At 55.0% G+C, this 70,354-nt stretch overlaps 1 protein-coding gene across 3 annotated transcripts; it reads right to left on the minus strand.

Moving 5' to 3' along the window:
* Nucleotides 1-1,570: 1,570 nt before the first annotated feature.
* THBS2 (thrombospondin 2) lies at nt 1,571-26,542 on the minus strand. 3 transcript variants are annotated; one of them, XM_043592782.1, is made up of 22 exons: nt 26,023-26,542; nt 23,390-23,461; nt 21,232-21,788; nt 19,993-20,077; nt 17,323-17,519; nt 16,150-16,290; nt 15,520-15,616; nt 14,895-15,065; nt 14,579-14,755; nt 13,756-13,929; nt 12,914-13,041; nt 12,691-12,843; nt 12,024-12,242; nt 11,011-11,118; nt 10,240-10,399; nt 8,879-8,997; nt 8,076-8,310; nt 6,204-6,431; nt 5,483-5,754; nt 4,924-5,021; nt 4,373-4,512; nt 1,571-3,535 (listed from the first exon to the last, which is right to left on the minus strand). In XM_043592782.1, the coding sequence occupies exons 2-22, from the start codon at nt 23,439-23,441 to the stop codon at nt 3,528-3,530; spliced, it is 3,519 nt and encodes a 1,172-aa protein (XP_043448717.1). In that variant the 5' UTR covers nt 23,442-23,461; nt 26,023-26,542; the 3' UTR covers nt 1,571-3,527. The 3 variants fall into 3 exon arrangements, with proteins under 3 accessions (XP_043448717.1, XP_043448718.1, XP_043448719.1); XM_043592783.1 differs by lacking the exon at nt 26,023-26,542 and adding an exon at nt 24,603-25,512; XM_043592784.1 differs by lacking the exon at nt 23,390-23,461 and having other exon boundaries at nt 26,023-26,537.
* Nucleotides 26,543-70,354: the final 43,812 nt, after the last annotated feature.

Consider the following 70,354-nt stretch of genomic DNA (forward strand, 5'->3'; position numbering starts at 1 on the left):
CCCGCCTCCGCGGGATTCCAGGCTGCGGCTCAGTCGGATCTCTTTGAGGGTCTTTCCGTTCTGCGCAGAGCCCTACCCGGCAGGTGCGGGGTCCACGCCGCAGGCCCCCAGCCCAGGGCCCGGGCGTGCTGGGTGGCCGTCCGTTCCCATCCTGCCGTCCCGGCCAAAAACACCGCGCTGTGTAACTCAGACTAACTGAGAAAGACCTGCCTGAGATGTTGAAACCCACAGAAACCCCAGAAGGGACCCCGTGTAACCTACAGTTGGAGATGCCGGCTGCTGGTGATGGCCAAGGGCTGGACTCTGTCCTGGGACCATCTCCCCTCCCCGGCACTAACAGACCCCGTTCCAGATCCTTGTGAGAGGCTGCTGCACGGCCTCCTCCAGGGCTCCTGCGCCAGTGAAGGCGTGTGCACACGGCATCCGGCTCTGGGTCCAGTGCTCAGTGGACCCGGCTCTGGGTCCAGCGTTCACGGCACCGGGGGCTAAGCCCACCCCACATCCATGCAGCTGCAGCTTTTTCCGGAACAAACAAGGTTGGGGGCATGCGGGTTACATTTGTGGGAGCCCTGCCCAGAAGGAAAAGAGGACTACAGAGCGGGACACGAAATGTGTCCTGTTCCAGGGGCGCCACGTTCCTGTCGGTCAGTCGGCCAGTCCTGGGAGAGGACGGCCCCGGGGTCCATCACACACTTCTACTTGCTATAAATCACACAGAAATAACGTCCGGAGAGACGCGTCTCACACTCCCACCCCCCCTCTCAAGCGTCGTCCTGAAGCGTGTCCGGTTGTGTCTTTGGAAAAATGTGCGTGACGCTCCCTCCAGTAGCCACCACGGCCCAACCCGAATCACTTCCCTAATTGACTTCTCTCTCAATTTGCCAAAGGCTCCCGTTTGAGGTGCAGGGGCCCCGCGGTCCCCCCGCTTTAGGTCACAGAATCCCCCCTGCGCCCCCAGATCGAAGCAGGGCTTTCCTGCCCCCGATGACTGGTCCCGTGCCGTTTGCTCCAGCGTGTGACTCGTTCCTGCTTCTTTCTGCCAAACGCCCGTGTTCCCCCCCCATATTTGACTCCGACGTAACAGAAACCCAAGGCCGCTGGGAACCCAGAGAAACCCCACCACCCTCCCGCCGCGCGCCGGCTTGTCTGTGTCTCTGCCGCCGGCCCCGGTGCGCCTCCGTCCCTGGTTTGGAAAGAGTGCAGCTCGCACGGGTCCCGCTCGCGTTAACGGGGCGTCTCCCGGCCGTCAGTGCTCCTCTGAGTCCCTTCGGGGACGCCCCCCGAAACTCGCTGCACAGCTCGAGCCGCAGGCGGGAAGGGGCACCTACTGGCCGTGTCCCGCTCGGCTGTGGGGCTGCCCCACACGGGGTTTCCTTCTCCACGACGACCCCAAACCTACACCTTAACCTCGGTGGGGGGTGTGGGGGGGGTGGGGGCACAGCTGGGACCTGCAGACAAACGGGCTCACGTTGAGGGGAGCAACACGTCACCCCCTCCCTGTTGGGGTATGTCTCCCTTCCCCCCCAGCAGGAACCCTGCTAATTCTTCTTAAAAAAGGGAAAGAGATTCGTTTATAGAAAACCTTTTTACAATTTATTTCCTGTTATTAATCTTTAAAGTATAAAAATGAGGCTGCAGCTAGATAAAAGCAGGGCTTCAGTGGTGAGATTCTGACCATGTGAACAAATAAATAAATATTTACAGTCTTTGGCAGAACAAATGGTTTCATCAATCTGGAAGAGAAGTTTGTTCAAAAAAAAAAAACATAAATAATTTACCGAAAAAATATGGTACATTCTAAATATTCACATCATCATCGCGCAGCACCGCGTCGTTCGTCCGAGCGACAGCCACACGGACACCTGTGCCCTCTCCGCGGCCGTTACATTTGGTCCAGTTCCCAAACCCCCGCCGTCTGGGAACACAGCTCCAAAAACTAAGTGGAAAGTGCAGCAAAACAAAAAGTCAACCCCAAAGGAAGCGACAAACACAACTTTATCAAATGAAATGTGCAAGTTAGGACAAGAGTTATGGATCCTCTGTATTCCACACTATGGAATCGAGATAGAAACACAGAAACAAGATCACTATGAACAGAAAGGGGAGAAAGATTTGCCTGCATCAGACAAGACAAACTTCTCTTATTAAACCCCTTGTGTGGAGGGAGATTAATATTTCCTGCAGAAAGAACATGCAATTTAAAGCGAAAACCAAAAAAACAAAAACAAAAAAAAAACAAAAAAAATCGTGTATATCATTGTATGACTGATTAACAGGTGTCTGGCAAGGCTTGATGCTGATTTTTCTTCAGCATTTAAGGTTTCAAATCCTACGTACAGCAGAGAACAGGGGCACATACTGGATTAGTGCGTTGGCAACAGTATAAATTAAGGTTCCTTTATCAAGTCTTCGTCATCATTTATTTATTCCCCTTCATTTGAAACACACTTTGTCGTGACAACAGCATATTGTAAAGCTTGTATCTCGGCAGGAAGGTATTTCCTTGTAACAACATCTTTGTATCATATGTGTGCTCTACGTGTATCCCTAGAAATCATGCTACACGTGTGTTACTTGACACATTTAAAATAAGTTATGGTGAATGAAGCTGCATCCTAAAGTCATTTAATAAATATTTGCATTTCTAACTGGAACCTTAATGAAAAGTGTTGCCAAACTAGGTAAGCAACTTTTTCAGAGTTGCAAAGCCCAGAGGAGGAATTAGATGCTAAAGTGCTCTTGCTGAGCGTGGTCTGGAGCCGGGCCCCGGAAAAGACTCACGCAGAGACCCTGGTGCTCAGAGAGCAGAACCAAGGGACACTCGGAGCTCCCTCCAGCCCGCTGCGGTGGGAGCGCCCACTTCTCTCCGCTAACTTCACCAACGGAGGCCAAGTACGGGACTTCGGACTCCACCGCTGTGGGGGGGGGGGACAGTGGGGGAAGGGGCTTCCGTTTGTCCTCGTGACCACCGCTCAAGTTCCAGTTAGAGAGCCGGCCCCCCAAGTCGGACGAGGTCTTCCGACCTCTGCTACCAGCACGACTCCAGACTCCGTGAACCCGACAGGACTGGCTGCTGTGGGACAGCTCGGACCCAAGAGTGGAAATGGCTTTAAGCACTGAAAGTCGTGCAGCGATATTTTTTTCTGCTTAATTTATGATAATGGCTTGCGCACAATATTCCCTTCAACTCCATATACACATAAATACAGTAAGTAATTACATTTTATATGTAAACGTCATTCTTTTTAAACAAACAAGAAGCGATGTAATGCCGAGCTCAATTGTCACTGCACGGAGTCTCCTGCATCATCAAGCTGTCTTCTGGGCCGGACGTTCACCTGTGGGGCCCACGACCAGTCCCCTCTGAAGGCGCTTGGGCGTGGGGTTGATGTCGGTGAAGGACCCCCAGCGTCAGGGTCAAGGACGGGAGCTGCTGCTAAAGAGAGCGAAGCCGGAAGCACCAGCACAGACTAGGGGTCTAGGCAACAGCGTCTACAGTACGTTTCTGGAAATGCAGCCGGTCTTGTTTAGACATCTACAAAATAAACAATACACAGAACGAGGGTGGCTGCACCATGGGTTTTGCTTCATTTTGTTTTGTTTTGCCTGCAACCGAAATATCATGTTAATTTTAAAAAGCCTCCACAGTATGGACGGGTGTGCGAAGGGTGGCGTGTGTGGGAACACGTCGGGTCTTTGCCCCACGCAGGGCTAAGGAGACTTCGCCAGAAGCAATGTGCTCGCGTTCCCTTTCTCCCCTTGTAGGTAATTTTCAGTGTGTGAATTTTGAGAAGCATCTCAGAGCCTTACTGACCTCATCTGTAGGAGGGAATGTTTTCATGTCCTCGTGAAGGTATGGGGTCAGACAGTACGGTGAGCCAATTATCTTTCTAGACAGGTAACTACAGAGAACCCCCTCCCTCCCTCCCTCCCCCTTTCCTCCCCCTTCCCTCCCTCCCTCTTCCCTCCCTCCCTCTTCCCTCCCTCCTTCCTCCCTCCCTTTTTCCTCCTTCCCTCCTCCCTCCTTCCCCCCTCCCTCCCTCCCTTCCTGTTTTCAGCAAGGGTAGCAATCTAAAATCTAAAATGCCGTGGGGGGCCCAGAAGCTGTAAGGAATGCACAGTCACAGGACGGAACGCAAGGTCAATGGGCAGAGCCTGGGAATAACTGGAAAGCGTTCGCTCCACCAGAGACATTCACGTTCAATTTAAAACAAACAGGTAACGAAACAGGACACGACACAAGCCAGCAAACAAAGCAGCTGCCATCAGCGTATTGCCGTGATGTGCCTTTCAAGGCAGCAAAGTCACACGCATGTCTGTCTCTCCCCCACTCTGTGCCACAGGCCGCCCATAGAGCCGTGTTCTCACCCACCTCGGCATTCGTATTTGAGGTCTGAGAAATAGACCATTTCCTGCGAGAACACAAACAGACCCAGCCGCCCGCCGGCATACGTTTGGTCATAGATGGGTCCCGAGTCCGCCATGACCTGTTTTCCTTCATGCACTAAGACTCTGAACACAGGGGTGCGGGGGAAAGAAACAAGGTGTGAATGGCAGAGGGCAGGAGGTCCGTCCTCACGGGGCGCTGCCCCAAGACCCGCCCCTCCCCACGACAGGTGCTTCAGCCTCAGCCAGAGCGCTCTCCAGTCCCCACCACCTCGGCCTCCCTCCCCGTGGCCTTCAGGTGACATTGAAGCCACGTGCGCTGGGCCCACCCTCTAGGCTGGAGCCTAGGTGGTAGGGAGGGGGCCCCCGACCTAAAGCCCGGAGCAGGACCCCACGTGCTGACGGCTCCCTGACAAGAGGGCGGCACGTGGGCGAGTAAGCCTCACGCTCAGACAGGGAGTCTGCGCTTCCCCCGTCCTGGCCTCTCACTGGTGCTGGGGACACTGGGTGGAAGTCGCTGGCACTGGGCCCCCTCACCTTATGTAGCCCGTCTTCGGTCTGTGGGTCAGATGCCACCTGTAAGCAGTGTAGTCCTTCCAGCCAACGTTTTTGGGGTCGTGCCATAACGTGCGCACCTGAGAAAACATCACTCTTGAGTACGGGTGCCGTCTCTCAGCACGGACGGGAGTGCCCGTGGCTCACGCGGCCACGAGCCTCGGGAGCGGACCCACGTCCGCCGACAGGGGCCAGCAGGTCAGTGCCACCGGCACAGGCGTCAGAGCCAGAGCCACGGATGCGATTCCGGATCCCCTGCTTCCTCAACATGGGACCTTGGGCAAAACAGTTAGCCTTTGAAAACCCAGTTGTCCTCACCTCTAGAAGACAGTAGAATCACACGTAACTTACAAGAGGATCATCGGCCGTGTTTACGGAAACACCAAGACCAGGCACGGCGTCTTTAATCAGGTAGGCGCTCAATACGAGACTGTTAAAATTACTGTCACTTGGGTTACAATTAAGGAAAACACAAAGGCTGGGCATCTTCGGGGCGAGAACGGCTCTCTTGAGCGAGCTCCCGGCGCCTCGCCGTCCTCACCTGGCCTTGCGTGTTCCCGGTATGCCAGAGCGCGTTCCTCAGGTGCTCGCCGGTGCCCGTGGTGGAGTTCACCACCTTGAGGGACACGCCCGAGTAGCCGTAAGCCCGAGTGGGCTGCTCTTCCCAGTAGGTCTGGGTGACCTGCTTCCACATGACCACGTAGAAGCGGCTGCTGGACTGGTAGCCGAAGACAAAGCCGGCGTAGTCATCGTCCCGGTCGGTGTTGACGTAGAACGTGCCGCTGAAGTCCACGGACCCGAACTCGTCAAAACCTGGATGTCAAAGGGGACTCTCGGTGGTGAGGTTCAGGCGGGCGCGGCCCCGGAGGACGTGCCCGGGTCGGCCCCGGGACCGGTGGGCGCGGGCGGGAGGAGGCTGGGCTGGGCCCTTGTCTCACACCCACCTCCGCTTCGTGGCTCTGGGGTTAATGAATGTCTGGGACCTGACAACTTCAGACCCCACTTCCTGAGTCTGGCAGACCGTTACTGTGTGACATAGTATTTTGTAAATCAAATCCACACGTAAGATGGCTTACTGAGCACGACCTCACCGATGCCTGCCTCCCCATTCCCTCGGTCGAGACCATTTGGCAGGCGTGGAAGGACGGGCACCCGAGAGACCACCCTGACCCCACCACGCGGCTCTACAGAGCCTCCCGCATGCCCCGTGGGCACCCTGCCCCCAGGAACCACGAAGGGCGGTGCGAATCTCGAAGGCTCACCGACAGCGATGCCGGGGTCCGAGTTGGCCGTCTGCACCAGCTCCTTGCCCTGATGGCGAATGACCCAGTTGGGGTCGATCTGAGTGGTGCCCTTCGGGTCCAGGTGGACCATCTGGAAGTTCCTGAAGTCGGTCTCGCTGATGGCGCTGTTCTCAGGACACACGTCATCGATGTCTGGGATGCTGTCGTTGTCAAAGTCGTCTTTGCAAGCGTCCCCACGCCCGTCCCCTGGCGGCGGATAGCCGAGAAAGGGAACACACGGTGGGTGGTTGGCCGTCAGCCTTTCCTTGGTGTTCTGTGGGGCCATGCTCATCTTCCCTACTGCGTGGGGCTGGGGGGCTCCCAGGAGCCTGGCGCGGTGCTCAGAGTGTGGACAGCAGGCTCCTGCTCACCCCCGCGGGTGTCCCCCGACACTAGGCCTCAGGCTGGGGGTGAGGGGGGCTGCACCTCCAGCTTATTCTCTGACAGTTTCCAGAACGTCTCCTGACAACTTTCATCATCACCCTTGCCTGAAATCTGTTCGGATTTAAAGCGGAGCTCTTACTCTACCAATGACTTTCCTTGGGGAGGTACAGACTTTTTTCTGGAACCTTCTTCTCAACCTGTCCGGTGAGGTGGTGGGCGGGGTGCGGGCCTGGCAGGCCCCCAGATCACTGGTGGGGGGAGGCGCGGGGGGCCTTGGCCTGTGACCCCCACAGCTGTCCCGTCCAGGGGACGGAGGTTAATGTTTTCAGCTATAGCTCATTTCACCAGGAGAACAGCCACCGAGCTCGGCTAATTCCCGCCGCGTCCTGCGGGGTCTGCTCGGCTGCTCGCACCTGAGGCCCACGCTCGCGCAGGAGGAGCCGGAAAGCACACCGTGCGCTCAAGGCCTGCCTCTCCCCACCCCGGCCCGCCCCCGGGCTCCCGCGGGTCAGCTTGAGCCGAGCGCTTGCTCCAGGCAGGGTTCCTGCCCCCTGCTGGAGTCGGCCACGTGGCTCTGCCGTGACCCTCGGAGCCGCCCTCAGATCCCGGGTCCCCCACTCGCCTGTGAGTCACGTTGGCTCGGACGCCCACACCCCGTCTCCGGTCCCAAAGGCTGGGCGGCCCACACGCGCGGGGGCCCCCGAAGCCACCTTCTCACGGCTCCCCCGGGGCCCCGAACACGGCGTGCACCTCGCCGCCTACTCCACACCCTCCCCGTGGCCCCACTTCCTCAAGACCCTGCCCCCGACGCTGCCCACTGGTTGCGGGCCGCGCGGGGAACCCCGTTCCTTTTCCTGACATTTCACACCCCTTTCTCCTTTGCTTTGTCCTTGAAAGAATAAATCCCCAACCCTCTCTGAGCCCAGATCCCACCTCATCCCGCTCGTGACGGGCACGTCTCTGCAGAGACCGCTCATAGCTTCTGCGTGGAGCCTGTGGCCTATGGGTTGGCGGGGATAGTCCGAGGGGGCGGGACACATACTGTCTGAGGAGGCGGGGCGCCTGCCGTCTGATGGGGCGGGGCACGGATCACCCGAGGGGGCGGGGCACGGATCGCCCGAGGGGGTGGGGCACAGATCGTCCGAGGGGGCGGGACACACACTGTCTGAGGAGGCGGGGCGCCTGCCGTCTGATGGGGCGGGGCACGGATCATCCGAGGGGGTGGGGCACAGATCGTCCAAGGGGGCGGGGCACAGATCGTCCACGGGGGAAGGACATGGCTCGCCCGAGGGGGCGGGGCACGGATCGCCCGAGGGGGTGGGGCAGGGTACCTCGGAGGGTACCTACCGTCTGAGGGGGCGGGGCACGGATCATCCGAGGGGGCGGGGCACAGATCGTCCAAGGGGGAGGGGCATGGCTCGCCCGAGGGGGCGGGGCACGGATCGCCCGAGGGGGCGGGGCACCTACCATCGGAGTCCTCCTGGCCAGGGTTGGAGACAAGCCGGCAGTTGTCCCTGTCGTCTGGGACCCCGTCGTTGTCATCGTCTGAGTCACAGGCGTCGCCCTGGCCGTCGTGGTCGTGGTCGGCCTGGTTGGCGTTGGGGATGTAGGGGCAGTTGTCTTGGTTGTTCTGGTGGCCATCGTCGTCGATGTCATCATTGTTGTCACACTGGTCTCCCACGAGGTCGTTGTCTATGTCGGTCTGGGGGACAGGGCAGGGAACGGGCTGAGCACCTGCCGGGTGGACGGGCGCCAGGCTGGTCGTGGCCGCGGACCTTGGGGCTGGGCCGCCCCCCTGCTGCAGGCAAGTGGCCGAGTCCGCAACTTGGGCAGCACCCTGCGTGACCCAGCTACATGGACTCGCTTCCGGGAAAGAAGAGCCCGGAGCAGCAAGCGCCTTTGTGACGTCATCTGCAACAGTGTATCCCACATAGACAGCAACACCTTACGTGCTGTGTCTTCCAGAGGCAAGTCTGGAAGAGAAGCCAGTCCCCACGTTTGTGTCAGGGAAACAGGCAGATAGCGGAGGGCGGGTGCCCGGTCCCCTCAGACAGGGAGGGCCCACGAACACGCCCACGAACGCAGCCGTGGCCACTGAGATTGAAGCCTGCTCAATGAAAGTTTTCAATTAAAATTATTGAAAAGCCCACGCTGTCCCTGCGTGGCAGCACTAATGGAAAGCCACAAAGACACATATATCCACCAACGATTAGGTGCCCTGACCCCCCCTTCTGCTCACACACACCCCCATCGGTCACCTAATCAATTACCTGATCAGGGTTGTGCACCAGGGGGCAGTTGTCGCAGTGATCGCCCACGCCGTCCCCGTCTGTGTCTCTCTGGTCGGTGTTATAGACGTAGGGACAATTGTCCCGCTCGTTGAAGACGTCTGCAGATGTTCGGGGAAAATGAGTGTGCTAGCTTAGAAAAAGCACAGAGCTTTTCCCGGCTCATTAAGTAACTTACAGCCGAACTTCGGTTTCGTAAAAAAGGAGCTAAGAATACGGGAAAGTGTAAATATTATCAGATCGTGAAAGAACGTATGTCAGGTTTCCCATTGAAGCCCAAGATGCCTTAGTTTAAAACAGAGCCACTCTCGGAGGCTTCCGGGTGATTCCGCATGGCAAGGAGCTGTCACCCGTGTTCACACGTGTCACCTCTGAGCTCCCCGTGTCGAGTCTTTCCTCCGGATCCATTCCACAAACAAGCCGCGAGCCCATAGGAACTGAGCGTGGACATGCTACACGGAGGAGCGTGCCCGCGGCAGAGGCTGGCAGGTGCAGTACCTTACTTCAAGGGCCCTGGAAGTGGATAGTGGATCCCAGGACACTGGGGCCGTGAGAGACCTGAATTTACAGCGGCGGCAGCAACCCCGTCCGATGGCACAGCCAACCCTCACGGTCGCTGCATCAAGAGGAGCGCGCGAGACCAGCCGAGGCGCCTCTCGCCCGGGCCAGGTGGGGCCTGAGGGAGCAGGGCGGGGGGCAGCGGGAACAGACCCCCAAGAAGGGCTGGCGCGCGCTCCAGCCGCTGCCGAGACAGAGAGAGGCGTGAGTCGGCTCAGCCTGCAGACGCCTGGTGGGAGGCGGGCAACCACCGCCGCTGGCGGATGGGCTCCTTTCCGGGGCACCGGCCTCTCCGGCTGAACGTGGCCTGATGGTGTCCGAGGCTCCTAACAGCCGGGGACGCCCGGGGTGCTTTGCCATGGCCGTGCCGTGAATAGCTGGAAGTAAGGGTGTGGGCAGAAAAAACCCGGGACAGGGCGGCAGACGCGCCTGCCTGCAGTGTGGTTTGGTGAGGACACAGGACCGAACACTTGGGCCTCTGACGGTGACACGGTCACAAGTGCCAACAGGGGACAAAAGCGTGAAGGGCACAGGGCACAGGACTAGGGGCCTGGGTCACGGAAGGAAGATGCCACATCCGTGGTTTCACAAAGGGAGTTCCTGAGGCTGGCGACCCCGCCAGCGACCCCGGGAAGGACGGGCCTGGCGAGGCTGGGCTCCCGCTAGAACAGCTTAAGGCACCGTTTACCCTGGCACCGGTCCGCAGGTGCGGCTGAGCCTGTGTGGCACCCACGGGACGGAGCGCCAGGCGGCAGACACGCGTCCGCGGCAGGGGCAGAACTGACCATCTCCGTCAATGTCCACGGAGCACGCGTCGCCCTCGCCGTTGTTGTCCGTGTCGATCTGCGCCGGGTTGTGCACATACGGGCAGTTGTCACAGCGGTCCCCGACTTCATCTTTGTCATAGTCGAACTGGCGGGGGTTGAAGAGAAGCTGGCAGTTGTCCTGCAGAAAGGCAAGGGAAGAGGTCGGGACACCGCGAGGACATCTGACACCGCGAGGATGTCGCTGGGCTGCACATCACTCATTCCGGGAGGATCGGACGACCCACACGGAGCCAGTCGGCCTCAGCCCCGCGCTTTCCTGCCGTCAAACCGCTTTCTGATTATTTACGCATCTGCCGCTGAAACGGAGACATTTCATGGCAGAGACGACATAATCGTATACGTCACGCTGACAACAGGTCTGCCAGCGTCACGTGAGCGAGTGAGTGAGGGGTTAGTGGGTCAGGAGAGGCAGGTGTGGTGAGGCTGTGTGGAGACACGCAGCCTAGTCTGTCCCTTCTGTGAATGTGAAGTCACCTGATGGACAGTTTCCCCGCAGGTTTCAGTAAAGGCAAGCACGTCACTCATGGTGGGGACAGCGGCGCCCCAGCTGGCACCCACAGGAGGGCAGGCGGTCCCCTGCACGCAGACGCCCACGGCCAGTCGCGCTGGCCGGTCACCGCACGCTGCACGCGGCCTGCGCCCTGTCAGGGCTGGGTTGCGTGTGCGGGACCACAGATCCCACCGAGTGCGGGGCCCCCGGGGCAAAGCTCTCCTCCCCGCCACCCCCACCTTCTCATCGTCCACGCCGTCATTGTCATCATCATCGTCACAGGCGTCACCGGTGCCGTCCTTGTCAAAGTCTTCTTGCCCGGAATTCGGCAGCAGGGGGCAGTTGTCCTGCAATCAGAGGGCACACACGAGTCATAACAACACTCAGGGGGGCGGAGGGTAAACCCTCGGGCACGGAGCTGACGGTGCCAGGGTCACGCGCTGTCCTCAGTGGGGGCGAGGCCAGGGACACGCGTGTTTCTCCTCAAGGCTGCCCTGGAGACGCCGCACCGCCGCCCATGCTTCCACACCAGGGAAGCTCGTGCCCTGTGCCCAGGACGCCGGCGGCCACGGGAGAGCAGAAACCCGAGGAGAGGGAGGGGCTGCCGCTCTGGAAGCCTGGAGGAGGGCCGAACCCCCGGAGACCTTTCACGTCCCGACGTCAGAGTCCCATTCTGCACCTCCGTGCCCTCTGCCCTCCTCAGCCAACAGGTGCCAGGAGTCAAGCATAGACCTCTGTTCAGAATCCGGGGCATAGAGTCCAAATCATCTCCCCCGTGACCGGCGTGATTAGAAAAATCACTTGGCTTCAACGAGCCGAGTTGTAATTCAAACCTGCGTGGCGGTGGTGAAGCGTGTATTTCAGTCGTGTTCACCCTTGGGTCTCAGAAATTCCAGGATGGCCTCCAAACAGATCCACGGGGACCTAGGTCCCATCGAGGCACAGCTCCTGGGGCCTGTCTGCAGCCAGCGAAGGGCTGGTGGCCCGGCTCCCCCAGTCCCACGAACGTGGGCGAAACCTGAGTTTCTCCAGCAAGTTCCCTCACTGAGAGCAGAAGCCCAGGTGGAGCGGGGGTGCAGCTGGGAACCACCTCGCACCCCCAGCTCTTCAGAACAACAGATTGTCTGCAAGTGGCCACAGGGGCCCTGAATGGGATGGGGGGGAGCGGCAGGGGGAGCAGAGGGTGGAGGGGAGGCTGGAGGTGGAAGTAGCGGGGAGGCAGGAGGCCAGAGGCGGGAGCCCCAGCGCTCACCTTGATGCAGTGGTAGGTGGCATTGGTGGAGCACACCAGGTTCTTGTTGGGCCAGCCGTCCAGGTCCGAGTCCTCCCCGCAGATGAGCCCGTCTCCCGCGTAGCCCGTCTGGCACTCACACTTGTACATGGGGTCGCTGAAGTGTCCCAGGTAGATGCACTCCGCGTGCTTGTGGCAGGCGTGAGTCTTGTCTTTGCACGGGTTCTCAGGCTCACACACCTGCGGGAAGGCGGCCGCGTGGTTAGGACGCACCGAGACCCCACCCCTCACGTGCGGGTCGGAGGCGGATGCTCCGGGAGGAGGGCAGGGGTGCAGGCCCCCCCCCCCCCCGCCGGGTGCCGCAGGGACCCAGAGCCTCGGAGCTGTGCTCTCTGCTCTCCAGAAGCGATCCTGAGGTCCAAGCCCGCAGGTGACCGTGCGGGGTCACCAGCATAAAGTGGTCACGCCGGTCCTCCCTGCGGGAAAGTTCAGGTCTGCCCCCGCCAGGCTGATCGGTCAGGGTGGTGGACAGGCTCTGACAGCCCTCCGCCTGCTTCCCAGGAGTCAGCACCCCTTGCCTCGTGGCCCAGGGAGGCCGCCTGGTATTCTCTGACTGCCCCCCAGTGCTCTGGGCTCTTCCCGACTGATCTACAGCCTTTTCCCAGAACACAAGCGGTCAGTTGCTCACCTGCTTCTCCGTCCTGGCCGCCTCCAGGCCGACGCCAAAGGGCTGGGTCCCTTTGTAGCGAGGGGGGCACGGCAGGCAGTGGAAGCCGGGGTTGGTGTTGACGCAGCGCTGGGCTTTGCCCACGGTGAAGCAGACGTCGGTGACCACGGCACACTGGGGGATAAGCGGGGGTGAGCGCCGACCCCGGCTCCGCGGGCACCCCTTCCCCAGGCCGGGCACCCACCTCGTCCAGGTCCTCACAGTGTGTGCCGTTGCCCAGGAAGCCCACGGGGCAGGCGCCGCAGGACCAGGAGCCGTCTGGAAAGCTGCTGCACTCGGCACCGGGGAAGCACGGGTTGGACAAGCAGCCGTCTGCGAAGGACGACACAGAGCGGGGTCGGCTCGGGAGGGCGCACCCGGGAGGCCGCCGGGACGCAATCATCTGCGCCCCGGGAGGCGTCTGTCCAGCACCCGGGTTCAGTAAGAGGAAACTGAGTTACTTGGTATATGCTGGCAACGTGCTTGCCCTCCCATATTTATCTTTAAATAGATAAACAGAATTTATCTTTAAATATTAAATATCTTTAAAGATAGGGGCGCCTGGGTGGCTCGGTCGGTTAAGCGTCCGACTTCGGCTCAGGTTACGATCTCACAGTGCGTGGGTTCGAGCCCCGCGTCGGGCTCTGTGCTGACAGCTCAGGGCCTGGAGCCTGCTAAGGATTCTGTGTCTCCCTCTCTCTCTGCCCCTCCCTGATGCACACTCTGTCTCCCTCTCTCTCAAAAATAAATAAACATAAAAAAATAATAAAGATAGAGGCTACAGGCGCATAGGCACATGGGTGGCTGACGGGTGATTGTCGTCACGCGGGATGTTCCACAAAACTGTGGAGGAGCACGGGTGTTAAAAGCAGGTGTCCTCATGAGCATAGAACTAATCTCTCCCTTCTATATTTCCTATTTTCTACTTTCTATGTCTTCTATTTTTATGTTTTTAACCAGAATAAAAACGCGGTGGCTTCTTCAGAGGGGCTGAAGCGTGCAGACCACAGGGACGCAGGCGCTTTCGTGTCCCGCCCGCACACCCACCTACAGGACAGCTCCTTTTATTGCACATCTGACGCTCTTGGACGTCCCCCACGCAGTCCTTGCCCCTGTGCTGGGGCTCGGGGCTGTTACAGACGCGCGTCCGCTCCCGGATCCCTCCGGCACAGGTGACCGTGCAGGCTGACCATGGGGACCAGGGGCTCCACCGGCCGTCGACTGAGGGCAGAGAGCACAGAGGGTCAGCGCGGAGCCTGACCTACACGGGGGCTCCCGGGGTAAGAGCCGGGATGGAGCGGGGTCTCCAGACGTGGGAGGGAAACTGGAAAGAGCGTCCTTTCCTGAACCTGAGCTCGGGGGTGACGCGGACGACAGGTTTCGGCTGGCTTCGTTTTCCCTCAAGTCCCACAGGCCGGGGTCTAGAGGTGGAAAGCTGCCCACACAGGCACACCTGCCAGGTGAGAGGTGCTCGCATCTGAAACGTCCCATGAAGCTCGAGTTCATCTCATTGGACAACTTGGCAGTGAGAGGATCACCCTGCACTCCCCTTGTCCCTGGCTGTCTCTGCACTTCATGAACGGGGCTTCTGGAACAGGGTCCTGGCACCCCGGGGCCCGGGGCCAGCTGGCTGCAGGCTGCAGGGGGCCGTCTCCCGAGACCCTCTGTTCCATGCCGTCTACCCATCCCCCGGTAAAGGGCACGCGTCACACTGCCCAGAGGTCAGGCTGACTTGTCCCTTAGTTGTGGGTCAGCAGTAATTTAACTGAGCTGGTTCACCATCAGGATGTACCCTCAGGCCAGCTCCGGCAAGGACATCTCTTCTGCCCAGTCCTGTGCTGGGCCCACCCCCCGCCTCCACCCCACTTACTTGGACACGGGGTGCCCTGGCAGCCTTTGGTCTCCCGGCCACTCCCCTTGCAATTCTTGCCCCCCATCTGGGGGACGGGCGAGTTGCAGAGCCGGATGCGGGTGATGTTGCCCACGCCGCAGGTCACAGAGCAGGAAGACCACGGCGACCAGTGGCTCCAGCCCCCGTCCTGCCGGACTAGCACACAGAGGAACACGGAGACATCAGGGGGAGGCAGGGGCTGGCCGTCCCAGGCGTCTGCTCACGCCCAAGCCCGAGAGCCCGTCCCCGCGATCTGGCCCCGCCCTGCGGACGAGGAGTGGCCTCTGACACTCACTTCGGTGGTCACACTTGCCCAGGCTGCACGCCCGCGTCTGGATGGACGGCCCCAGGCAGGTGTTGCTGGTGACGTCACACGACCGCCCTCTCTGCTGGGTGCCCGACCCGCAGGTGGCGGAGCACTGGGTCCACTCCGCCCAGGGGGACCAGCCCTCCTCGCCGTCCGGCGCTGGTGGGAAGCACAAGGGCCTGTCGGGCCTCTGCCCACCCTGCCACGGACGGACCGCCCGTGAAGTGGCCCACGAGGCAGAGTCCGTGCGCTCGGGAGAGCAGGTGTGTCCCCTCCCACGAACAGGGTCCCCGGCGGGGCAGACGCCCACACCGGGGTCGGGACTCAGAGCTGCTCTCCCCAGCAAGACGGAGGGCACGTGGGGATGCCCACGGAGAGTGACAGAAGCCAAGGAGCCTACTGTCCCCGCTCTGCGTGGCTCCCTCCCCGCCAGGTGACACGACAAGACCCTGAACTCCGAGGTCGTGGGTGTGGATGGCCTCGGGGTGAAGTGGCCCTGATCCCTCCCCTCCATCCCGCTAAGCCCCTCCACCGCCTGCGGGTCACCGGGAAGACAGCAAACAGGCGGGAGGCGGACGAAGCAGATGGCACCCCCCACTCCTCTCATACTAACAGTGGAAGCAGGAAGGACAGCATTCTCCCTCCACGAAGGACGGGTTGGCACAGGTCGCCGGCGGGCAGGTGATTTGGTGGCAAACGGTTTTAAATTTCTGCAAGCAGAGAAAGGTGTCTGTGTGACCCTCGTCTCCAAAAGCAGGCGTCAGGGCAAGGGCGGGACTCAAGGGCCGAGAAGGCGGCTGTGCCCGTCCCGACGCCGCAGGCCCTGGAAACAGAGGACGGCCTTCCGCACCCCGCGGGCCGGGGGACCAACCTGGGGTGCGCTGCCCGACCCCCGAGGCCGCCATCGTGAGAACGGGGTGCGTTCGCCAAGGGGAAGAGGCTAAGCTACCCACTGACCTCTGTGTGGGCAGTGACCTGCACCCCCAGGCCCCCCGGAGCAGCCTGAAGCTGCACACGCCCGGCCCCCTCCCGCCTGCTGGGAGACACCAGCCGGACCGGTCACCTCCTGGAGCTTATCTCTCGTGTGCGACTCGGTGAGGTGGGCTGGAGCCCTACCTACGGCCGGTGCCCCGTGCCCGCCCTCGTATCGGCTGTCCCGGCGCACCTGCGCGCGTTTGCGGCCAGCGGGGGAGACCGGGGAGCCCGCCTCCCTGCCCCGCGCAGAGGTGTCCCCGGCCCTCACCTTGCAGGTGCATTTGGTGCAGCTGTCCACCACCCAGGTTTCATTTTCCGCGAAGAAGCGGCCGTCCTGCCAGCAGGCGGACATGTTCCTGGTCTTGGGCGGGCCGCCGATGAGCTCCCAGAGGACCTGGTTGTCGTTGGACTGGAAGATCGAGGGAAACGTTTACGTGTGGGCGGAAGCAACGTCCTCATCGCGCTCACAGACGGGAGAGGAGGCTCCTCCCTCAGGGAAGGGCGCCCCCGGCCCGTGTAGCACCGCCCGCCGTGCGGCCGGCTCTGCGGGAGGAGAGTCGGGGCCACGTGAGGCCTCCCACGCGGGGTCACGTCCCAGCGATCCCAGCGGGCGGCCGACCGCCTGTCACCCTCCAGGGGTGCTCCACTCACGTGGCCGCGTCCCACGGCGTCTGCCCGCCCGCCTCCGAATCCCTACCTCTTCCTCCCGCACACGGTGGGTGCTCAGCGGGAGGCAGTGGGTGCGGGCGGGGGTACTGTTGGAACTCCTGCCCCCATTCCTGCCCCAGGGGCACACACCTGCTGGAAAGTTCCAGAAGAGGCACAGCCTCCTCCGGGTGCTTCCCAAGCCGCGCATCCTGGCCGTGCCCATTCTCCCTACCGCCCACGGAGTGGGAGTGATAGGGTCCCACCCCATCCCGGGCCCCTTGACATGGGGCAGAGGGTGGGGACGGCTGCCCGCCGAGCGGCTGTGCGACGCCACCAGGGCGTGAGGCGACCCCAGACCTGCAGACCTTCCCGGCCACTCTTCCCCGCTGCCCCTGTCACTTCTGTTAGGCACCATGTGTTTGTTCCCATCCCCTAGGCCCAGCTGAGGGCCTGTCTCGGGTCACGCAGCTACGAGAACATGGCTCCCGTCAGTGCCCTTTTCTAAACCTGAAGGGACCCAAGACGGTGTTTTCCTTCCGACGTCCCCTTACGTCCCGGACCTGCGGCCAGTCCTCCCACACCCATCCCGTTCAGGCTCGGGGACACGAGCGTCCCCCGGGTAAGAGCCATCCTGGAGGACGTGGAGCCACAGGTATCTGTCGTTCAGGGTCCTCTGCCCGCCCACCTGCCCTCCGCTGCCCTGCGCTCGGGCCAAGCGCCTTGTCAGTGCGTCAGAGGGGGCTTGCGGGCGAGGTCGCGCCTGTGTGGCAGGAAGCAGCCGCCAGGCACCCACCACTTTCCGCAGGTTCTCGTGAAGCTGGTTCACGATGACGTGCAGCCCCGACAGCTCGGTGATCATGGTGCCCAGCTCCTCGCAGGAGCGTTCGCACACCTCCGGCCTCCTGTGCGCGCCTGGGCCCGCGTACTCCGTGGCCACCTGAGGGCTCAGGTGCAGTGTCTCCGTGTTCTTGCTGATGGCGTTGGCTTCGGCTGCGGGAAGCAGTGGGTGCAGTGAGCAGGGGGGAGAGCGGCCGCGCAGACGTGGGCTTGGGGACGGAACGAAAGAGCGAAACACTGGGGCTGGGGCTCTGCACCCACATGTGACTCGGGCAGAGGAGAGGTGACCACCTCCTTTGCTGACAGCCGTCCCTGTGCCCCGGAGCCTGCTCCCCAGCACGTGTCCCCGCAGCTCCTCGCTCACCGTTTTCTATCCGAACACCCTTTGTTTTGGCCACTTGCCCCACATCAAGATGGATGCAGCCGGCGGTCTTCATGCCAAGAAGTGTCCACCAGACCTCACCTGCCTCTCCCTCATTCCCGTGTCCTCTGGAGGGAAGGGCAGACGCCCTCAGAAGCGCAACCTTGGGGACTCCCCCTCGCTGCCCCTGAAACCGCACAAACCCCCTGGGGCTCTCACACGGGACGTACGTGGCCAGGACACAAACAGCAAACTACTTGGGCTGGTCCGGAGACAGGCGTCATCCCCCGAGGGAGCCGGGCTGGCCTAACCATGTCCCCAGCCCTCCGGTCACTGTCACAGGAGTGAAATGCCCTGTTTCTCTCAGCATCTCGCTACTGAGTTACACCTTCTGGAAGCTACCGATCTGCCAGGACTACTGCTGGGGACTTACTACTTGGTCATGAATCCTTGCCGCAATCACTCTGACCTCGGGAGTTCCCCTGGCTCGCTGCATGGAAAAGGGCACAGACCACATGGACATAAACGCGTCAGTCACTGCCCATAAGTATCAGATGGGAAACGGTCCCGCACCCACAGATGTGCCCCGGGGCCTGATTTCAGACAGACCCACAGCAGGACAGGACAACACACAGTCAGGGCGTCCACTCCCCCTGATGAAAGGCCTGGCAGGGTCGCCCAGGGGCAGAGCTGGGACCGGGACCGGGGTGCCCTTCCCCCCCTCAAGGGTGAAATGTCCCCCCCTGCCCACAGAGCAGACCACCAGGCATGACGCTCAGCTTTTACGTAAACACAAGCACAGTCCGTCCGTCAGGGTCCCGAGAGCCTCTCTCTTCCTCCGTGTTGTTGAGCCTTCCCGGAGGGGTTAGTGTCCTATGTCTATTCACTCTCTTAGCCCCTCCTGAAACTTTTGCTTTTTAATGACCACTTCCTCCCCCAAGAAAGTCAGCGGCTAATATCACAGAGGCCAATAGTTTGCACGTTAGCCAAGCTGCAGACACGGGGTGAGGTCTGAGCCGCAGCGGCTGCGGCAAACGAGGGGCCGGTCACAGGAGCCGTTACAAATGTCCCTTCACGCCACAGTCCGGCCAAAACGCGCTGTTCTAATCCTCACCTGCCCTGAATTTCCACTGAGTGAGTGTGGAAGATCTGCAGAGGGACAGAGGACAGGGCAGAGGGACAGGGGACAGGACAGAAGGACAGGGGATAGCCTCAGACAAAGATGAGGCCTCCGTGGGGGACCCCCAGCCGCCAGCCAGATGCAGGCTGAGGAACAGAGTGGGCATCCCCACGCCTAAGATGGGGGAGGGACAGCTCCCAGCTCCAGGGGGGTGCGGGTCCCAGAGCCGCACCTGTGCGTTACAGACATCCCATCCTATGTATTCCTGACACGCTGATCATGAGAAAACGATTTATCTTTGTCATAATTTACAGTTGACATGAGGAAGGGGCCTCAGTGCAAATAAATCACAACATGAACCATATTGGGAGACTCTCAGCCCAGGTGGGCACACAGGTGGTCACACACGGCAGCGGTGGGACCCCCGGGGCCTCTGCTTCTTTACAGTAAAATGAACGAGCCTGTCTCTAAGGTGTTTTGAAGATTCAGTGACACACAGAGTTTAAAGAGCCCAGCAGAGTGAACTTCATAAATTAAATGCTCAAGAAAATGTAGGCAATTATGGCTGGAGGTAAATTCAAACTGCGATTAGCATTCAATGCAGGATTATCTGTCAATGGTTCAGGCAGCGAAAATGTCTCCAGAATAGGGCTGTGTCAACAGCCGTGAAGAGTGAAGAAAACCTCCATCAACGTAGCCGACAGATACCCATGCCGTTACCCAGAGAGATGATCGTCACCCATTAACAGACAGGAAAATTTGCGGGTAATCATGTTAAAATGCAGAGATCGGTCTTTTGGTTTATGAAATTGATTATTTTGCATTATTAAAATATATTCAAAATTACTCTTTCAAGCAGTTTATCATTTTCAGATGTCAACATGTCTGAGTTGACCAGCTAACTCCTTCAGAGGCGATAATGGCACTTTATTACAATATTTTTTCTTAAATCCCCACTAGCCCCCCAATACACACACACACACACACACACACACACACACGGGCACGCAAATGCATGTACAGGCGCACTCACCCACGCACGGATACACGCACTCACACACGTGCACATACACACTCCCGTCGCAGCAGAAATCCATCCAAGACGAGAAATGAGATGTGAAATACACTGTTCAAAACACACCTACCTCCCTGACTTTGCTGGCAACCTTTCTTGCTTAGAACATCTTCCACTGAGTTTTCGAACACTAAGTAGATGTTCTGCAGCAAACCCTGGAATGCACGTGAGGAGACAAATAGAGCAACAGATACACATCAAACGATGCCAAGCTAAATGATGTTTTAAAAACACAAGATGTAATCTTGTTTTGTGCTTCTACACGCAGCAGGCTGGACCTCTCCTTATCGTGGGTCAGTCTGGTGTCTGGCTGACGGGCTCGGAAGGGCACGCGGTCCCGGACGTGGACACTCGGTCTCAAAGGTGAGCGTCTGTGCTCCCATGGCAGGGCCACGGGGGCTTCCTGACGGCCACCAGAAGTCAGTTCAACAACCGGGTAAGGACGCTAGCCTCGGGCTCAACTGAATTTAAACGCACGATCGTTTCCCAGAAGACACACGATGATGTGCCAACACCGCGCTGTAGGTTCTAAACCCGTGTGGTTTTAGAAAGATCTTCCAAAAACTATTTTAACATGAACATATTTTAAGATGAACATGGAATTTTTCCCTCATAAACCAACGGCCCTCTCCTTGAAAAGCATGGCTCTTACTCTGCTCTCCTCGCCTCTCAGTGCTAAACGGGGAGTCTGGAGATTACCAGAACATTCCAAGGGGGCCGATTCCTTGGCCATCAAATTCGTCTTCGGCCAGAAAAATGACGGCCGTTTGCCCAGGTAAAAAGCACACCGGGACCACGTGCCCTGCCTATTTGTGGTTTAGAAAGGGGTGCATTATCTGTGTGTGCATGTGTGTGTGTGTGCGTGTGTTGTCCGTGTGAGTGTGGGTGTGCACACATGTGCATGAGCACGGTGTTCATGTACACATGCGTGTGATTGGGTGTGTCAGTGCATGCACCTCTGCGTGTGCTCTGTGTGTGCGTGTGCACGTGTGTGGTGTTGTCTGTGTGGGTGCGTGTGCACATGTACAGTGTGTGCACATGGGTGCCATTGGGTGGGTGGGTGTGTGCACATGCGTGCGATTGGGTGTGGGCATGTGTATCCATGTGGGTGTGTTTGTGTGCACGTGTGTGTGTGTGCACGTCTGTGTGCCTGCGCATGGCGGGAGCCCACGTATGTCTGCGTGGTGCGTGTCTCCCGGGCCTGACCTCTTCCAACACGGCCTCGCGTTAAGAGATGCCCTCGTCGCTCAGCCCCCAGCAGAGGCCGTCCCCGTGCCTCGTGCCGCGGCCGCGACCCTGCTGTACGTACCCGGAAGTGATTGTCTCGAGCAGAGCCTTTGGCCACGTACATCCTGCTCTTTTCTGTCCGCAGCTGCTCGTAGAAAGGCTCGTCCAGCATGAAACTGTCGATCAGGTCGCAGCCCACGTACAAGCTGTAGGTCTCCCCTGTCACCTGCACGGTGATGTTCTTCCACTGGGAGTCAGCCAGGCCCACGTCCTCCAGGGAGATAACGTGCTGAGCGCCGTCTATCCAGTAGGTGAGGTCCAGCGTGTCGGCCGGGCCGTTGGACACGATCTCGAACTGCCTCTGGGAGGCGCCGGGGCCCTCCAGAGCCAGGAGCGTGCCCCGGGACTTGGGGTCCTGCTTCAGGCTGGCCGTGAGAAAGAAGCCCTCTTTCTGCCTCACGATCTTGGCAATCTTGCTGAGGTAATCTGCACTCACGGGTGGGATGTAGTCAAAGCGGACAAAACGATACGCTGGCACGTTGGGGTCAGGCCCCCGGAACTGCTTGGCCCCAATGGTCTTCCGGTTTATGTTGCTGATGCTGAAAAGGTTGAAGGCGGTGTCCTCGTCCTGGTCACCAGCTGCCCGTGGGGACAGAGCAGGGAGGTTACCGCGGGCACGAACCCGGAGGGGCCTTTTCACACACGGGGCAGCAGACCCTGATCCCAGGGGGTGTCCCCTTTCCGCTGGGTGCTAATGGCACCGTTACCCTCTCTCTCCCCGGGCCGCTACCCACAGTGGGGCCCCGGAGGCAGCCGCTGCTCGTCCGTGACCGTTCGGGAGCGAGCCGGCGCCAGAAGGCTGTGTCCGGATCAGCCCGCACTCCGCAGCCAGGCCTCCTGAGGGGGAGGCAGCGCTGCCCTGAGCTGGGCCCTGGCGCACCTTCCGGAACCCGTCCCGCACCGGGCTCTCTCCTGCTCTCCCACCCAGATCTGAGGCTTAGGCGCTGCCCTGCTACTACCATTTGATTGCCCAGAAAAAATCCCTGCACAAGAAATGCGTCTTTGTCCTTGCTATCCACGCTCTCTCCGTCGCCCTCTTATGGAGACCACCTGACTCCCACAAGTTACACTGGTGTCTCCATTTTGCGGAAGTTTACCCGCAACCCCGCTGAGCACCCCGGGGAAGGCTCTGAGACAGCGGGAGTCTCAGGCCTGCGAGTAAAGGGCTTTAAGTCACCATCCGGATGACCGGACCTCCCCAAAATGTAGCAGGGCAGATGATTCAGCGCAATTCACTGAGCAGGAGGTTCAAACGCAGCGTGGCTTTTCACCCCCGGTGCGGCGAATCAAAGCACGAGCTTCAGAGCTGCTTACAGAGGCGTCAGCCGGCCACCTCCTTGGCAGAGCCGCTGGGCAATCCGCCAAAAATGCTTAAAGAGTTAACAGCTCTGACTCAGCAACGTTCCTTTTGGAACTTGTCCTGGGATATAATCTCAAATACCGGGAGAGACGCAGTCACAGCTGGGTTCCCTGTGGCGTCTCTTACACTGGCGACGCTGGAGTAATGCTGCACCTGGAGACTGGTCTAAACAACAGCACGATCTATCTTCGGACGGAATATCATCCGGTCATTAAAGGCCGTGTTGTGTGAAAATAAGCACACGGAAAAACACCGATGTTGCATTTTCAAGTAGGAAAAAAAGTAGGAAGAAAAGAAGTTATAGAACACCAAGCCCTTTCAGTGTTAGAAACTTAGCGTGTAAAAATGTAAAAGCTGACTGTGCATGGCCAGTGTTGTGTCACCAGACGAAAGAGTGTGTTTCTCTAATACCTAGATTTTCCGAAAAGAGATAATTTCCTACTGGGGCACCCGAGTGGCTCAGTCATTTGAGTGCCTGACTCTTGATTTTGGCTCGGGTGGTGACCTCGTGGTTCGTGAGATCGAGCCCTGCGTCAGGCTCCATGCTGTCAGTGCAGAGCCTGCCTGGGATTCTCTCTCCCTCTCTCTCTGCTCCTCCCCCCCCCCCCCACTCATGCACATGCACTCTCTAAATTAATTAATTAACAAACTTAAGCAAAGATTTAAAAATAAATAATTTCCTCTCACGTGGACTCAGAAGTAAGTAAATGTTTATTTAAAAGGAAGTTCTGAATGTTCTACCCTGGTAAGAACCTCAGCCACAGCCTTACCTGCAGGGGCGCGAGCGGCCCCGACAAGCAGAGCCACTGTCCACACTCACCTCGCGCGCCGGACGCGGCCCAGAGGGCGAGCAGGACCAGATCCCAGAGCATCCTGCTTCGGCGGAGGAACCCTGCGGACAAGCCAGGCCCTGGTTACGCAGGCGCACGACACACACGCACGGCAGTGATTTCCAGTGTCGACCGCAGTCTTCACTCACACGAACGTTTACGAGGTTTGTGCGTCGAAACCAGCAGTAAGTGCATTTGTGGGAAGTAAAAGCCGGGTAAGAAACGGGCCTTTCAAGTGGGGCTCTTGCGACTCGAGCTCCTATCATTGGACGAGCATTTGTTGACAAAGCAGGGCGTGATCACATTCCCAATATTCACATTATCTGATCTCACGACGACCCGAGAGGCAAATACTATTGTCATCATCCCCATTTTGTGGATGGGTAAGTGAAGGACCGGAAAAGTTAAGCGCTGGCCCAGAGCAAGGCCGCTGGTGAGCGTGGCCAGGCCTGAAACCCAGGAAGTGTGAATTTAGAAAAATGCCGGCACCATAGAGACGATAATCTATGAAGGCACCGTTGAGCAGATGGCCAAGAAGAAAAAAGTCAGGCCTAACTTAGAATAAACCTTAACTGTACGCAGGAGAAATAAACTGAACTCGGTGTGTCCCAACCACAGACAAACATAGCATTCTACTTAGCAATCACTTTTACTCGGCTGTTCTATTTTCCTGCAGGCCTGTTTTTCCATTCTTGAGGATTTTCAGTTGGCATGGTTCAGGCCAGCAGACGCTGGGCCGGGAGTCAGGAGACCTGGACGGAGGCCCGCTCCACCGTTAACCCCTGCCCCGCCTCGGGGCTCCCGTGCCAGCGTCTCGCAGGGGCGCGCGGGGCACGGAGCTCCCTCCCAGCGGTGGGCGGCATCCGGCTCTGAACCAAAGCCAAACCGAGACCCCGGCCCGGCTGTCAGACGACGGCAAAGCTCGTTAGCGCCTCGGGGTCGCAGAAATCCTAAGGAGTGCCCCCCCGCCCCCCAGAAGCATCTGGTAAACTGGAAACAGTCATCCTCCTGGGCTGGAGGAATGTTCCCCAGGAGAAGAGGCCACTCTGCAGGCCCCTGGGATCCCTCCGGAGTCCGGCTCCCGCCGCTCACAACCTCCTCACAAACAAGTCGGGGCGCCGCTGGTTCTCACGTGGCCCCGGCGAGCGGCCGGCCCGGCAGGCAAGCCCTCGCGGCCCAACCTCCCTGCCTCAGTTTCCTCACCTGCCGAATGAGGAACAGTTGTGTAAATCCCGTGCCAGACAAGGTCACCGCGAGAAATGAGTTCGGCGAGTTAACACCGTAGAGGCTCACGCGGCACGGTGGGCGCAGAGGCATCTGCTGAACGTGCTGCGTGGCTGCCCCCTGGACCGCTTTTCCTGCGACTCTCCGGGGGGCAGCCGTGCCGCTAATAGGTTCCTCAACGGACTGAGCCACACGCGTCAACACCCGGGTGCTCAGAGCCACACCTGGCGCTCAGTGAGCACCGCGTTCGTGCTTTAGGAGGAAACTGGGCCAGCACCTCCGGAACGCCTCCCCTGTGTCCCCTCGGCCAGATGCGTGCCGTCTGTCCCCGCAGAGGGGACAGCTGGCTCTGGCAAACCGGGCTCCGTCCAAAATGTGCTTTTTCAAGTCCTGGGGGCCCAGCTTCCCGAGTGTCAGCTACACAGCGTAAACGGAGCTCCGTTCCAAAAAAATCAAACCCTCTGCCCCCTGAAAGCGGAGCGTCTCTGGCTATGCACACTCCGCCGTCGGTCACACGAGTGAGAGGGACCCACGCTGTCCGGTGGGGGCGCGACGGCGGCAAGGGCACAGCGGGACCAGGAATCCCTGAGTCAGCCGTTCCGTGCCCACGGCTGGTCCAGGGCAGCACCCGGGCCGTGTCACGTCCTAGGACACGCAGTCAGGCACCCGGACACACACTCGCAGTGTGTCCGTGGCTCCATCTTCTCCAGAGACTTTATGCAGCAGAATGTGATTAGAACTCACACAGATGTGTTCACACCCGTTTGTACGAGCGATCCGAGCAACGGTCACCGCCGGGAGGTGTGCGGTCCCTCCCTCGAGAGGGGCTCGGTCACCCGGGAGCCTCCTGTCCCCCTGTGGCTCAGCAGCGCCTTCTGGTGCCGCCCGGGCCTCTCCTGGTGCTGATCGTCCCCCGCTTGTAGCCACAGCCGGGCGGGGATCCCCGGGCTCCTCACACACCCACGGTGTATGCTGCTCCTCCCTGATACTCAAGCACACTTTCACTGTCAGAGACGCTTAGAATTGCAGTGTCTGTAACCTCTCTGGTGACCGTTTTCACTTTTTCAGGAGGACTTTCTCTAACGCCCTCCTCGGGGTCCCCCATCAATGACAAAGACACAAGCGTGCGCCCCGGGCTCACGGGCAGGTCCGCTCGCGGAAGGCACCAGGACCGTGGGACCAGACCACCTCCGAGGGAGCTCGCGGCGCGGCCGCTGCAGCCTGGATGCTTCCAAGTGTGAAGACGCGTTAACGGTCAAGCTTCACCTCACAGCCTAGATCGGTTTGCGCTTTTCTTTCTCCCTCCTCAGAAACCAAAACAGCCTGTTCTGAAAGTTAAAGTACAACGCAGCGGCCTTCTAATAACTTTTACAAGGTAAATCTCTTATACAGGTCTTACCTGGGACGGCGAACGGCTGTGGCGAGGGCTGACTCGGTGCCGGGGACGGAGCCCGGAGGACCAGGTCCACGGCGTGCGGAGCGGGGGTCGGCAGCCTCCTCTTTATATGCTCCGGTCTCCTGGGTGGTGCTGTCAGTCAGACCCGGGAGGAAGCGCGTTCAATCCATCCTTCGAAGGAGTGACATAATCCCCCTCCGATCTCGCATTCGCTCCGAGCACCTGGCACACGGGTGCTGGGCTGCCCGCTCCCGCCGGCCCCTCCAGCTGGGGGACGGCAGAGGCGGAGCCACGGGAGAGGGGAAGGCAGGCAGGCGCTGGCTTTTCCTGTCTTCTCTCAGGAAATAAAACGCTATAAATACAAGCAGCGAGGTTGGCTGCAACTCCCCTTTTCGGCTTCAGAGACAGAATGCAAGTTCCAGGGTTTAAACAAGTTTCACACCGGCCAGGCTGAGAAGGTCTTTCCAAAGCAGACAAGTCACGACCGAGAAGACGCAAAGCATACGCCGCCGGGGTCGACGTGCTGAGGAAGTTATTCTGTGGCTGAATTAATTTATCATGTGCAGAATAAATATTTAACCTAAAGGGAAATCGGGAAATGTTACTCTCTGCAGTTAGATGACTAAGAAATAGGACAGAGAGGATCCACATCCCACATCGTGTGCTGGCTGCACCCCCAGGAGGCCTCCCCTGCAGGGGCCCCGGACGGGGCCACGTCCGGCCGCCGCTTCGTCCCCAGTGGCACAGACAACCCATCATCAGCTTCCGTGGGCTCAACTAATGGGACACCCTACAGAATAAAGACTTGAGAATCCCAACAGTGGTAGCTGTCGGACACCCTGCCCTCCCCAGAGCTCACCATCTCCTGGGCCAGTGTGGACAGTGGTCAGAGGAAGGAGGTGGTGGACAGAGGGAGGAGGTGGACAGAGGGAGGAGGAGGTAGACAGAGCAAGCAGGTAGACAGAGGGAGGAGGTGGACAGAGGGAGGAGGAGGTGGAGAGAGCAAGGAGGTAGACAGAGGGAGGAGGTGGACAGAAGGAGGAGGAGGTGGACAGAGGGAGGAGGTGGACAGAGGGAAGAGGAGGTAGACAGAGGGAGGAGGTAGACAGAGGGAGGAGGTGGACAGAGGGAGGAGGAGGTAGACAGAGGGAGGAGGTAGACAGAGGGAGGAGGAGGTGGACAGAGGAAGGAGGAGGTAGACAGAGGGAGGAGGTGGACAGGAGGAGGAGGTGGACAGAGGGAGGAGGTGGACAGAGGGAGGAGGAGGTAGACATAGGGAGGAGGAGGCAGTCGGAGGAGGAGGTGGACAGAGGGAGGAGGAGATAGACAGAGGGAGGAGGAGGTGGACAGAAGGAGGAGGAGGTAGACAGAGGGAGGAGGTAGACAGAGGGAGGAGATAGACAGAGAGAGGAGTAGATGGACAGAGGGAGGAGGTGGACAGAGGGAAGAGGTGGACAGAGGGAGGAGGAAACAGTCAGAGAGAGGAGGAGGTGGACAGAGGGAAGAGGTGGACAGAAGGAGGAGGAAGCAGTCAGAGGGAGGAGGAGGTAGATAGAGGGAGGAGGTGGACAGAGGGAGGAGGAAGCAGTCAGAGGGAGGAGGAGGTGGACAGAGGCAGGAGGAGGTGGACAGAGAGAAGAGGTGGACAGAGGGAGGAGGAAGCAGTCAGAGGGAGGAGGAGGTGGACAGAGGGAGGAGGAAACAGTCCGATGGAGGAAGAGGTGGACAGAAGGAGGAGGTAGACAGAGGGAGGGGGAGGTGGACAGAAGGAAGAGGTGAACAGAGGGAGGAGGAAGGAGTCAGAGGGAGGAGGAGATGGACAGAGGGAAGAGGTGGGCAGAGGAAGGAGGAGGTGGACAGAGGGAGGAGGAGGTAGACAGAGGGAGGAGGAGGTAGACAGAGGGAGGAGGTGGACAGAGGGAGGAGGTGGACAGAGGGAGGAGGAGGTAGACAGAGCAAGCAGGTAGACAGAGGGAGGAGGTGGACAGAGGGAGGAGGAGGCAGAGGGAGGAGGTAGACAGAGGGAGGAGGAGGTGGACAGAGGGAGGAGGTGGACAGAGGGAAGAGGAGTTAGACAGAGGGAGGAGGTAGACAGAGGGAGGAGGAGGCAGTCAGAGGGAGGAGGAGGTGGACAAAGGGAGGAGGTGGACAGAGGGAAGAGGAGGTAGACAGAGGGAGGAGGTAGACAGAGGGAGGAGGAGGAGGCAGAGGGAGGAGGTAGACAGAGGGAGGAGGAGGTGGACAGAGGGAGGAGGTGGACAGAGGGAAGAGGAGGTAGACAGAGGGAGGAGGTAGACAGAGGGAGGAGGTGGACAGAAGGAGGAGGAGGTGGACAGAGGGAAGAGGTGGACAGAGGGAAGAGGAGGTAGACAGAGGGAGGAGGTAGACAGAGGGAGGAGGAGGTGGAGAGAGCAAGGAGGTAGACAGAGGGAGGAGGTGGACAGAGGGAGGAGGAGGTGGACAGAGGGAGGAGGTAGACAGAGGGAGGAGGAGGTAGACAGAGGGAGGAGGTAGACAGAGGGAGGAGGAGGTGGAGAGAGCAAGGAGGTAGACAGAGGGAGGAGGTGGACAGAAGGAGGAGGAGGTGGACAGAGGGAGGAGGTGGACAGAGGGAAGAGGAGGTAGACAGAGGGAGGAGGTAGACAGAGGGAGGAGGTGGACAGAGGGAGGAGGAGGTGGAGTGAGCAAGGAGGTAGACAGAGGGAGGAGGAGGCAGTCAGAAGGAGGAGGAGGTAGACAGAGGGAGGAGGTGGACAGAGGGAGGAGGAGGCAGTCAGAAGGAGGAGGAGGTAGACAGAGGGAGGAGGTAGACAGAGAGAGGAGTAGATGGACAGAGGGAGGAGGTGGACAGAGGGAAGAGGTGGACAGAGGGAGGAGGAAGCAGTCAGAGAGAGGAGGAGGTGGACAGAGGAAAGAGGTGGACAGAGGGAGGAGGAAGCAGTCAGAGGGAGGAGGAGGTGGACAGAGGGAGGAGGAAACAGTCCGATGGAGGAAGAGGCGGACAGAGGGAGGAGGTGGACAGAAGGAGGGGGAGGTGGACAGAAGGAAGAGGTGAACAGAGGGAGGAGGAAGCAGTCAGAGGGAGCAGGAGGTGGACAGAGGGAAGAGGTGGACAGAGGGAGGAGGAAGCAGTCAGAGGGAGGAGGAAGCAGTCAGAGGGAGCAGGAGGTGGACAGAGGGAAGAGGTGGACAGAGGAAGGAGGAGGTGGACAGAGGGAGGAGGAGGTAGACAGAGGGAGGAGGTAGAGAGAGGGAGGAGGAGGTAGACAGAGGGAGGAGGTGGACAGAGGGAGGAGGTGGACAGAGGGAGGAGGAGGTAGACAGAGCAAGCAGGTAGACAGAGGGAGGAGGTGGACAGAGGGAGGAGGAGGTAGACAGAGGGAGGAGGAGGTAGACAGAGGGAGGAGGTAGACAGAGGGAGGAGGAGGTAGACAGAGGGAGGAGGCGGACAGAGGGAGGAGGTGGACAGAGGGAGGAGGAGGTAGACAGAGCAAGCAGGTAGACAGAGGGAGGAGGTGGACAGAGGGAGGAGGTGGACAGAGGGAGGAGGAGGTGGACAGAGCGAGGAGGTGGACAGAGGGAGGAGGAGGTAGACAGAGGGGGAAAACGAGACAGCACCCGAGGCCAGGGTGGACAGTGGACAGCAGAAAATTCGGTCAGATGCACAGGCTGCTCCTGGACAGAGGGCACCCGTGTTCCCTGGACGTTATGTGCACAGCAGCCGCCAGGCCCAGTGGTTCCTAAAGCATGTGAGAGAGCGTGCGTGGAGTTCACACCAAGCCAGGGGATACATATTAGCAGGGTAGCATCATGAGACACCCGGCCTTCACTTCACCTGGGTCCCTCCTGAGTTCCAGAAAGTGGGGTTGGGGCCGTAGAGGGCCAGCAGGCAGCATACCAGGCTGTGGGTCGGTCCCTCGGCGCCCAGGGATGGGGCGGGTAGAGGCTGGGGCAGCGACGCGATGGGTGGTGACTCTTGCTCACCGTGTTGGCGTCTGAAAGCCTTTGACCAAACACAACTCTGTACGTATCACCCGGCAGAGAGTACTAATTTCTGGTGTGCAAAGAATGGGCGTGTCTTAAGGCAGCATATCTTCCTTCGGCCAGCCGGTCGGTCGTAAAGCCATCATTCGGACAAAGCACATGTGGACTCTGTCAGTGCTACCTGATTCCAACCAAGGATGTGTATCCCGGTTTCCCTCCAAGAATCTTCCGTGGTTTGGTTGGCATTTCCCAGAGATTAATAATAGTGTGCATTTCTGGGCCGCCTGGGTGGCTCAGTCGGTTGGGCGTCCGACTTCAGCCCAGGTCACGATCTCACAGCTCGTGAGTTCGAGCCCCGCGTCGGGCTCTGGGCTGACGGCTCGGAGCCTGGAGCCTGCTTCGGATTCTGTGTCTCCCTCTCTCTCTGCCCCTCCCCCGCTCATGCTCTGTCTCTCTCTATCTCAAAAATAAATAAACATTAAAAAAATTAAAAAAAAAATAATAGTGTGCATTTCTTCATGTGTATGCTGGCCTTCTTCATATGCCTTCTCCGGAGAGATGCCTTTTCATATCCTCATATCCTGCCCCTTTGTGCTTTTTTAAAATTCGCATTCGAGTTGATTAACGTACAGTGTGGTCTTGGCTTCAGGAGTAGAGCCCAGTGACTCACCTCTTACATACAACACCCGGTGCCGGTTCCTAAAAGTTCCCTCCTTGATGCCCGTCACCCACGTAGCCCATCCCTTCACCCTCGATAGGACAGTTATAACAAAAAAGAGACGAGAGCAAGGGAGTGGAGAGATCGAGAATCCCTACAGTGCTGCTGGGAATGTGAAAGGGTGCAGCCGCTTTGGAAAACAATTCCTCAACAAGCAAACATGGACTTGCCCTGCGAGGGAAAAGGGACCTTTGGTGGATACTCGTCTGTGTCCAAGTTCACCTTACTTTGCATCCCGATTGGTCTCGTCGGTGGCCAGAAAGTGCAGGTTTATACCTCACTCTGCCGTGTCATCAAAAGATGCTTTGAATGCATTTCTTCATCTATTTGCTCCTCTAACATACATTCCCTGACTGGTGCTTTTTTTTTTTAATTTTTTAATTTATTTTTGAGACAGAGAGAGACAGAGCATGAGCGGGGGAGGGGCAGAGAGAGAGGGAGACACAGAATCCGAAGCAGGCTCCAGGCTCCGAGCTGTCAGCACAGAGCCCAACGCGGGGCTCGAACTCACGGACTGTGAGATCGTGACCTGAACTGAAGTCAGACGCTCAACCGACTGAGCCACCCAGGCGCCCCCCTGACTGGTGCTTTAAACACAAAATCCTGCCCTGGTTAGCATTTGGGGGAGAAGAGGGCAAAGAACCCAGCGAGACCGCCTTCGTAGCTGGTCAGGAGAAATAAACCGTAAGTAATGATGTGAAGTGTGTAGATGAAACCACAAAGCTAAGTTGGTGGCACGGCAGGACAGTCCAGGAATTCTCGGTGTGCCCGTCGAGTCTTGGGGGAAAGTGTGCGTCTCAGGGAGACAGAGAGGAAGAACCACAGTGGGCCGCACACGGCTGAATCGTGTCCACGAGGAACCTGTGAGAGCAAACTTGTTGGAAAAAGGGTCTTTACGGGTGTAGTCAGGTTAAGAGGAGACCCCGTGGGAGCAGGGCGGGTCCTAAGGCCAATGACTAGTGTCCTTATAAGAGGCGGGACATTGGGACACAGGAAAGAACCACCCAAGCGCAAGGGCAGCGGTGGAAGCGATACGGTCACAGAAGTGGGAGGAGGCACGAAGTGTCCTCCAGAGGGTCGCAGCCCTGCCCCGCCCGGATCGCAGACGTTGGGCCTCCGGAGTGCCAGACGACACATTTTGGTCATTTTTAAGCTCCCCCGCATATCGTGTTTCAACAGGGCAACCCTAGGACCCTACCGCAGATTCCCTGCCACGGTCCAGAAACTTCTGTCATCACAGGCATCATTTTCCAAGCGTCAGTGTGGTCCCGTGGACCCCCTGTGCCGCGGACACTCCTCTGACAGATGGATCTTGGGGTCTATGTTCCTAACGCGAGCTCCTCGGGGGAGCAGACTGGTGTTGGGTGCTGAGGGCACAGCGTGGGGGCTGGTCTGAGAACAGCACAGCAGGGACTGTGCAAGGGTCTCCCCCAGGCCTGACCTGTAACCGCTGCTGTCAGTGTCTGAGGCACACGCAGAGGGGACAGCGAGCAGACTCCGCACTGGCCAAGCCCGGACGGTGAATGCATCACGTGACAGAGCAAAAGATGCCAACAGACTAAAAAATGGGTCTCTTCCGATCTTCAGAGTTGTCTGTGGACACTGCGTGGGGCCAGGCCAGAGTTTCTAGACGACCCAACTTGGTATGAAGCAGGAGACTCAGGGGAGGCGAAGGGAGGCAGGACAACGGGGGCCGGCCCCGGGGACAGGGCATGACCTAGACACAGATGACATAGATGGAACCCATGAGGAGCAGGTGAGGCCTGAGCACCTGGATGAGAATTGCCAGGCCGGTGGCCAGGCCGGGAGCACAGGAAGGGATAGGAGGAAAGGCCCCATCGTAGGGCAGAAAAGCAGCATCACCTGGTAAAGAGCCGGTGACCGGGCTCCACTGCGGGGTGGGCGCTGGAGGCGATGGGAGGACACACGTGAGGGGTGACAGGGCTGGCTGCCCCTCAGGGGGTTCGCAGACCAGAGAGGGACACCCGACAGAGGGCGGGCTGCACCCGGAGGGGCGCAGAGCCCGGCCGCTCAGGGGCAGCGCACGGGCCCACGACTGCCCTGCCGGGGTGACCCCCCCCAGTGCGTGACCCCGGCCGCATCCCACAGGTGGTCCCTGGCCGGCTGCTCCAGCCTTCCTTGTGGTCGCGGCAGAGCAGACGAGGCGCTCCCAGGTCCGAACAGGCAGGGTGTGACTCAGGACCCCCGGGAATGGTCTTATGATGGAGGACAGTCGCACGGAGCAGGGGGACAGGCGAGGAGAGACAGGGGTGCTCTCAGCACTGGAGCCCAGCGGGGGGCTGGTTCTGGAGTCGGGCCCCAGGCCAGAGTCGCCAGCATGGAGATTGGCCAGGAGTGGGTTTTCTGAGCTGCTGCCCCTGGGCTGACGAACGGTCCCGACGTGGGAGCTGCTCTGAGTCTGCAGACTGGAAGTCACGGGGAGGGGGCGGATGGGGGTCCAGGCGGCTCCTTATGGAGAATGAAACGAACACTCCTCTGGGACTCAGACTCCACCTCATCCCGGCGTCCTCGGTGGAAGGGGGTGGGCACCTGTGTCCCGGCTCGGGTCGTGCTCATGGCCCCTGGGCAGCGGCTCAGGTCCAGGAATGGATTTTAGGACAGAGGTGACCCTGGTGCTGGGGGACAAGGACCGCAGGGTGGAGAGCCGTCTGGAGAAGCACGGGGAAACGGAGTTTGTGAGTTCAGGACAAATTGAGGATTTATGCCCAAGGGAAGCAGAGTTACTGCTGACAGCTGCCTGCCGAGCCACTCTCCACTCAGGAGGGGTCCTCGAGGGTCCACCGACCTATGGGCACCACGGGCAGCGGGAGGGCAGGTGCTGGTGGGGGGGGGGGCTGTCGTTTACACAGCAGGTGGGGGGCACGCGGCGAGTGGGGTTGCAAGAGGGTGGTCCATGCAGCGTTGGGGGACACGAAGCAGGTGGCGTTGAGGGGAACGTGGTCTATACAGTGGGGGGTTTCCAGGCGGCGAGTGGGGTTGGAAGAGGGCGGTTCATGCAGTGGGGGAGGGGAGCCACACGGTGGGCGGGGTTGGGGGGTGGGCCATGCAGTGGGGGAGGGGAGCCACACGGTGGGCGGGGGTGGGGGGTGGGCCATGCAGTGGGGGAGGGGAGCCACACGGTGGGCGGGGGTGGGGGGTGGGCCATGCAGTGGGGGAGGGGAGCCACACGGTGGGCGTGGTTGGGGGGTGGGCCATGCAGTGGGGGAGGGGAGCCACACGGTGGGCGGGGTTGGGGGGTGGGCCATGCAGTGGGGGAGGGGAGCCACACGGTGGGCGGGGTTGGGGGGTGGGCCATGCAGTGGGGGAGGGGAGCCACACGGTGGGCGGGGGTGGGGGGTGGGCCATGCAGTGGGGGAGGGGAGCCACACGGTGGGCGGGGGTGGGGGGTGGGCCATGCAGTGGGGGAGGGGAGCCACACGGTGGGCGGGGGTGGGGGGTGGGCCATGCAGTGAGGGAGGGGAGCCACACGGTGGGCGGGGGTTGGGGGGGTGGGCCATGCAGTGGGGGAGGGGAGCCACACGGTGGGCGGGGTTGGGGGGGTGGGCCATGCAGTGGGGGAGGGGAGCCACACGGTGGGCGGGGTTGGGGGGGTGGGCCATGCAGTGAGGGAGGGGAGCCACACGGTGGGCGGGGTTGGGGGGGTGGGCCATGCAGTGGGGGAGGGGAGCCACACGGTGGGCGGGGTTGGGGGGGGGTGGGCCATGCAGTGGGGGAGGGGAGCCACACGGTGGGCGGGGGTGGGGGGTGGGCCATGCAGTGGGGCAGGCGGTTCACACGGCTGGTGGGGTTGGGGGTGTCCACGTGGTGGGCGGCGGGCGGGACTAGACGAAAAGGCAGGCGGGTTCTGGCAGGCTCATGGCTGTTGGCCCAGCACCTGAGGACGGGGTCCGGTGCCTATCAGATGATGAATAAATATCTTTGGGTGAAAGGGTGAACGAATGGATTCACAAATGAATAAAATGGCCTCTGGGGTCCTTTCCACGCAGCAAGTTTAAGAGTGGGGGGGGGGGCGCATTTAATGGAATCGGAGGAAGGGGCAGCCCAGGCCGGTGCCCGCAGGGCTCCAGGCCAACCCGCAGAGGGTCTAGAGTCCCTGCGCGAAGCTGGGGGGTCAGGGGCGCGGGCTGGCGGGGGAGAGCCATCTGGCCCTCCCGTGCTGGGTGCGCGGGGGGCAGGGGCGGGCGCGGAGGGCACCGGGGGGGGGGGGGGGCAGCCCCGGGCTCCGTGACGGGCCAGCCGGGTCTGCGCGACACGCGGGGGCCGGGCGCCGCTGGCTCGTGCGATCCCACAGCGTCACACACGTGTTTTCCCCTCGTCCCTGCCTGGGTCGGAGTGAGCAGAGGCTGCTCCTGCCCCCGCTCTGGGCGCCAGGCTTCCGGGAAGGGGGGGGCGCGGCGGAGTATGACTCCTCTGTGAGTGTGCCCAGGGCTGGTAGCAGGAGGAGAAAATTCCTGAAAAAAAAGCTCATGCGGCTGGAGGCCCGGCAGGATGAGGTCACGGGCTATTTAAATTCTCGGCGTGTCCCGAGCCCTCACACAAAAATGCCAGAGGCGGGACTGGGGGTTAGATGCGCGGGGCCGCGGGGCAGGCAGGCGGCAGGGAGGCTGTGGGGAGACCCCTTTCCCTGGGAGAGGTGATAAAACGAGACGGGACGGGCAGGAAGCCCGGGGCAGCCCCACGCCCGCTCTGTGACGCGGCTAAGTCCGCTTCCGGGCCTCGGCTTTCTCCTCTGTGAGATGGGCGCGTCCCGGAGCACATCGAGTCAGAAGCGGCTTCGGAGCCGGCCCAGGCGGCCCGGGCGCACAGCACAGGTGGAGAAGCCCCGGCCTCGAGGGCTCCCCTCTGCCCTTCCGGTGACGCAGCAAGCCCAGGGCGTCAGCAACCTGTCAGGGGTCCCCACACACCTCGGGCCGCCGAGGAAGCAGGGACGGGACTCAGGCAGGAGGCGGGAGCAGAGGGGCGAGGCCAGGCCGCTGGCGCCCGGCCGTCCGGGTGTGGACACAGGAGCGGCAAGCCCCTGCACCCTCGGGGCGCATCTGCCTTCGGAAACATCTGAGGCGCTGTGAAAAGAACAGAACCCCTCGCCGGGGGGCTGCTCGCTCTCCAGCTGCGTGGGTGGCCCGGGGACCACGAACCCCCTTGAGCCAGCCGCGGGGTGCCCGGGGAACGCGGGAGGACCCTGCTCGAGGTCGGGATGCTGGTGCTCAGCTCCGGGCGCCGACGCCCGCCGGCCCCCTCCCGGCCTCTGCGCCCTCGCCTCGGGCAGGGGCCTCAACCTCACCCTCGCCGGCCGCCGCCCATGTGGCTCCAGGCCCTGCCACCCGCCTCTGTCCAAACGCGCCCCGCACGAACCCCACATCCACAAAAGGGGCCCTGATACGCTCACCTTCCCCGCCCCCACGGACAAGAGGGCCGTCCACCCGCCTTTCGCAGATGAGCAGGCGTCATTGGGGACGTAGCTTCTCAGGCGTAGACGCCCGTCTTCCAGATGCTTCTCTCTCCGGGGAGGCCCCTGCTCCGCCCCGGGTGCCAGGCTGTGAGGCAGCCCCACGCCGGCCCCCGCCTGGCCCCCTGCTGAGCCCCGGCCCCAGCCGCCAGCTGCGCCTTCCACCTGCCGCGACAGGACGCTCCCCGGGGACAGCAGGCACGAGGCGGGCAGCTGCACCCCAGGAGTCCCACTAATCCTTCTGCATGGACAAGACTCCAGGCGAGCAGGGAAAGGAAAATGCCTTCTCGTGGGGAGACCGAGAGCCCCTGCAGCGGACTGCTTGGCAGACGTTGAGGACGTGTGAGCTGCCTGCTGCTGCTGGGTTTCCCGTCGCTGGGCCCTTCTGCCCTCTCCCCGGGGGCCCAGAGGGACACTGCGTTAATGACACTGGCTGTGCCCTGCTACAGCCCCAGTGGCCCCCATCGTCCAGAGAATAAACCCACTCCCAAGGTCTTCTGTGGTCAACCCTGCCCACTTCCTGCCTCCTTCAGGCTTCCTCCCCTGGCCCCATCGCCTTTCTATGTCTCAAACACTGGTCCTTCTGCCTGAAAACTTTTCCTGTCAACTGCTCAGATGGTTGGTTCTTTCTACTAATAGTTATTCAGGTCTCAGGTCCAAAGTCTCCTCCAGGAACAGTCAACCCAAGACCCCCCCCCCGACCCATTCCCTCCAACCCAAGACCCTCCCCGCTCCCTCCCAGCCAACCCAAGACCCTCCCTGCTCCATCCCAGCCAACCCAAGACCCTCCTACCCATCCTGTCCAACCCAAGACCCTCCACACCAATCCCAGCCAACCCAAGACCCTCCCCTGGCCCATCCCAGCCAACCCAAGACCCTCCACACCAATCCCAGCCAACCCAAGACCCTCCCACCCATCCCAGATGAACCTAAGACCCCCTCTCCTATACCCATTCTGTCCAACCCAAGACCCTCCCCACTCCATCCCAGTCAACCCAAGACCCTCCCACCCGTCCTGTCCAACCCAAGACCCTCCACACCAATCCCAGCCAACCCAAGACCCTCCCACCCATCCCAGATGAACCTAAGACCCCCTCTCCTATACCCATTCTGTCCAACCCAAGACCCTCCCCACTCCATCCCAGTCAACCCAAGACCCTCCCACCCATCCTGTCCAACCCAAGACCCTCCACACCAATCCCAGCCAACCCAGACCCTCCCACCCATCCCAGATGAACCTAAGACCCCCTCTCCCATACCCATTCTGTCCAACCCAAGACCTTCCTCCCTCCATCCCTGCCCACCCAAGACCCTCCCCCATCCCTGCTACTCAGCACTGGCCTCCACCGCCCTGCATGGCATTTCACCACCTCCCCTACTTCCTGTTGCTCCGTGGTGGGCCTCTCCTCTCACCACACTCTGCTCTGCACTAGAACGGAAGGCCCCAGAAAGTGAGGGCTCGTCTGCCTCACCACTGCTGTGGCCCAACCTGGAGGAAGTGCTCGGGGTGAACGCTGGCCAGATTAATTGAATGAACAAGTGTCCGTGAGGATGCCCTGCTCTCAGCTGTGTGTGGGGGGGACACAGCTAGCTGGGGAGGATGGAGAGTCACGTACATGTTTCATCCGGAATCCAATTTATCCTTGACATGTGCTATCAGAGGAGAATGATCGCCCAGCAGAAACTCATTAATTAACATCTTTGCCCACTTGCTAAGTCAATCGGTATAAAAGTAATAAACACCACATGCCGGAAGCCACCACACTGGAAACTGAGTGTATTCACTGTAGTCGTGAGGCTCGGCCTCAAGAGGGGCGAGGGCATCCAAGGGCCGACTTCTCACCGAACTCCTTAGCTGAGCCTGGGGACGCGTCAGGGAGTCTGCAAGCGCGGCTGCCGCCACCGGGAGCGGGGACCGTCTGGAGCGGCGCTCATGCTGGTGTTGGCAGAAACCCTCCGCACACGTCGCTTTCTCAGGCTGCAAATCACGGTGGGCCGGTTACACACAGACAGACGGGGCTCCGGGGGCCCGTGTGCAGGGGGAGCAGGGGAGGGAACCAGCGGCCATATTCAGAAGACAGAGCACCAGCGGAGGGGCGTGCCTGGCCCCGGTTGGAGGGGAGGACAGATCCGGTTCCGAACAACCGGCCTCTGGAGCATCACTGGTGGAAACCGGAGGTGGAAGTCGCCCCCACACTCTGCACTGGTGGCGAAAGGCACCATTTATTAAGTGCTACTGTGTGCCAGCACCCCCCCTTGCCGCCCAGACGCCCATCTCGGCTCTCACAGTAAGACCCTGCGGTGGACGTTATCAGCCGAATTTTATGGAAACTAAGGGTCGAGAACTTACAGTAGCTTGTTGGGGGCACCAGGCAGCAGTGCTGACCAACCCAAACCTCGGCCCTCCTGCCCTGCTGTGTCGCCCGGCTTGCCGGGGTGTCCCTTGACCAGCTTGCTGGGGTGTCCCCAGCCGGGCTTGCTGCTGTGTCCCATGGGAAGGGAGTGAGTGGAACCAGGCAGGGTGTGAGGCTCCTGGGAAGCCAGAGGGACCACAGATGGCCTTGTTTGGGTTCAATGAGGAAACAACGTTCAAAAGAAAACCCGGCGATCTTGTAAATGGGGTTCTGGGTTTGCGGCAGGGCAAACCCCAGGGACAAGCCAAGGCGTGGTAGAGTGCTGGCCTTTGCCCCCTGTCACCCAGTGACAGGGCAGATCAGGGTGGCCTCAGGACCAGACTTTGGGCAGCTTCTAATCCCAGAAGGTTATTGGAGTTGGCATTAAACAAGAGCATAGAGAGAAAAAGGGGCATCTCCTGTGACTGAAGCAGGAAGGAAATTGGTGACCCCTCCCTGGAGAAGTCAGAGGCTGCGTCCCCAGCCCCACAGGTGACATCGGCACTCGCCTCACACAGATGCCCAGACACCGGGTGACAGGTGACATCGGTGCTCACTTCACACAGATGCCCAGACACCGGGTGACAGTGACATCGGCACTCACCTCTCGCAGATGCCCAGACACCCGGTGACGAGGCCTCTGCAAGGTGGCCGCAGACGTCACCCCCAACAGAAGCTGGCTCCAAATCCACTTACAGGCGGCGCGTGTTCCACAGACCGCGGGACAGCTGCCGTGCTCAGGAGGCCGGTGAGAGCAGAGTGTATGCTCAGTTTCTTTCCATGGAGATTTTCGTTACGTACGTTTGTGCTGTCGAACATGATACGGATGACTAGTGCTGTCATTTGCCTCACACCCTGGAGACGGCCGCGCTCTTACACTCGACCTTCCGGAACAACCGGGGCCCCAGAGGGTCCCGACTGCTGCAGACGCGGCCAGGCCGGCGCACCTGCACTAGTGTCGGGGGCGTCTCTGCAGCCTTTGCCCACACTTGCTAACCTTCAGGAGGGCTTTGCCCCACATCGTGTCACCCGGTGTCTTCTGGGAGGGAATCGGGTTGGTGCTGAATCACCCCGCGCGCTGTCCTGGGAGAACACGCACATGGAAACGGGGTTTCACAAACAGATTCATGTGACTGACATTTGCACAATATTTTTGTGATTAGGCAGGAATCTGAGCACAGAGACAAAGGGGAGACGCTCGGGCCAGCGGCTTTGCGCTCACCACTCACTCGGCGTGCGTATGTGTGCACCATGTTATTATGGAATTTTTATTTAGTCAAAAAGGGCAGAAGAATTCCAGTGATTATAAAACACCCCAGCTAGCAGGACAGATACAAACGTGACTCCCAGTATTGAGCAAGCTTAACCTTGCAAAGTGCAATCACAGGAAAGAGTCCAGAAGTTTCTTCTTTCTTTTCAATGTCGTTGCAAGTCGGTGATAAGGCCTCATTTTGCAAGACGTCCTAATCTGCATAACCTCATGAGAAGGGCTCACAAACTTCATTTTCTAGTCAATTTTGGATTGTTTTCAAGAGCACTTGGCAAACCTGACGTATCAGCCGGGGCTTTCCAGGGAAACAGAACCAATAGAACAGAACCACAACCTACAGGATTTGCCAGAGGGAGCTGGCTCACGTGACAACAAGGCTGGAGACCCAGGATGTGCAGGAATCCAGCCGGAAACCGGTGGGGGAGGGCCAGTAGTTTAGGTCCAACCTGACTACGCAGCCAGAGGACCTGGAGGACAGATGTCATTGCCATCTGAAGACCAGCAGGCTTAAGACCCAGAAAGAGTCAATGTTTTCGTTAGAGTTCGAAAGCCAATGTCCCAGTTCCCACAGGCAAACGGAGTGTCCTCTTATCCCAGGGGGCTCTGCCTTTTTGTTCTGTATACGCCTTCCACTGACTGGAGGGGGCCCACCCACATCAGGGACAGACCGGTCTGCACAGCTGACATCACGAAGGTCATAAACGCAAACACTGTTGGTCTAAATCTTTAATCCTGCAAGTGCTTCTTATCGTATTCATTTCATTCTTTTGATTTTGAAGCTATTGAAAAATGGGAAAAAATAACAGGTATTTTCTGTAATTGAAAAGTTTAATAAAGTATTTTGTTATGTTGATTCAGAAGAGCACTGAGAAAAGCCACATGAGATGTTTTCCTTTCATTTTTCTCTTGGGGCACCTGGTGGCTCAGTGGGTTAAGTGTCCGACTCTTGATCTCAGCTCAGTTCATGATCTCATGGTTCATGAGATCGAGCCCCGTGTCGGGCCCTGTGCTGACAGTGCAGAGCCTGCTTGGGATTCTCTCTCTCCCTTTCTCTCTGCCCCTCCCTGCTTGTGCACGTGCTCTTTCTCTCTCTCAAAATACATAAATAAACTTTAAAATTTTTCATTTAAGAGTCTACTAATTTATTGGATAAAGCACCTGGCACGGTTTTAAGAACCTAGGAGTGATGCACATTTTTCACTGAAATTGTCAATTCAAAAATGAAGCCAGTGGTCCAAAGCCAAAGGAAAATTGTGCAAAACAAAGTAACGTTTGGGCTATCCAAGAACCAACAAGCGTTGTATAAAAATGCTACAACTTTACTCGGATTTCAGCATTTGTTTCTCCGTATTTATTCTACGAATATACGTGTCTTTGGCCAAATGAGGAAATCTACTGGGACACCTGGGTGGCTCAGTCAATTAAGCATCTGACTTCGGCTCGGCTCTCAGGTCACAATCTCACAGTTCGTGAGTTCAAACCCCACGTCGGGCTCTGTGCTGACAGCTCAGAGCCTGGATCCTGCTCCAGATTCTGTGTCTCCCTCTCTCTCTGCCCCTCCCCTGCTCACGCTCTGTCTCTCTCTTGGTCTCAAAAATAAATAAACATTAAAAAATTTTAAAAAGAAATTTATTATTTTTATACAGCTATTTATTATTTTTTTATTTTTCTAAGTTTATTTATTTATTTTTGGAGGGGGGCAGAGAGACAGGGAGAGAGAGAGTCCCAAGCAGGCTTTGCACTGTCTGTGCAGAGCCCAATGTGGGGTTTGGAAACACAGGCAAGGAGTTCATGACCTGAGCTGAAATCAAGAGTCAGACACTTGACCAAATGAGCCCCCCCGGTGCCCCTATACAGTTATTTTAATGATTTTTTGTGTTTTAACTTCATACTAAGGTTAAAAGTGATTTATGTGCCGCTTGGGAGTACCACAGCATTTCGTTCATGCCCCATCTTTATTCTGCCCACAAGGTTCATTCTTCACGTGCCTCAGTGCTGCCCCAGTGTTCTTCCATTGCACACTACAGACGTCCCTCTAGCATATCCTGAAGGCAGGTGTTGGGGGACAAACTCCCTCAATTTTTGTTGGACTTTATCTTGCCATTTTTTTCCAGTTTTCTATTGTACTAAAATATACCTAATATAAAATTTGCCATCTGATTTACTTCAGTGATGTTAAATACATTCACAATGCTGTGTAACCATCACCAACATTCATCTCCACAAAAGACAGATTTATCTTTTATGATCTTTTCATCTTATAAAACTGAAACTCTATGCCCATTTAACAACAGGTCCCCATTTCCCCCTCTTCTCATTTATAACTCATTTATAAATGAGCTTTTATAACTGTATTCCATGTATCCCCAAAGTTAAGTAGATACACTGAAGATATAAAACACATGCAAATAGAACTTCAGAGATAAAAACCATAATGTGTGAGTTGGAAAATGCATGTGTTCTGATTATACATCAAAGAAAAAGAGATCCATGAACTTGAAGACATAACAAGAGCCACTTTTTATTAAAGAAAAAAACCAAACAAACCACAGAGCAAGCAAAGGATTTTTTAAAATAAACAAAGCATTGGTGAGTTATAAGGCAACCTCAAGCAGACTTATATACTTGCAATTGGAGTCCCCAACAGCGGGGGGGGGAACAATAAATGATGCCAAAAGTTCCCAAATGTACAGAGCTCTATGAAACAACATATTGATGAAGCCCAATGAACCCTACTCCTAAGTAAAATGAAGACTGTACCAAGGTCCATAACAGTCAAATTGTCTAAATCAGTATAAAGAGAAAAGGGTAAATACAACCAGAAAAAAAAACAACACATTACATTTAGAAGAACAAAACTGACAATGATAGTAGATTTCTTGTAAGAGACAATCAATATAAATGAGCAGACAACGAAGCCCCATGTTTAATGTACTGAAATGAAAATTATCAGCTTAGAATTCTATACCCAGCAAAAATATCTTTCAAAAACAAAAGACAACAAATACTTTTTCAGATAAACAAATTGGAAAGAATTGATCACCAGTGGGCCTGCAACATACAAAATGTTAAAAGAAGTCTATCAAACAAAAGAAAATAAAAATACAAGAGGGAAATAAGAACACAAGGGAACTTCTTCAACCTGATACAAGCCATCTGTAAAAATCCTATAGCTAACAACATACTTAATGATAAAAACTGAATGTTTTCTCCTAAGATGCAGAACAAGACATGGATGTCTTCTCTTATTGTTCCTATTTACCATGTGCTAGAAGTGCTAGCCAGTGCAACAAAGCAAGAAAAAGAGTTTTGAGGGTGGAAAAGTAGAAGTAAAACTGTCCCTTTATTTACAGACACCATGATCATCTATGTAAAAAATCCAATAGAAACTACAACAAATTTCTAGGAATAATGAGTTTAGTGAGGTTGCAGAAGATAAAGTCAATATACAAAAAAACAATTGTACTTACACATTTAGTAATGAATCACCAGAAATTTAAGATACCATTTACAGTAACAATAATAGGAAACACTCAGAGATCATGCAAAATTAATGCAATGTCTGTCCACTTACAACTGTAAAACAGTGAGAGTGATTGAACATGTCCTAAGTAAATGAAGAGATATACCATGTACATCCATCGGAAGACTGGATATTTTTAAGATGATAATGATCCCCAAACTGACCTATAAATTCAGTACATTTTCAATCAATACATGGGCATATGTTTTTGTAGAAATCAACAGGCTGATTATGAAATACCCATATGGAAATGCAAAGAACTAAAATAGACAAAATCATTTTGAAACAGTAGAACAAGGTTAGAAGACTAATACTACCTGACTTAAAGTCTTATTATAAAACCAATCAAGACAGATTGTATTGACAGAACAGTTTCAATTTTTGTTGAAAAAATAGAAAGCTCAATAGAACAGAGTTGAGAGTTATGAAATAGATCCATACGTGTATGAACAACTGATTTATGACAAGGTTGCAAAGAAGATTCTGTATAGAAAGGATAGTTTTTCCAACAAATGATTCTGGAAAAACTGAATATCTACATACAAAAACAAAATAAATAAATTAAACCTTAGATCCATATCTTGCACCATATGCAGAGATTCATGCAAAATAAATGACTGATCTAAATGTAAAACCTAAAACTCTAAAAATTGGGCAAGAAAACACAGGAAAATATCTTTGTAACCGTACTTAAGGCAAAGGCTTATTTGCTACAACATCAGAAGCATAATCCAAAAAGAAAGCATTGATAATTGGACACTATCAAAATTAAGTAGTACTGCTTTTCAAAAAAAAAAATGTTAAAAGAATGAACAGATAAGCCTCAGACTGGTAAGAAACATTTGCAAATCCTATATCGGATGAAGAGCTTATATCCAGAATACAGCAAGATCCTTATTTGAGAGGGAGAGAAATCTTTTACAAGATTTGAGCAGGCACTTCATCGAAGAATATATGATGCTCAGTATACCAGTCACCAAGTCAATGAAAATTAAAATCCCAGTGAGATTCTACTACATACCTGCGAGAATGTTTAAAATTAAAAAGATGCTCTTACCCAGTATTAGCAAGGACGTGGGAAAACTGAACTAGAAATTTCATACACCAGTGTTGGGAAGGGAAAGTAACACAGCTGCTTTTGAAAACAGTCTGTCCCTTTGTTCAAATGGTAAGCACACGCCTCTCCTAAGATCTGACCATTCCATGCCCAGGCATTTACTCCCGAGAAATAAAAACATGTTTCCACTCAGCCTGTACAAAAATGTTCCTATTATTTCTAGGTGGTAGCCCGAAACCGGAAACAATCCAATGTCCATCAATAAGTAAGTGGTTAACTACAATGTGGCATATCCAGTCAACGGACACTATTCATCCTAACAACAAATGAGCCAGTGGTCCATGCAACAGATGGGTAAGTCTCAATATAGTCATTCCAAGTGAAGAAATCTATATGTAATGTATGAGTCTATTTATGTAAACTCTAGAAAGTGCAAATTAATCAATAGTGACAGACAGAAGATCAAGGTCTGCTTCAAGTGCAGGGGTGGCTTGGGGGGCAAGGAGGAAGGACTCACAAAAAGGCAGGAGAAAATTTCTGTGGCGACAGACATCCTGGGGATATTGTCTGTGTGTGGTAATGGCTCCTTGAGCATATAAATATGTCAAAACATATGCTCTTAAAGTTTAGATACAGGAAATTTATCACACATAATCAGAACTCATTGAAGCCGAAAACAATAACAACGTGCTAGAACATTGTTCTGCTTTGCAAAATCCAGTTGTTACATGTTCATGATTTTGTGAGCCAGTCAGCATCACATCGGTGGATTGTGATTCCCTGTGTTGGGACCACCTACGTGACGGAAAGAAGCTCGTTTGTTCATACGCCTGTTTTCCTCAAAGGCTGGCTGACAGACATTTGCCAGGACAACGCTGGACTGAGAGCATAAAAATAGGGTCAGAGGATATGGAGTCACTTGTGGACAATATTTTTCCTTTTGATTTCTAGTTACACGTAGTAACATATAAACTATCTGATTACATATAGGTAACACGGTGCTCTTTTGAGCACAGTGTTCTCTCTGCCTGGAAAACTCTCCCCCCATCTCCCCATCCCTCCGTTCACCTGACTCCACGCCTGGTTCTAGGGGGGCAGAAATCACATTTCTTCCCCAGCAGAGGTTCAGCGTCTGGCCGGGTACCTGCTTGCTGTGGTGAGTTCATCTTTTTATGGATACATGAATGAATGAATGATTTAATACTCACCCTGGAGTGCCCTTGGCTTAAAATAAAACATGGGTGAAAGTCTGTTAAGCTCTATAGGAAGAGATGATCTAACTACTTCTAATTTTTAGCTGTAAAGGATAGCTAGCTATATCAATGCGTTTTTCTACATAGAAAGACCCCGAAAGAGTCTTAGCTTTTGTCCACCTACGCTGCTTCCTTACTTTATGATGAAACTTGAAGTTCCAACGACAGTGTAGTCTCTGGTTTTGTTTTATCCAAGCAGAACAAGAAGATCAGTAAATAACTATTTGTGTGTGCAGCATTTGTGAAGGACTTAAAAGGAGCGTTTTAAATTTTTGATGTTTAAAATTATTTCTTTGCTTTAGTATCAGTGGCATGCTCGTTAAATCACGGTAGTGGTTGGTTCTCTGTCTCCCAAAGCAGATGGCAGATTAATAATTAAAAATGCCAGGTGGCGTTTGTAAAAGCAAGCACATTTTCTGTGGCTACGAACGAACCCTTTTCGTGGAAGAGCAGAAAAGACCGTATGTAAGTGTCAGCGGCCCTGACCGCTTCCCCGTTTCCGTGGCATTTCTGCACCCCTTTTGAGGGAGCTTGTCCTCTGTAGATGTATCTTCAACATTCTAGTTCGCGTTTTTGTCTCTTTTTATTGTAGTCGATCCTCATTCGACACTTATGTGTATTTCAAGCTTCCAGTAACTTTTTTCTTTTCAGCTTTACTGAGATGTAATTGATACACCGCACCATATGAATTTAAGGTGGACGATACGTTGATTCGACTTGTGTACATCGTGAAGCGATCGCCGCAGTAAGTTTATTGTCTCGTGTGGTACAAACAAGAGGTTTTTCCTTGTGACGGGAACTCTCAGGTCCACTCTCTCTGCAGCTGCCCCGTGCACCCCACAGCCGCGTCCACCGTAGTCGCCTCGCTGCACGGGACATTCCCAGGACTCACTTCTCTCACACCTGGAAGTTGGCACCTGTTGACGCCCTTCTCCACACGCACCCTCCACCCCTCCCCCACCCCCACCTCTGGTGACCACAAGTCTGATCTCTTTTCCCAGGCTTTGGTTTGTTTGGTTCTGGATGCCGCATATAAGTGAGATCGTACAGTGTTTGTCTCCCTGTCGGACTTATTTCCCCCAGCGTAATGCCTTCAAGATCGTTATATAGCACATCTTGCCCTCAGATTATAATATAGTACCTTCAAACATCTGTTTCAACGTAATCGTAAGTAGGCTCACGATCATTTTCATATGATGAAAAATCTGTCCGAGACACTTAGTTTCCAACCATAAAATGCACTGGGTACATTGCAAAAGACTAACTATGTGTGCCTAATTTGTAAGAGAATGTTAAATGTCCACAAGTATTTTCATAACTTTAAACAGAGCACAAGTATCCCAATGTGCATAAAGCTGAGCCTGAAGGCATTTAGCGAACTGAGGGAAAAATACAATCACGGTATTTGCCTTGAATCTGCATCTGGTGAGGAGGTTCAGCTCAGGGGAGAAGCCTGGGAGACCCAGGTGTGAGTTCCGCTCGCTGTTTTGGGGTGCGATCCTCACCTCTCAAAGCGCGGCCTTCCTCGTCTGTGCGGCGGCCGTGAGTACAGCATTGGGCTCGTCGGCCCCTTCTGAGGATGGGGGTGAGGCCAGAGCATCTAACTGATGCACGAAATCCTGGACTCCACACCATCGCTCTCGCGGTCCTCCAGGGCGGGGGAACAGCGCCGCGAGCTGCTTTGGAATTCAGCACCTCTCTGAGGTGTGGTTGATCCAGAATGCTAGCTGTGTGTTAACAACTGTTAGATACACAAACTCCTTTGCAAGGATGTCCCCATTTTGTAGGGGTTTTCACACAACTTGTTGTGAAAATCCCGGAAGGAAGGACAAACACCAGGCAGCAGTGAGGTGACGAGCCGCGAGGAGGGACTTGCCCACATTTGCGGGCTCCCACCCGGGGGCTGAACCGGCACACGGATCTAGAACGTGGTCACGGCTTCCAGAAAGTAGCAGTGTTGTCACTGGCCCGTAGTTTAATCACCCTGTAACAGGGGCAGAGTCCCCGAGCCAGGCCTACGAGCACACGGCACCCAGCGTCCCCTCGGAGACCCAGCCGTGGGGTCGAGCTGGCATAGACCCACCTGCACGTGGGAAGGCACGTCCCACACGGGAGAAATCTGTTGGGCTGGGGGGACCGGTCACGTCACAAACAGCTGTATGAACCTGGGCAGTCTCTCACTCGACTCTCGTCACCAAAACAAAGCCAACGGCCGCTGCCTCCAGGCCCCGTCCAGGCCCCGATGGATGTCCTTGAGGGCTGAGCTGCACTGTTAAGCGTCACAGATTTTAAGCCGAAGTCTGGGCACTTACCCAGAACTTTTCAATCAGATAAGACAGGGAGTGACAGGAAGAGAGGTCTGCATGTTTCGTCCGCTGCATCACACCGCCCAGCTTTCCACTGGAGAAAGTCGTTCTGTAATCGGCACCTTCCTCCAAGTGACAGCGTGTGTCCGCCTCCCTCTGGTGTCATCGGCACACAGGCCGGTGAGCACGCAGCACTTAGAAAGTGCAAGACACGATTAACACCAGCACGAAGCCCAGAGCTCATACAGACTCACAGAGCTTTCAGTGTAATTACACCCTCTACGTGGTCCTGCTGGCATGTGAGCCAACACGGCCACTGAGCCCGTGTCACGGTCTGCGGTCCCGTTTTCCACAAGGGCCTGAGAGCGCCGGGCCCACTCGGCCGTGTCGTCCTGAGGAAACACGAACCACACAAGTCCTGTCAAAGAGCTCGCTGCCGGGTCCTGATGTGTCCGTTTCCATTTACTCCAGAAGTCCTTACCGTGAGGCGGGGTCGTCACTGTGATGTCCTGTAACCTGCGGCCAACATGACCGCGGTCCACATCCAGGAATATGTTTCTGAGATGTTGGTACACATTCTGCAGAGAAAGATGATGCTAGTGAATTTTCCTTCTAAAATGTTGCCAAATGTCCTTAACCGTGGCAGACGTGTTTACAGCTGTTCCTATCATGGCACGACACTCTGCCTTTAAAACTCTGAAGAGTTCTACAAGAGCACCTGACGCAGGAACACGCGGCGGAGGCTGAGCGCTGTTACCTGAGCGTGTTTGTGAACTGAACCCTCCCCACAGATGAGTGCACACGAGCAAGCCAGGCTCTAACCTTGGCGCTTTATCGGCAAGAAACGGCCAAGTATCCCCACAGCCGTCAAGGGACACAGAAGGCTAAACACCTCGAAGATTTGATAAACAGAATACAGTAAGCCGTGAGCCCCTAAGGATCTCCTCGAAGGTCACAGGGGGTCCCGAAACTGTCTTTTAAGAAGGACAGAACTGGGTAAACGATGATTGTTCTCTGTCAAGTGGGGTAAAGGGTATTGATCTGAATCATCTGCCAGGCGTTCAGTCTTTAGAAGGATTACGAGGACAACTGAAGAAATATTACAAGACACCTTGACATTCAAAACCTGCTAGGCCACCTGATCGCTTTTCGAAGGTCAGAGCTGCTGCGTGTAAAGCTTGCACGTCCATTAGCCAGTTTTCGAAACTTGGTTTTCCATTATTATATAAGGGCACTACAGGAAATCAAGACAATCAAAGGAAGAATTTAGAAATAAATAAGTAATTGGTCGCCCCTACCATTCCCAAGTCATCTTTGACATCTCTCAATATCCCAGAGATTTTGGAATATCTCCTCATTTGCTTCGCTGCGCATATTTTTGTATATGATTCTGACCACATTTCAAACAGAATTTTAGGAGTCAACATCGGCTGTAAGTTTTTTCTATTAGCATTTATTTACTCTGAACTAATTGGCCCAAAATCAAAGTTAATTTCCGGACATAGTCAGGCCCTACAGGAAGACAGTGTGTCATTTTTCTAAAGGAAAAGTCAACAGCTAGGTGCCAATGCACAAAGCTACTAGGTGAGGTGCATCGGTAGCATTTGCTGATGGGAACGCTTGTCGTGAAATGTGCACAGCTCTGTCAAGGTGACGCCCACGGCGGCCTCCCTCCAGGGGGGACGCGCGAGGCGGGATCCTACGTACCGCGCTCACATGCCGTGCACCAAACGTTTCCTGCTACAGATCACGTGAAGGAGCATGTCTGTGTCTCCAGACAGACCCAGAGGTTGTGTCTCGACTTTACACGTTCAGCTCCTAGAGGCAAAAACCTGACTGGAGTCATTTACTATTTCGTGGGCCTCTATTATGTGCATGGTACGCTCTGTTAGAAATTTAAAGTGTGAAATGTTCTATTTACATTTTTAAATATATTGCTGAAAACATGTTGCAGCGGAGTCGGGTAGGAGGAAAGACCAGCGCTCCGGGGAGGTGGCCAGGACGGCTGCAGGGACGCCAGACGGATCGAGTGCTAGAGGGCGCAGCAGAGGCCCTGGGAGGAGGAGGCTGCCTGAGCAAGGGGAGGACACGGGTGTGCGAGGCCTATCTGGACAGAAGCCGCGCCCCGGCTCCTGGAGGGAGCGAGAGGCGGGGAGGCCGCAGAAGCCGGGTGGCCCACACACCGAAGGTCTGGACCCATAGGAGCTTAGCCTCCACTCTGTCAACACCGGGGCTCGGGATTTTGCTTGTCTGTTTCAACATTCTTTCATTTTTTTCAAATGCGTAATAAATGCCTATGGTACGAAATTAAAAACAAATCCAAAAGGGTATTTTGTGAAAAGCAAGCCTCTCTGTCCGCGTGCACTCCTGCCCCACCCGCCAGGGCTCCCAGTTTCTCGCGTCTGCAGAAGACAAACGTGTGATCCCCAGCCCGCGCCACGCACGGGCAAACGTCATTCGCGTGGGCGGCACACGCTAGGTACTGCTCTGCAGCTCACTTTCTCCGCTGAACAACTGTCCCCACTTAGGTTTCCCAGAAGCAGGTGTTAAAAAGGGGTCATGGGAGTGACGCGCTGAGACAGGGCTCCCTGGAGAAGCAGGCCAGAACGGACCTCAGAGCTGGCGAAAGTGCGCACAGAAATGGGGGGCAGGGGCCGGGGGCTCTGGGGGCTGGGCGGGGCCGCAGCACACCCCGGAGGCCTCCCTGTAGGGTGCAGGACGAGCCCAGCTCTGGTGGCAATGAATGCCACCCCACTGTTTGGAGGTTCAGCCAGTGTCCCTGCTGAGGCGCGGTCACGACACCTCCAGGCTTCGCGGATGTACACGTTGCTCCAGCATTTATGCCACTGGTGTGCCCTACGTCGCCTACGACAGTGAATTTTTAATTTTGAAAACTATGGCCAAATTCTCCTCCTCAGAATGTGCCCCACTACCCTGCGTCCAGCCAAGTATCAGGGCAGGTGATGGTTTTTAACCAGACGTATCCCTTGGCCGGGTCCACGTCTAGGACCGTCCTGGCCACAGCGTGAGACACAGGGAAAGGCCCCAGCTCTGTCCTCGTCCGTGCAAGGGCCACGCAGACCTCCTCCGCCACAAGGGAGAGCGGCCGAGGGGCACTGGGTCGCGGGTGCAGGGAAGGTGGAACTGCCTGTCTGTCCCATGACTGACGGGGGCTGAGACTTTGACCGTGGGCCCCACGTGGAAGGGGAAGGATTCGGGCAGGTCAGGGGACAAAGGGGGGTGCTGGTTGAGGACCTACCAGGTACACGTTGGTTTGGGTGCAGGACTTGAGAAGAGGGTCAGAGGGGGACTGGAGGTGGACCTGGGTTTGGGAGGCCCACAGAGAGCACTTGGGAGAGCGGGAAGGGAGGCAGGGGCCGTGGAGAAGAGCCCGGCACACCGGCAACACCTCGAGACCCCTCAGCCAAATAAACGCGGACTGACACAGAATCCTTCCCATTCTGGATGAAAGGACCACCTCTACTGGCTTGTTGGAGGAGAAAGCACCCCGGAGACGGCCTTCAGAGGGGCCGACGCCTTCACGTGAGGACCCCGCACACGTGTGCTGACTTCCAGGAGTCCCTTCCTCCCTCCGCCGAGATTCCCGGGAGCTGCAGCTATGAACCTGTGACGACATCACCCGAAATGCTGCAAAAGCCAGCCTGTCTGTTCTCCCGGCATCATCCACCGCCTAGGGAGCGAGGACATCCGTGCCATGTTTAGGGGGCATTGCAGGCCGGTTGGACATCGACTCCAGCAGCGACCCCCGAAACGCAACCGATCCTGAGAGGGTGCGTGGCCGGGGCCGCCCATGTCCACAGCAAAGAGCAGGGAGGGAGCTTTCGCTCTGGTTGTATTTTCCAATGGCGTTCAATGACGCAGGCCGTTAGTAAGTCCGCGCTCTGGAAAACCTAATCAGGGAAGCATGTGTGTAAAATAAACACCAGGTGGCTTTGCCTCGGCGCCTTGTCGTCCGGCTGTCCCTTCTGGGAACGTGGCGTGGCTGCGGGTGCCGCCTCGCGGGGCCCGGCCTCCGTGCTGCCTTCCACACTGGTCCGAGTGCCGGCTCCTCCGGCCAGTTCAACGTGACACCTTGCTGGCTTCTACTCAGTCAAGAGGCTGTAAATAATTATGGAGTGATTTTTTTTATCCAAGTTTATTAATTTTGCAACTTCCCGAATGGCCCCAATCTACTCAATCAAAACATAGTGACATGACTCACTGCTTTTACCGATTCTCGAGAACCAGATATTTGGAAATAAGTCTACACCAAATGTTAAATATCCTGTGATGACATCACTTACCGTGCACAATTATTTCCACGAAGCTCTGCCCTGACATTGCTTCTGTTGTTTCCCGTGCCAGATAATCGGAAAAGTGCTATTCTCTTCTATTTCTTGATTTCTGGATTAATAGGCAGTGAGGACTGTTACTGCCGATTTGTGCAAGCTGGGATCGGGGACCTACCAGCCATGTCATGGTGGGCGGGTTGCACCGCATCTCAGATGTATTTAAATAAATTGATGTGTAGTAATTTACATAAAACTTAAGACCCCAGGGATACGTCGAGATAATGGCATTGCGGGGCGCCTGGGTGGTTCAGTCGGTTGAGCATCTGACTTCGACTCAGGTCATGATCTCACGGTTTGTGGGTTCGAGCCCCGTGTCGGGCTCTGTGCTGACGGCTCGGAGCCTGCTTCGCGTTCTGTGTCTCCCTCTCTCTCTGCCCCTCCCCCGCTCGTGCTCTGTCTCTCTCTGTCTCAGAAATAAATAAACGTTAAAAAAAATTTTTAAAATAAAGATAATGGCATTGCTGTATTATTACGTTTAACCACATCGTGTGCCCCGTGGGCTGGCTGAGCACGTGTTGACAGCACGAGAAGAGCAGTATTGCGTGCATCCTGATGTTAGTGACTGTGGGAGGTGGGACTTTGAACAGCAGGGAATAATCGGTCATATGAAGTTCACAGCAAACGCCGGTCGCTGGGATCAATACGTTCCCTTCACTTGGTCACCGATCCTTGACATCTGGAACACGGCCAACACCACCTTTGATCTTGTGGGACCCAGAAAGGTCTAGAACAAAGCAGCTTTGAGCCAAGTGACAGAAGCAAAAAGTGTGCAGGTGGTCAGAACCAACTCACCTATCAGCCCCTCTAGTGGGGAGAGACACGGCCCCATCCGTGACTCCCCTGGTCCCCCGGGGCGGGCTGGATGCCCAGCTTTGTCATCTATGCTGCCTGTGGAGCAGGGGCTCCACACTGGAGAAGCCCGTGACCCACTGCATCCCCAGAACACTTCCGTGACGTTCCTTTCGTTGTGGACGACCAGTCACCGTGTTTTCTCTCTCCCTGGCACAATCAGGTGTGGTTTTCACGCTCCGGTCTCCTGCACAACATGGCCAGCAGGAGGTAGTAAACCCCACCATGTCCTCCAGATGGCCCCGCACTGGATGATAGCACTCGACTGACACCATGTCCCTCATTGTCCTCTGTCCTCTGTCCCCTCTTCATCCTTCAGAGCAGGAGGGGGAATTAATGACACAGGACTTGAGGCTCCAAATTGACGAGGCACTGCTTGAGTGCTGGTCTGCCCCGTATCCCCTGCCCCCTGCCCACCAGCCCCCTTGCCCACCTGCCCACCTGCCCCAGTGCTTCTTCGCCCCTGCCCCTCCTGCCCCCTTCCCCCTGCCCCCGCTCACCAGTCTGCCTGACCCCCTGCGCCCCTGCCCACCTGCCTCCTGCCCCCCTGCCGACCTGCCCCCTGCCCCCTGCCCACCAGTTCAGAGGGGTCCTTCTCAGCGAGCACTGTGAGCGTCTCCACTGAAATGGACCCTCCTTTGGATTCTCACATTTGTACGTCTACGTCCCACCTAAGTGAGAACAGTTCAGTCATTCATTTATTCACACAAACAGAAAGTAAGTATGTTCTACATTCCGAAGTCACGGGTCGGCATCCCAGGTGCAAGAAACCGTTACTTTCCTGACACTTTAACAAGGGAGCGTAACCCTTGTTCCGCAGACAGAGCCGCCGTGCCAACACGGACACTTTTCTCTTTTTAAAATGAAGAAGGAAGCCTCGGAACCGTTGCAAATAAACACGTGTGTTTAGTGTTACCTCAAGGGAGAAGCCACCTTTAACGTTATAAACCGAGTGTCCTTTGAAATGACACAAAGCCACACCGTGGAAGTCTCTCGGGTACGATTCGAGACCAGGGAGTTTCCCATCATGCCCCTGGGCCCACCATCAAAGGCTTCAGTGTGGGAGACGTTTAAGGACCCTAAGGGCACACCACTGCGGTTTCCTGCCCAGGCCTCTGTACACACTAATGAGCCACTTAGGAACATAAGGGTCCTTAAGACAGACTCTGTGCGCCCTCAGCCCCCACGCACCCCCAGAGAACGACACACCCCCTGCGTCTGCGGCACCACCTGAGCTAGAATGAGTACACTCGCCCACACCTGCGAGGCCGCCGACCCGCGAGCCACATTTCCCCAGCGGTGGGGTCTCTCCATCGCCGGCCCAGAAGTGTCCAGAGGGCTCCCACGAGGTGGGTCGGCCCGACCAGACAATGCGTGAAGGCCAGGGGACGGGCAGGGCGTCCCGAGGTCCCGAGAGAGGACAGTGGCCCAGAGTCGACTGGAGTCTCAGGCAGTGACACCCACCGCTCCCTGAGCCCAGCCCGATGAGAAGGCGGCATGGCGGTCGGATGGAGGCCAGACTCAACGCCGATTTCGCAGACCCACCGTTTCAAGCTTCTGACAGCTGTGTGTTCTCCGCCCTTTTGATATTTGCAGTGAGAGACCCTTATTCAGCCCTCTGCTTCCGAAACCCCAATCGCTCTTGTTACAAATATCCAGTTTCCCACGCACCTCTGGATTTCGGTTCATATGTTTACATGAAGGTTCATGTGACATACTCCTGACAGCAAACCTTACACGGTGTTTAAACACACATTTAGAAGTTCAAAGTTGCAAAATCTCCCAGGAAGAATCTTCACTTTTAAATCTAAACAGCTTCAATCCATTGAAAATTCAAATATCATGTTTGACTGACCAACACGGGCCCTCTCCAGCACACTTCTGAAAAGGCCATACTCACTTGGCGTGACTCAGTCAACTTGGAAAGGTAGTCCCGTGGATGCCACCCAGCACTTGAGGAGAGGCAGGCACGTCCATCCTCCTCCAGGCAGCCAGGCAGCCCTCTGAAACCACTCCGACAAAAGAGTCAAGTTGGATATTCATTGCCAAGTTCGAGCCAACCCATGTGTGGTATGAAATGCATTGGACTTTTCTGTTCACGGCTCCTCTCAGCCACCTCTCTCTGCCGAGTAGATTTGGGCTGGAACTGGATCTGATGTCGCCAAGATGCTGAAAAAGCAGAAAAAGACATGTCCTTTCCTGGCCTGGGGTAGAGGCAGGCAGGTACAAAACCATGCCATAAAGCGTGCGTGCCCACGAATACCGTGCCTCGCTCAACATACGACGATAAGCTGCACGTGATCAGACACGGATTTTACGGTCAATGCACTTCTCGGGCCCCTGGACCTGGGGACCGATGTGCAAGGGCCAACCGCGATGCCCTGTCTCCCCGGGCTGGGGGCACATGTCCTGGGTCAGCAGCCAGACGCTGGTGGCTTCACCACTGGTTGCTTCACCTCCATCAGCTTTTCAGGGGAAGAGTATTTGGATGCCAACCTACAAAAGCAGTTGAAGGTTTTGTTCACAAACACGACTCGATGGTGCTTCACCTGTGAGTCCTGTTAGTTCTATCATTAAGACCCCGAGTGAAGGCCAGTCGATACGCACCATCCACTTCCACAAAATATTGTGCTGAGAACAAAATCAGGGTGTTCAGACGCGCACCTCCATGGGAAACCCCAGTCTTTTCCGAGTTACAGTGAAGCAACACGAGTGAACCCAAGTTAAGTGACGGTCACAACGCTACATGTGCAAATGAGGAGGAGGGACTCCACGACACGGAGCTGCTCGACCGCCGGTGACACTTGGGACACGGAAGCACTCGCCCCTGAAGCAGGCTGGTGCCTCTCCCTTTCTCATCCTGAAGCCCAAGATGTACAACCTGGGGGGGAGATTTTTAAAATTTCTTTATTTGAGTGTAGCTGACACACGACATTGCTTGAGTGATGCATGTACAGCACGGGGATTCGACAAGCGTGTTTGCCTGTGCACGAGCGTGGCTGCCATCCGTCACCTCACACGCTGCCCCAACTCTGTGTCTTCTAGTCTTAGGAGGGACAGCTAACGAGCATTACTTTTCGAGCATAAACCATGGAAAGGTTCTCAGTCAACACAGGTTATTATACATCAATCTGATTAAATTGATTTCCCCTATTTATTAGTTTATGATCAATATTATGGTAAAAGTGTTAGTGAGAAAGAAATAAAAGCACGCATTCATCAAGGAAGATTTGCCACAAGCTCCTGTGGAAGCTTTGCCACAAGATGAGCTTGTTTTGATTAAAACGAGGAGCCTGGGGGGCTCAGTCGGTTGAGCGTCCGACTTCGGCTCAGGTCATGATCTCGCGGTCCGTGAGTTCGGGCCCCGCGTCGGGCTCTATGCTGACCGCTCGGAGCCTGGAGCCTGCTTCCGATTCTGTGTCTCCCTCTCTCTCGGCCCTTCCCCCACACGTGCTCTGTCTCTCTCTTCCTCTCAAAAATAAAGAAAAATTAAAAAAATTTTTTAAAAAAGATGGGCTTGTTTTGTTCCAGCTTTACTCGGGTGTAATTGACGGGTAATGTTGCAAGATATTTAGTAAGTTGATACTCGTGTACATGACACCAGATACACGATAATTTTATTCTGTAAAATGAGTTTTCAGTGCCGATCACTGCTGCAACCCGACGCTATGACAAAAGTCACTCCTTCTCAGACACATGAGCCAGGCCTTGCAGACATCCATTCTGCCGTGCCCTCCTCCCCTCACACTCAGAGCCCCAAGTGCACCCGGGCGAGGCTCCACGGCACTCAGTCCCAGTCCACACTGCACGCTCTTCAAAGCTGACACACAGGACAGATAACACGTAGGCGGCCTTGGGAGAGGAAGCAGGGGGGACACACACTCCATTTGTAAAGCTCGTCCCCACAACGCAGTGCATTAAATTCTAACTCACCCGTGTGCTGACACATCTATGACTCAAGGCTTTGCAGGGATGAAGCATAGAACAGAGCTGTTGTTAATTAAATATTTGATTTTTGGAGACTCTTCAACACCATTTGAACCTGTTTATCTTCCAAAGGAAGTGAGCCCCGGACGGAGGAGCGGCCCAGTCACTCACCCCCCGGCAGGAAGCTCGCGTGATGCCACAGGCAAGCCGGTGGGGTGTGTAGGTTAAGTGTGTACGTGTTCGTGTGTGTGCACACGCATGCACACGTGCGTCTTCACGGCACGTGTGATCTGTGGTGAACGCAGACACCGAGCTTCTGCTCCTCTGCCGGTTCCTGTGGAGACGCCCCAGGGATGGTTCCGGGGGCAGACGGACAGCCCCCTCCCACCCCCATGAGAAGAGACCCCCTCACGGCCCCTCACGTGGGCAGTGCACACGCTCCAGAACCAGCAGCCCCCCCCACCCCGTTGCTCCTGGACAAGCCCAGACGTGCTTCCCTCCGGTCGGCCCCCACATTCCTCCACCGCGAGAACAGCTTCTGCGCGGGGTTCTCGAGTTGCGATGCTGGAGAGGGAAAAAAGAGCGGGAAGAGAGTGCGCTGGTTAGCAAATACAGGCTACATATTTCATCAGGTTGGAAGCTGGGATTTTGAGTCCCGTGATCACAGCACTTTGCTCCAATACCTAAAGCAGGAAGCACAAGCCCAATTACACCATCAGTGGATTTTTCGGGGCAAGTAAGGATGTGCTGTTAACAAGTGGACTCTGCTGAACTCCGAAACAATCACAAGTCTCCACCGCGTGTTTGGTGTGGAGGAGAGGGGACACCGGCGGTGCGCCCGCGCTTGGGCCCCTCCCCCCGAGCCCCTCGCGGGGTCCCTCGTGGGGGTCCCTTTCCTGAGCGTTCTGCAGAACCTCATCCAGTCCCGTGACCACGGCGTTCACTTATGTACTTCGAAATCCACAACCCGGACCCACACGTGCTCTGAGGCCCGCGCTTCCGGTCACAGGCTGATGTTCTGACCCAGATGTTTCCTGGTGTCTCGGGTTCGCCTCCAACACAGAGCACCTTGACTATCTTGTCCTGAGCCTCCCCCCGGATCTCTGGGGACAGGTCACGGCAGCAAGGATTTCTCTGCTCCTTCAACAGACCTGCCTCCAGAGTGTCTCCCAACCTGATCCCGTGACCTCGTCCCCTGAGGTCACCCGGACATGTCGTTATACCCTCAGCGAGCCGCCCGCAGGGGAGAAACGCCAGCTGAGTAATTAGCACTGTTAATAGTTCCCAGCTATTGCACACTTAGCCCCCGCCACCGTCAGAAGGGCTGACTGTTATTCCTTGGATTTTATAGATAAGAAAACTGAAGTTCCGAGGAATTAACCCCACCGGCTGCTGCGCACAGCTGGCGACGCAGGAAACCGTCATTGGAGTGAGGTCTGTCTAGCTGCAAACCCATTCTCTGAGTCAAAGCACCACACTCCGTGCAGCCAACACTCCAGGCAGACGGAGCAACTCGTTGGGGTCCCAGCACGAGGTGGCCACGGCTCGGGGCGTGTTCCCACGGAAGAGCGGAGGCTCAGAGCTGCTGATGTGACCCCCCACCACCTCTGACTGCCGGGCCGTCCTTCGAGTCCACACGCGTCATTCCGAACCAGGTCCCGTTCAGAGGAGGTCTGGTCTCCTCCGGTTCTTGGTGCCACCAGCGGCTCTCTGTTGACAACAGACAAACCCTAGGTTTCTCAGGAAACATTGTGGAACCTTCACAGCCTGCACACCTGCCCTTATCCTCCGAAGACGCCCAGGTTGTAGATCCGCCCGGTCCTTTCTCTCCGGCCCTTCGGTGCCCTTGCTGTCTTGCACGGCCTTCCTGCCCCATCCTGGTTCTCCACCTGGGCACCACTTTCTTCTCCTTCAACACTCAGCCCGAGGGAATTCCTCTGGAAACTTCTCCTTATTCCCAGCAACGAGGGTAGGTGCCGTCCCCGCCAACGCTCCTGTGACACCCTGTGACGTGCGCCACAGCAAACATGCTGCCCATCTACGTGGCTGACTTGAGGACAGGGTTGTCGGTCTACTGACTTCCTACGTGCTGCCCTGCGTCCTGCAGTCCCTTCCTCCCGGTCCGTCCCACAGCGGCCAGCTCCCCTCCCAGTGCCGCGGGCACCCTTACGGCTGGGCCCTCTTGGAGAAACACTTACCTGGTTCTCAGGTGACACCGGTATTCGCCAGCCTCTCTCAGAGCCCCCATCACATCACGATTCAGTGCTGTGATCACCCCCTTTAGAGTGTGGCCACCGTAAAGTGTGATAAAATCAGGGCCTGTGGCCTCTGACAGTGGCAGGAATGAAGTCCCAGGAGCTGCTAGCCCCTCACACATTAGAGGCCACTCACACCAAGGGTGGCAATGACAGTGCTGAGCCGCTCAGTCAGATGAGGGGCAAATGTTTAGATGAGGTAGTGAAAAACCATGGAAACAGTAGAGAAGGTTTCCAGTCATAATCAAAATGCGACTGACGTCCCCCTGCCTGTGACTCACACTGGCGCCCTCGTCTTCCGCGCTCAGGATTTCTACCTGTGACCCAGCCTCGTGTCGGGGTGCAGGAAGCAGGCCCCCGTCACCAGCCTGAGCCTCCCCGAGTTGAAGATTTTTGCCGGAAGTTCCAAGCCTGCTTCTAATGGTGCTTCCTTCCACTCTCTCTCACGGACATTTCAGCTCGTTATTTATCGCTCTCACGTCCCTGCTGTGTTCGCCGTAGGGTTGGGCATTGAATCCGTGAATTCATGGCATCATCCTGGTTAAAAGTCTCCTTGGCCTTTCCATAATCTGTCACTCCCTCATTTAAACCATTTCGCCCCCAAAACCTGAATGAAAGCCACACTGTCCGTGCCTGGACCTCCAGTGAACCCTCCATGCCCTTGAAGCGACGTCTGCCAGGACTGGGGAGGGCGCCCACGAGCTCGTCCACGAGCACACACTTTCAGACCCGGGTCTTCTCCTCTGAAGCAGACGTAGCCGCACCGGGGATCCCCAAGGTGCCCCTCGGCACGGTGTGGGGACCTCCGTGGCGCCACTCTGCCCCGAGGGCTTGACCCGGCCTCCCACCCAGGCCCGGCGGGACCGTGCTGAGAAGGCCGACCCGGTTGTGCAATCGGCCCGCAGCCGTGACCCCTCGCAGAGGAAACGGGACCAAATCGGCCTCTGCTCGTGAGTCACACTCCGCCTTTCATCTTGACAGGCAGGGTTTCGTCTGTAGCTGCCTCAAAATATTCTTTCCGTTGCATCATCGTTCAGTATTTTATAGACTTGTGCTCTCAACAAATAATTGAAACCATCCATAGACTCTCGGGGTGGGAGCCCACTGAGGAAAGGCTAACAGGATGTTCCTGGACATCACACGTGACTGTCCCAGGCACCGAAAGTCGTGGACGTTCCTCACGTGACACCCAAGCTGTACATATGAACTAAAACGGTGGGGGGGGGGGGGGAGGGGTCTTTTTACCAAACTCATATAAAAGGAGACAATTAAAAAATTCAAAGTAGTTACTAATCAGAGCATTTTGCAAACATGACTGGATCAGATGGTTTTCATTCACCCATTGCAGAATAATAATTAAAATTAGGTGGACTGAATCAGAATCTCAGAACAGAGTGTATCCTCTGCCCCCATGAATTCCTTATAGTTCAAATAGTTTCTGCATTCATGTCAACACCAATTCTAAGGTGGGGTTTCCTTGCACGAAAACAAAATGAACAGTCTCACTGTCTCAAATATCTTACAAATATTTGTCTGACGCAGACATGAGGCCCAGTCACTCAGAAACACAGCAGCGTATGAGCCGCTCGGTCCCTGAAGAAATGGCACCGGTCGGTGCGGTACCTGCGTGTCCACGGCCGCCACGGCAGCCGTGCAGGCCCGCGATTGTCCCCAGCCGAGCCCCAGGGCACCATGCACAGGAACCAGACAGAATACGCTGAGATGTAATCTACACACGGTAACGCATACAGTTCAAGTGTGCAGTCCGACAGGTTTTGACAGGCGAACCTTCACCATACGGGATATTCCCGTGACCCCAGATTCCCGCGTGCCCCTCTGCAGTGACACTTCCCCACCATCTGGGCCACAGGCAAATGCTGACTTCCTCCTTGTCACCAAGGGCTGGCTTTTTCTTCTCCACGATTCCCATAAACGGAATTGCACAGTGTGTGACCCTTGGTGGTTCTTCCCTTGAGGACCTTTATCGACGGATAAGGAAGGTGAGATCAGTGCACGTATTTGAAGCGTACGATCTGCACGTTCTGACGTGTGCTACCAGTGAGACCGTCCCCGGGACCAATGTAATGAGTCTGTGCTTCACTCCCCGCAAGACCCCACAGGCCCTTTGGACCTTTGTCCCTGGCACCTCCCTGCCCCCACCAGGTCCTCAGGCCGTCGCCCCTACAGACTGGCTTGAGTTTCCTACACTTGCCGTACCTGGAACCAGCAGGACACGTGATTTTCTGCCTGGCCTCCCCCAGTCGGCGCCCCAGTCCCAAGTCCTCCGCGTTGCCGCGTGTACCTGGACGCCGAGCGGGGCTCCGCTGTTGGGATGTTACACGTGTTTGCCCTTTCACCTTCTGAGGAAATTTTGAGTTGTTTCCAGTTTTTGACTCCTAAGAATAAAGCTGCTGTGACCATCCACGTGCAAATCTTGGTGAAGGCGCAGGCTTGGGTTTCTCCTAGGTGAGTAGGAGTGCGAGCGGGAGCACCGAGAGTCTGCGTTCAGTCAGCTTGTACGTTCCCAACAGCAAGACAAGAGACCGCTGGCTCCGACAGACCCCCCCCCCCAGCCCCGGCACTCGCCAGGGCCAGACCTTCTGATCATGACCATTCCAACAGGCTTGCGGTGCTCCCTCAGGGGCTTCAATTTGTGTATTCCTGACGTCCAGTGATATGGAGCGCCTTTTCATGCATTTTTTTTGTCACCCACATATCTTGTTCGATGAGGTGTCAGTTAAATACTTTATTCATTTGTATTATTTTTTACATTTTTTAAACATTTATTCATTTTTGAGAGAGAGAGAGAGAGAGAGTTGGGGAGGGTCAGAGAGAAAGGGAATCCGGAGCAGGTTCCAGGCTCCAAGCTGTCTGCACAGAGCCTAACGGGGGGCTCAAACTCACGGACCAGAGCTCATGACCCGAGCCAAAGTTGGACATTTCACCGACTGAGCCACCCAGGCGTCCCTTTTACCCACTTTTAAACAGGCTGTTGTCTTACTGTGAGTTTTGACAGAACTACTTATATTTGGATACAAGTCTTTGATCAGATGGATGGCTTGCAAACACGTTCTCCCAGTGTGTGGCTTTTGTTTTTATTCTTTTTACCTTAGAAAAGCAGCAGATGGCTTCAAAGTAATTAGAAACTGTAATTCATATTTTCAGAGAAGACACTGCGTCCATGAAACAAGCATGGGCCTCAGGAAAGCAGGAAATGCCAGAGCACGTGCAGAGCCCCCAAAATGCAGCACATGATAACAGAATTCCAGGTTCCGACTGACACACAGAACCTGGACGCTGGTATCATCCTCACAACAGTGAAATTCGGAACAAACTGAAACTCAGCGACTTTGCTTCGATCCATGGGAGAGCTGGGGTCACAGGGAAAGCCTCCACCCCGGTGCACCCAGACTCACGGGGACACGGGCCACACACGGTGGCAGTTTGGACGAATTGCATCGCGGGAGCTGAGTGTGGACAGACCTGAAGATGGGACCTTGGGTCAGTTAAGGGGGAGACAGCTAAGACACACGTGAAGGGGACAGCCTGGGGGCGTAAGCCCAGTACACGCAGAAAGTCAATGAAAAAGTAAATAAATGGAATGCTTCCTCTCCCACACCATGCTAGGCAGGTGGGCACCTGTATTACAACAGTTGGTTTCGGCCTAAAGACTCTGTCTAAGGAGGGGCGCCTGGGTGGCGCAGTCGGTTAAGCGTCCGACTTCAGCCAGGTCACGATCTCGCGGTCCGTGAGTTCGAGCCCCGCGTCAGGCTCTGGGCTGATGGCTTAGAGCCTGGAGCCTGTTTCCGATTCTGTGTCTCCCTCTCTCTCTGCCCCTCCCCCATTCATGCTCCTTCTCTCTCTGTCCCAAAAATAAATAAACGTTGAAAAAAAAAATTAAAAAAAAAAATTTAAAAAAAAAAGACTCTAAGAACATCTTAGGGAAACGAGCACAGGGTCAGCGAGGGGTAGGGGGCAGCTCACACCACAGCCACAGGACACAGCTGAGCCCACGTCCCACCCGACCGCCCATGGAAGGCCCCCTGCGCAGCTCACTACGTCCGCTGTAACCCAACCAGCAACAAGAGGCCAGAAATGGCGCAAGGTGATGAGAATTCGCGCACTGACCGGACTCAGATATGCCACGAGTGTAGGGATTATTAGACCAGCGTTAAAGTGATGGTCATCGGTACGGTAAGGCTCTAATTTAAGTAAGTGTGCAAAATGCAAGAAAAATGGCTCATGTGAGGAGAACGCATCAAGAGGTATTGCCATAAATAAAAAACACTGACCGTAACAGAAATCAGGAAAATTTCCGAAGGGTCCACCGGTCGACTGGACACAGCTGAGGAACAGGTCAGTGACTGGAAGGTACGTCAGCAGAAATTTTCCAACTAAAATACAAACGGAAAAAATAATTGAAAAAAAAAGAGGACAGAGTATAAAAGAATTGAAGGACAACTTTAAGATGTTTAACAAACGCATTATTATAATACCAGAAGGAGAAATAATGGAGCTCAGAATCATTTGAAGTAACAGCAGCCAAGAAGCTCTGATCATCAGGGAAATGCAAATCAAAACCACACTGAGACACCACCTCACACCTGTCAGAGTGGCTAACATCAGCAACCCAGGCAACAACAGATGCTGGCGAGGACACGGAGAAACGGGAACCCTCTTGCACTGCTGGTGGGAATGCACACTGGTACGGCCGCTCTGGAGAACAGTGTGGAGGCTTCTGAAAAGTTAAAAATAGTATTACCCTACCATCCAGTATTTGAGATACTGGGTATTTACCCGAAGAAAAAGAGCTTTTGAAATTTAATGGCAAAAAGCACAGACCCAGGAAACTCAGAACACCAAGCAGAATAAATATTGAATACATAGATACACACATACACACACGCACACTTTGGCGTAGAGGAAGCCATATTTAAACTGCAGAAAGCCAGGGGCGCCTGGGTGGCTCAGTCGGTTAAGAGTCTGACTCTTGATTTCAGTTCAGGTCGCGATCTCAGGGTCTGTGGCTTTGAGCCCCACATCAGGCTCTGTGCTGACAGCAAGGAACTGCTTAGAATTCTCTCTCCCCCTCTCGCTGCCCCTCCCCCCGACTCAAAAATAAGTAAACATGTAAAAAATCTTTAAAAAAATAAAAACTACAGAAAGACAAAGACAAAGAGGAAATCTTTTAATAAATCAGAGGGGGGAAAATACCCAACTTACCTAAACAGGAATAAGGAGCAAGAATATAAATTATAACTAAATTTTCCTAAGGAACCACACAAGCAAGATGAGAGTGGAATGAATGTTAAAAGTGAAGAGATAAAGACTCCATCAAACTAGAATTCTGTATTCAGAAAAAGTATCCTTCAAAAGTAAAGTAGCGCGAAAAAACAAAGAAACAAAAACCGAAGGAATTCATCGCCAGCTGACGCACGCAGAGCACACGAGAAACCCTTGGATTGACTCGTGCCAGACGTGCGAACGTGCCTTAGGAGAGGAACGAGCACCGGAGGAAGAATAAATGAAGGTAACGTAAGATCCTTTATTTTTCTAATTTTTAAGTGATCTAAGAGAGAAGGTGTCTATGTCGTAGCACTAATAGCAACAATGTGTTGGGCATCCGTAGCGTATAGGCAATGAAGGAAGTGGCACAGTTACCATCAAGGCTGGAGGAAGTATTGGGAACACCGTTGAGGTCAGACGTCTACATCACCCGTGACGCGGTGCGGTGTTATTCACACGTAGATTCACATTCGATGAAAACCCATATTGCAAACTGTAAGACAACACATAAGATGTTTTGTGAAAGAAGTATGAATAATACACTAAGATAGGAGCTGAAATCAAATCATAAAATGTTTCATTGAAACCAGAGAAGGAAGAAAAGATGAAAAAAATGGAAACAAAGAACAAGCAGAGTGACTAGAAAATAGCTAGAGACATGGTGATACTAATGCAGCTGGGCCAGTCATCGATCACCTGAAGTGTGAATGGCCTCAGAACACCAGTTGAAAGAGGAATTTTAAGAGTGGATAAGAAAACAAGATGTCACGACCAGTTGTCTACAAGAGATCTACATTCAAAGTAAGAACTTTCAACGGTTAAAAGTGAGAGAATGGAGAAATCTGTACCACAGAAACACTAGCCAAAGGACCGTCGGATTGGCTACGCGGATTTTAGAGAAAGCAAACATCACGAGAAAAATTTAGAGCAATAACAAAGAACGTGAATTCATGATAAAGGACTCATCTCCAAGAAGACGTGACAACCCTTAACATGCTACAGACAGCAAGAAGGCTTCCAGATGCGTGAGGCAAATCCGACACAGGTACAAGGGAGAAGCAGACGCCCGTTACAGCTGGGGCGTCAGTGCCTCTTACATGCCAATCCGTTACAGAAGCATCGGCAAGGTCAGGGCTGACCTGCCCAGAACTACTCATCAACTCGATCTAGTTAGCGCTCAGAGAGAACCATCCAGCAAGCTCACACGGAGCATCACCCAAAAAACAAAATTGAACAGTGGTCGGTTCATCCAAACACCATAGATTTTTAAAAATTCCCTTAATGGGGGCACCCAGGTGGCTCAGTTAGTTAGGCATCTGACTTCAGCTCAGGTCATGATCTCATGATTTGTGGGTTCAAGCCCCACATCGGGCTCTGTGCTGACAGCTCAGAGCCTGGAACCTGCTTCGGATTCTGCGTCTCCCTCTCTCTCTATCCCTCCCCCGCTCACACACACTGTCTCTGTCTTTCTTGAAAATAAATAAACATTAAAAAAAATTTTAAATAATGAAAATTCCCTTAATGTGTGTAAGTTAGGATACAAAGCTTATTCCCAATATACAGTTTGTGTGTGTTTTCTTTTTTTTTTAATTAAAAAAAATTTTAATTAGCGTGTTTTCATTTTTTGAAGGAGGGTTCATCAGGGTTCAAGCTTTTTTAGGATCCTGCTTGCATCAGCCCTACACATGTAGAGAGTAAATTACCGGATCCACTAAGTGGACGGTGAAAAGTAGCCGAGGCTGCTGAGGAAGGCTTCCACAGAAACCTGATCCACAGACACAGTCTGCATTTGCTGCAGTCAGTGCCGCTAAGCTCTTCTGTACATCTGTGTTCCTGGGAAGCTGAAGAAAGAGTCACATACTGTTAGGGTTTTGGGGGTTAAATTTACACGGATCTGTTGTACAGAGCCTCCACCCTCCAGTCAGTAACAGTGCTGTGCACATCACCGCACTCCTGTGCTCATCCTCCCACTCCTGTGCACCGTCTTCATGCTCCTGTGCACTGTCTCCATGCTCCTGTGAGCCTCTTCTGCTCCTGTGCACACCTTCACACCCCTTCATGCTCCTGCGCACGTCTTCATGTTGCTGTGTACCAGGAGTGGGGGTCAATGGCAGGACAGTCTGTGGCATCGGTTAGATAGCGTTACGTGTTGCACCTGTGCCACAGTCCCTGCTGCTGGTGTGCCGGCAGGAGCGTGTGCCCAAGGAGGGGTCTGCATCCCAGTACAGCTGCTTTCAGGTGTGCTGCTGGCTGCTAAGTCAAGGCCGATGTGGAGCAGCCGTGGTGCTCTGTCAGAGCAGCCCTAGGGGACTGACACTTCCCCCAATCTCTCCTCTTCTTCTGGGATTCCAATTCCAAATGCTGCCTTATCTGATACTGGTCCACACATCTTGGGTTCCGCTCATCTTCTTAAATCTCTTCCTTCTCGCCTGGGTGGCGCAGTCGGTTAAGCGTCCGACCTCAGCCAGGTCACGATCTCGCGGTCCGGGAGTTCGAGCCCCGCGTCGGGCTCTGGGCTGACGGCTCAGAGCCTGGAGCCTGTTTCTGATTCTGTGTCTCCCTCTCTCTCTGCCCCTCCCCCGTTCATGCTCTGTCTCTCTCTGTCCCAAAAATAAATAAACGTTGAAAAAAAAATTAAAAAAAAAAAATCTCTTCCTTCTCTCAACCTCAGATGGATAATTTCAGTTGGCCTCTGTCCAAGTTCCCTCTTCTGTCACCTTCATTCTGCCATTAAGGTCATCTCAAGACTTTTTCCAGATTGTATTCTTTACTTCTAAAACTTCCATTTGATATTATTATTCCATTTATCTGTTGATAATTCCTATATTTGCATTCATTTCAAGTGGGTTTTTTTCCCCTTTTATCTCAAAGAACACAGTTGCAGTAACTGTTTTAAACTCATCATTGGCTCCATCAGTTGACTCATCTCAAGTTTGGCTTCTTTTCATGGTCTTTTCTCTTGACACTGTGTCACATTTTCTTGTTCTTCGTATATTACATAAATTTTTATTGTATGCTGGACATCATGAATGTTATCTTGTATAGTCTCTTGGTTATGTCTTGCTCTTCTTGAAACCATGGTTAGTTTTGTTTTATCAAGCTAACCACCTGGTTAAATTCAGTCCATAAGTTCTCTCTCACCTGTTATGAGCACTAGTTCAAATAAACATTTAATTCTCTGAATCCTGGCTATGCTAATTTGGGTCATTCCATCCATCCTTAAGTCAGGGTTCAGGCTGAGATGGGTGTGGGTTTACACACAGAATAAGGAGATTCCTCTCCTGGATTCCTGCCTCACCCTGCAACGTCCATGGCTTCTATCCATGCTTCCTCCACCAGGAAGTCAGCAGGGATTCCACTGGAGGCTTAGCTGTCAGACGGCTTTCTATTGACTTGTTAAACTTCACTGATCTTTTATTCTATGGGTTCAATCTTTTCTTGAGACTTTTAATGTTCGTTTGTTTTGTTTTGTTTTGTTTTGTTTTGTTTTAGTTTCAGGTATTATATTTATATAGTTCTAGAGTTTTCATTTGCTCTCTTTTTTCCATTTCTCCACTTAGCTCTCTTCTGTTTACTCAATGTCTACACCTTTAACTCTAAATCCACAAGCATGCTTGCAAAGCTGTTTTAAAGTCCCTTTTTTGCCTACCTAAATCTGTGCCGTTTGGGAGTAGGTTTCTATTTGCTGCCTTCCTATCCATTTCACAGACCACATTTTCCTGCTTCTATGCCTAACTAGTGATTTTTTCTAATGGTTTATCCACTTTGATTTGATTAATGACATGGTAAATGTTTCTCCATAAAAAGCCTGGGTGGTTTTTCCTTCCTTTAAGAATGTTGAGTTTTTCAAGGGAACAGTGGGGCACATGTGACATGGGGCACTCACTGTCTGATGCCAGAAGTTATGGAGTTCTACATCCCTCACCCTCACATGTCTGCTTTCCCAGGGCCTCCCCTCCCAAATCCAAAGCTAAGGCAAAGGCCTTGAAGGCCAAGGAAGCAATGCTGGGAGGTACCACCCCCCTTCCTGTGGCCTAAGACGACAGCACAAGTAGTTTTGGAAGTGTAACCCCTAGAGAAGCAAGCGTGACCGCTGTGTGGCCATGGAGGTCACTCTAAGTAGTGAGTTGGCCATGAAGAAGATGGGAGATGGAAACACAACACTGTGTTCACTGTGCGTATCAAGGTCAGCAAGCACGTGGTCCACGGCTGTGGGGAAGCCTAGGACATTGAAGGGGCCAAGGCCAATGCCCTGGTCGAGTGTGATGGAGAGAAGAAGGCACATGTTCAACCTCTCCTGACTATGATGCTTGGGATGGTGCCAACAAAATGGGGATTGCCTAAACCGAGTCTAGCTAGCTAATTCTAAATATAAAAATTATTACCACAAAAAAGAGTGTTGTGTTTCCACAAGTAGTTGGTAAACTGGTCGATCAACGTGCAGCAGCTGTAGCTTCATTTGGGGCTTTACCAGTGCTGGTCTACAGTAGCTCCAACCGAAAGTGACATTTCCGGGTCCCCACCACCTTCCAAGGGTGTCAGTGAGGTCTGTCCACTTACATCATGTGTATTCATCTTTATTCAAATCCCAAAAAGTCTTCATATTGGGTTACGCTACTTCCCAGATGTGGTAATTTTATTATTTTATGTAAAGTGAGATGTATTTTGACTTTTCAAGGTATAGTTTATATTTGTCCATATAATATTTAGAAAGTGAAACTAGAGATTGTGCATTGTTATCTTAACTCCTATAGATTAGAGATGGAAACACTGCTTGTTTCTAATCATGTTGTATTAATTATATTTTATCTACTGCCATACCTGCTCCCCCAACCTGGCCCCAACGATATTTATCTTTCCCAAAATCTACTCACCACAAAGTTTCGCCTGTGAATAGTATAGTACGTACTCCTAAAATACAAGGTCTATTTTTAAATTAACCAAAATATCATTATCGTACCTTAAAAATTAATCGTCAATCCTTATTTTCTAACATCCTGTCAGTGTTCAAATTTTCACTTATCTCGTGCCACTTGTTTCTGATAGTAATGACTGACTCTGATCCGCGTACCGTGACTGGTTCGTACATCTCTTAAATCTTATATCGACAGATCCTGCATCCATGTCTCTCATTTGTTTCCAGTTGTTGGAGACTGGATTTCTTGTGTTAACCATTGTCTACAGCCTGCATTTTGTGACTGTGCCCTATGGCACCTTCAAGGCTCCTCTGTCCTCTCTCCTGTGGATTGGCAATTGGCTATAGAGGCTTGATGAGGTTCTGTTCTGACTTCTCTTACATTATAAAAGATGGATTATTTTCATCCAAAGAAGGAACAAAATGTCCCGCTGCCTCGTTTTGTGTCATGAGCAGCCACTGATGGTTACCGTCTAGCTTGACTGACTCGTTAGGGTTTACGGAAGAATCTTACCCTCCTGTCCCTTCTGCACCCTCTAGCTAACATACTTCCGTGAAAGAAACCCCCATGATCTGCGATTGGTTAACTTACCGTCAGCACAGGAAAGGACAGATAACTGTTGGATTTTCTATATTTGTTTACCATTTTCAAAATAATGAGTTAGTCCATTAACGTCCTGGAGTTGGGACCCATTAGTTGGTCAGCTGGAACTAGCTCAGTTTATTCCCGCAACCTTCCGGCACCATCCAATTGTCTCTGGTTGTGTCTTTGTTGGCAGT

This window comes from Prionailurus bengalensis, chromosome B2 (genome assembly GCF_016509475.1).
Source record: "Prionailurus bengalensis isolate Pbe53 chromosome B2, Fcat_Pben_1.1_paternal_pri, whole genome shotgun sequence".
Classification (NCBI taxonomy): Eukaryota; Metazoa; Chordata; class Mammalia; order Carnivora; family Felidae; genus Prionailurus; species Prionailurus bengalensis.

What these genes read in the sequence shown, in the direction of transcription:
- THBS2 (XM_043592782.1), bottom strand. Translation starts at nt 23,441, where the DNA reads ATGCTCTGGGATCTGGTCCTGCTCGCCCTCTGGGCCGCGTCCGGCGCG. An exon ending in CTCGAGACAATCACTTCCGG is followed by an intron (nt 20,078 to 21,231) that starts GTACGTACAGCA and finishes CGTGCATTCCAG; the next exon opens with GGTTTGCTGCAGAACATCTA. An exon ending in TAAAAGGAGCTGTCCTGTAG is followed by an intron (nt 13,042 to 13,755) that starts GTGGGTGTGCGG and finishes CGTCCTTCGCAG; the next exon opens with ACGGCTGCTTGTCCAACCCG.